Consider the following 60,948-nt stretch of genomic DNA (forward strand, 5'->3'; position numbering starts at 1 on the left):
GATTCCTCCTTGAATCTCTTCAAACTTCACTATTCTCTCTCCCATGATTCGATTTCCCAGATACGAGGTGGGCTGATTGGAAACGAGTTTGACCACTTGAAAAATAGATTCTCTAATAAATGACATTCTACTAAGCCACTAAATATAAGTAACCTTTGATCAACTCTATACCATATGTCCTATTATCCCCTAAGGCTAAATACATGAGTATTTTGGTGCCCAATTCAATAAGAGAGAGTTGTAGAGTGAGAGGAGAGAGTTTGAGAGAGAGGGGATATAGAGAGAAAGAATGTGTGTGTGTGTGTGTGTGTGTGTGTGTGTGTGTGTGTGTGCACGCGTGCATGTGCATGTGTGTTTTCGATTTATATTAATAACATATCCACAATCGAACAAAAATTAGAGAACCGAGACAGTCTTGATAAATGAAGTGTTAAACATGATTACATAACAAAGGTATTGTATACAATAATCATGTCATCAGTTCGGGAGAGTGTGTCTCAAATAGTAAACCATGTGTCTTAAAGCTTAAACTGCAGACATTTGAGAGAGTAGAACCTGTTACACAATGAAGAAATTCTTCTAAAAATGAAGAATAATTCAAAGTGCATGGTCGGAAGTCAGCCCTATTGCCACCCTAAGTGACATCACCCTTATGTGTCAAACTAACAATACAGTGTATGATTTATAGATGATTTAGTTTATCAATCCAAGAGCAAGCCGAATATCCCAAATAGAGTTATCTCTGCAACAACAGCCCAACAAGAGTCTATAAATCCAAAAGCCCTCAAAATGCAAAGTTTAGCAATATATATTATTTTTTTAACTAGTAATGGCCAGATTAGAGGTCAAGCCTAAGAGATTCAAAACTACATGCCAGATTTGAGATTAACACAGTAGAAAAAGCAAAAAGCCCCTAAATAACATTAATCGTCGTTGTGCAACACAGTGTAATATAACCCCCATAATCTGTAGTGTTATTGGTTATTCGAAATCAGAGCCCCACCAATCCGTATACAGAATAGCGCAACATCAAAATAATTTGTCAACAAATATTCATAAGCATTTATAGAGGAGAAAATAAAATACCATCTGTCAAAATGCATGTGCAATTTTCAAGGTTAGATAATTGCAAAAATTAAAGAGATAAAGTTTATGCATGTAAGTTTTTTAGAATAAATATTCGATTTGTGGAAATCCCTAGCGTCTCCGAGTTAAAATGCATACAAATGCTATAACGAAGTTATAATCAAAACAAATTCCATGATATGGGATTCAGAAAGATCATTATCCTAAAGAGTGCAGAGACCCATAAGTAGCAAACGAAAGCAAGACTCAAACCGAAAGCACCAAGCTACCTGAGAAGAGGAACTCCCAGCAAAAGCTAACACCATCGACATGTCTAGAAAAACGAGTAATACACAACAAGCTAAGTGAGTATGTGAACTCACATGCAAGGTGGCCATTTTATACCCACCATGGAGCCAAGGAAGCCAGCTAGTACCATTGTACGCTTTCAAGTAGGATCCATAGGCGATTTCTATGTAGAGTTCCGCCATCAAATCTTGCCAAGAAATACCTAGTGGTAATGCCCATAACATGGGTACTGCCAAAAGAGGTCAAATAACAAGGTGTTTACCTCTTAAAACCCTAAGGTGGTTACGATAAAAATTATAAGGAATGTGTGTGTGTGTGTGTGTGTGTGTGAAATGTATCCCATGCATTTTCATATGACCTACACCTCACAACATCAAATGGATATATGTAGTGAACCAACATCACATCATCCATTGAATATACTCTCTTCCTTATATAAAGGCATTGAGATACACACACACACACACATGTGATGTAGTGAACCAACATCACATCCTCCATTGAATATACTCTCTTCCTTATATAAAGGCATTGAGATACACACACACACACACACACACACACACACACAGTGTGAAGAGACAAATAAATATAGAGATTTAGAGAGAGAGAGAGAGAGTGAAAGAGAAAAAAAGACAAAGAGAGAGGACATAAATTTAGAGAGAGAGGTGTATGTATGTATATACAATGCATGTATTTTGTAGAGAGAGAGAGAGAGAGAGAGAGAGAGAGAGAGGGAGAGGAGAGAGAGAGAGCTATGTATGCATGTATGCATGTTTGTATGTATGTATGCAATCATGTTTATGTATATATGCATGCATGTAAACATGCATGTATATATGTGTAGTGAGAGAGAGATCCTAGAGAGAGATTAGGAGAGGGAACCAAGCAAGAGAATGAGAGATTGAAATTTTAGAAAACCACTTACCATTTTGGAAATCGCTCTCACTAGAAACGACTCGCCAAAAAAGCCACCTCATTGTTGTTGTGGTCCCATGCAAGTAGTTTACCTTCTTCAAGAGAATCAAGCATAAATCTTACCTTCACACACTAGCTACCATCTTGCTCCCATCATGAAATGTGACCCTCCAATCACATATCATATGGCAGACTATGGAGATGCATATCTTTAAAAGTATCTTTGTTGGGTTGTGCACCAGATCAATCGTGGCTATAAAGGGAACAACTGCATCATGAGGGTTAATCTTCATTTTTTTTTCTTTAAGATTTTTCACATGTAATATGTGGTGCCTTGAATTCCAAGATTCTTCTTCCCATTGATGGGGACCTTGAGGGGGTCGATGGCCTTTCTCAATTGGAAGCCATTAGAAGATCATAAATCTTCCCTTTAACAAGCTTCAAAAGTTGAGTGCTTTCTCTTACTTTGTTATGTTGAGAAGTACCAGAACTAAGCTCACAACCTAATGTGATGATCTCGTTCTCCTCAACCTTTGAATCCTCTTTTATTGCTTATACTATGTTGAAGGACTTGTTGTTTTCTATGCTTTGAAGACTCTTCACCTTTTCATGGCTTATCACCATCCTTTGTTGTTTTTTATGCCTTGCAGAGACTCTTAACCTTTAAGAGGCTTCCCACTATCCTTTTTATGATATCCTTTATTAGATGTGCTTGAGATTTAACTTCTTATAAAGAGCTTCGACCAATCTCTAAAGCATGACCTTCAACTTGTGAGAAAGGTAAAGCTTCAACCAATCTCTAAAGCATGACCTTCAACTTGCGAGAAACGAAATGTAAAACGAATCTCTCCCGAAGTAAATGATAAAATTGCTATAATGATATTTGTCACATTGGTAGCCAAAGCACTTATTGATATGAAGCTTCTCACTCACTCGAGACTTTCAAACTCAGTTTGAATCATCTACCTTAAGCAAGACAATATCACTATCTAGATCTTCATAGTTTACCTTAGGCACTTTTCCACTGGAATTTGGATTTGTTAATGTTTGTTATCCTCATCCTTGTCTAGCTATGATGAGAATAATCTTCTTATCTATAATTGATGCAAATCTAGTCTTAGTTTAGATACCCTCCTCTACTCTCTATAATAGAACCATTCAATTTGAGAGGCACGAGAAGACTGGCCTTGCTATTCAAAACAAGATTGCTGAGGTAAAAAATAGCTTGTTTGGTTGATCCTAGGTTTAGATCTCACAAGCTCTTGCACCTTGGCTTCTTCTTCCTCATATGACTCTTTACTAGAAGTATCTTTGGTCAGACTCTCTAGGCAACTGTAGAGCATGTGGATGATGAGATCACATGTGGATGGTCTCCACAGGGGGGAGTGATCACCCTATTGATAGTCTTGATGTAGCATGCTCACCAAACGTGCATAGGAAGCTAGCTCCTGACGATGGTTGGTACAAGATGTATTAGGGGTCTAAGGTGCAATTGGAGACATGGCAATAATCACCATGTCATAATGAGAAAATATAGAATCTCGTTATCATAATTGAGTTTGAGTTATCTCTCGATGAGAACTTATGTTAGTTGCTTGCATGTTTGCTTCTTTCTAGCATGCTTTCTTGTGGATGTAGTTTGTGCAATAAGGTGTATGCTTGCTTGCTTCTCACTACCTCCATCCCTTCCTCTCTTGATACCCTCTTATATGCATAAAGGCATTGAGGTAGAGGTAGAGGTTGAGCTTTCCATAGCTCCATCCCTCTTTGGTCCTCACCCAATCAAGGAATCACTAGTGGAGCGACATTGCTAGTGGCAAGTTTGAAGCCCCTAGCTTCCTCACATGGAGGGGCTAGCATCTTGCGTAGTAACTATCTACCATAATAAGACACCTGCCCTCTACTAAAAGAGAAATCACAACAAAAAACTAAACTAAGGGTAGAGCAAAGTCACTTGGGAAATCCACACATCAATATGTAATCCAACAATTTTCTCAACATAGCTAGACTAGAATAGATCTTATAGTAGGAATTGAGTCAGATTCCTCTAAGTAAAAATGTCCTCTTCATAATTCTCACTAATAAGAGGCATCAGCGGGGCTGCCTTGGACTCAACACAATGTCTTATTCCTCATTTTTAAAGGGAACGATTCTATCGTAATTCCTTTGAAGATTCTATAATCTAAAGTTGAATTCCTAGACTTTCCCCATTTTCTTGTTTAAAAAACAGTTTTGGTATCGACATTTGGAAAGTACCTGTATTTTTGGGTCCACCCTGCCACCCACTTTCCAGTGTTTATCCATTCAACTCCCACCAAATCCGTTGGCCAAGCCTAACCCGATCTGATCTAATGGGTTAGCCTCCACACGACCACTTAGTCCTCGGATTCAGTGATTGATGTGCACACACCCATAATTGAATTTGTCATTTAGCTTTCAACCACACATGCTTTGCATGATTTAATTTTTAAATCGAAAAGCCATAATCATTTGTAAAAACAATCCTTTATAAAAAGATAGAGTCGTCGTGTCTACTAAGCACTCATAGATCCCGGTCTCCATGACATACAAAAGCATGAGCCCTCAAATTGGACCAAAATTCAACGACATTCAGGAGATCTACTCAATCCCATCATCGTCACTACACATCCAAATGGAAGATCTACTCATCGCTGTTTTCAAAAATGTCGAGGGATCTACTCACCCCGTTAATGTATAACTAGGGCTAATGCGTCATTGATTGTACTGGCATTACTCCCACCTATGAGGTACCGTCACATGCCACCACTATAGACAAAGGAAAAGAGTACTTTTATAAAGAATTTTTTCTTGCTTAAAAAAAACATACACCAAGCATAAAAACAAATCACTATGGCATGTAAACCTTTTGCAAATCGATACATCCTTCCCCTATTCATCGAGGACTCACATCATAATTTTAGGGCAACTCTCAATTCTATATTTCAGAACCTTAGTTTACATGGATCGATGAAAAGCGACCATGGATTATGTTCTTAGCCGATTTTCATGTAACATCATTTATAAATCTCAAACTATGTCATGTTAACTCTAATTCTTGTTCGCTGCTATTAAAAGGGCACTACTCTTCTAAAAGCATAGATATAAAAAGAAGCTAAGGTTCGGGACCAAGCTAGGTGTGAACGAAGGTCTATAAACTATTAATAGACCATAATTAACAAGTGAACGGGTTATTAATAATTTAATAATCCTAATTAAATATTGCATGACCTAGAATTAGCTTAGAACTATTAGAATAAGTTCTAGGATTCCAAGGTTTAAAAAAGGGCTACACACATTTTTTGAAATACTCAAGAGAACTTTGGCTTAGGAATCAATCATTTCTAAGGTTTTTATAATATCAAGAGTATTTTCTCTCTCCGAAATTGTTACAACAATGGTACCTTGTAAGAGGTATCTTACGACATTGACCCTTGCATTTCTAATCTCTTTCCCTCATGCAAGCATCAAGAGTTCGTGAACAAAGGCAGCTTTATATAATCTAGTACCGTCTTACAAAAGTAAACTTCTGTTATAGGGACATTCAGAGGGATAACGAACATCTAATCAACTTGTCTTACAAATCGAGTCTTTTAAATCACAACAAGAATTCCATATATTAGTTGAACACACATTTTACCACTAATAACAAGGATGTGATCAAGAATAATTTAGGGAGAATGTTAAACCACTTCTTTGGTAGTACCTTGATCAACTCAAGTCTAACGTGCCAAGCATGCAACATTGATAATGTCCAGCCTATTTCAAGGTCTGAGAGGGATCAAGGTCTCGGAGAAATGCCTTCATGTGAAGTCCCCACAGCGGTGGGTGACAACTACATGGCATTACTCCCACCTATGAGGTACCGTCACATGCCACCACTATAGACAAAGGAAAAGAGTACTTTTATAAAGAATTTTTTCTTTTGTCTTACAAATCGAGTCTTTTAAATCACAGCAAGAATTCCATGTATTAGTTGAACACACATTTTACCACTAATAACAAGGATGTGATCAAGAATAATTTAGGGAGAATGTTAAACCACTTCTTTGGTAGTACCTTGATCAACTCAAGTCTAAAGTGCCAAGCATGCAACATCGATAATGTCCAGCCTATTTCAAGGCCGAGAGTTCTCCTCTCCCTCTTCTTATCTACACTCTTCTTACTCATCTCTCTCACGAGTACGCAAGAAAGGTAGTGCAAGTAGGAGGTGCCCATCCATACCCAGTGGAAGGATAACCATGGTAGAGTGACAATGGCCAGTGAGTGGAGTTGGAGTAGCTTCTGCCACTAGGAGGTTGAGCATTTTGCCTAAGGCTAACGATCCTTGCATAAACAAGGTAAACATTTATGGCGATGTTACTTGAATTGCACTTTATTTCATTGCATTGATTAGCATGGTGTGTGACCGTAAATGAGGTATCAAATACAAGATGGTATGAGATTTACCATATAAAAAGAATTGCACAATGATTTACTATTCCACATTGCACTACTTCAATTTTTATCAAGATATTATACTTTGTGATACATGAATGTTGGGTAGGGTTGAGCATTACATCATCAAATATGAAATTCACAATTAAGGATCAACACATGCCCATATAATGCTATGGGTAAGTGATGAAGACATTCATACAATTTCAAATCAAATCAATGCACACATTCCATTTATGAATCATTCACAAAAGTGGTCTAAAGAATCCATACAAATAAAAAAAAATTCACAAACTTGTAATAAGAAAACAAATATCACTTGTAGATCAGTATGTAACATATCAAATCCCACTAGTTCCCACAAATTCAAATATGGATTTCCATTTCCTATGCATGACCCACATTAGATGATCACACACAGATGGTTATATTATTGCCCACGATTAGAACATAAGAATACCGTTCCATATCATGATAGAGTATTGCTTTTACGACAAGCACACATAACTATGAAAATTACAAACACGGGCTTATCGTACTATCTTCTAAAGTATGCCATGAAAATTGAGCCCATGAAATACATGTATTTGAATCCCAGTGATGCTAAGTTACTCGGATTAGATTATCTAGACCTATTAAAATATCTGCATACGTTATATCAAAGCCAATGCATGCTCACAACAAAGAAGGCAGGCTATTCATTACATAGATTCATCTCCTCCATCAATGCTACAACCGTATTTCCATGAGCATTGTGCAGTAACATTGTACCCACTAGATACATATTAGCATGATGGATAGTTTAACCTTGTATGAATATTACCAAAAATATAATGGATACATTACAAACCATTTCATAACATTCTTTTTGGTGCAGTGGATAAAGGTGTTACTTGAGAGTCCCAAGGTCATGGGTTCAAGCCCCCACTGTGCAAGCCGTGGCACGCATGGGGGTGTGTGTTAAGTTGTACTTTCTAATTTCAGCCAATTTAAAGAAAAAAAAACCCATTTCATTACAAACTTATTCGGTAATTTTATTTACCCTTGAAAACACATAACTTTGAGGATCCACTTCAAGGCTACACACATAGAGACTAGGCTACTAGCTTACATGATAGAAGGTTCACTTTAAGGTATATATATATTCAGCCTTGGGAGTGCATCCATCAAAGAAGCAACTAATTGTTGCAATGTATTTCACACTAGCCAAGTAAAGAGGAATCGCAATGGAAGCATGTCAGATTGCACTTATGATTGAGTTGGGACAACTAGTAGCATGGCCAATAACATTGCGTATTCGGCTTGCAAACAAGCCAGTGTTTCATGCCATGAAAACAAATATAAGATTCACTCCCAGTTTAACAAAGAAAAAGAATGCTAATGAGTCATGGCTTTCTTGTAATCCTTTAACACACAAAATGCATGTGATTAACTCAATAATCTGCAAAAAAGTGTCATAAATAAGTGAGAGAGTTGATTGATTGATTGAGAGAGAGAGAGAGAGAGAGAGAGAGAGAGAGAGAGAGAGAGGATGAATGAATTATGAGGAGAGCTTTGTCTGTGCTATAATGAAATGTGGAATCTGCTCAGGGTTGTGCCTATCGAATCTCACCACCTCACCAAGAAAGCTTTTGGCCTTAAAGGATGGCAAATCAAAAGCCGACATGGCGCATAGCAAATCATCGTGAGATACCATGTCACCTCTCTCTTCTTCTTCTTGGTCTTCTTTGCAATTAGGCTAGTTTACAAAGATAATTGCCTGGATAAAAACACTAAAGAGATGCACAGAGATCAACCATGACATCCTTCACAGCACATAGTAGGCCTATCCCTCATAGGCACCTCTTTTGTGTTTCTAAGCCAACGGCAGTGTGACTAGGAAAATCTGAATCCTGCTTCACTTAAAGCAAGGATATATATGAATAATTAACATCTGTCAGCATTTTAGTGTTTCAATAAGCAGACGCTGAAACCTCCTCCTTTTGATCAGACTTTGTTTCAAAAAGGTAACAGTGACCCTACCGCATGGTTTCACGTCCTTGGGAATATCCGTGCAACAATTCCACACTGAATTGTCATAGTTTTGAGAGAGAGAGAAAGAGAGAGAGAATGAGGACTTTTGTTTCAAAAAAGTTAACAGTGACGCTACCGCATGGTTTCAAGTCCTTGAGAATATCCACAATAATTCCACAATGAATTGACATTGCTTTGAGAGAGAGAGAGAGAGAGAGAGAGAGAGAGAGAGAGAGAGAGAACTATGTAACAAAATCATGATCTATTAACCTTTGCTGAAAGTGAATTGGCTAATGACAGCAACCAAAAAGCAAGGATACTTTGAAACTAACATCTCAGATGTCTATTGACAAAGCATCATTCTCAGTACATATATTAGCCATCATTCTTGAGTGTCTAGACTAGTCAGTCGGGCAAATTTCTTGAGTGTCTAGACTAGTTAGTCGGGGGAATTTCTTTCTGCTTTTCAACTTGACACCATTATTTGCTTTTCGATAGAAATCTTTGACTTGCCAGTGTCTTGTATCCTCCAAAGATGGATTCACAAAATTAGACAGCTCATTTAAAGTCGTTTCTAACCCTTTTAAAGCTCGTGCATTACTTCTCATTGCCTCAATCCTCTTGACATCCTCCCACATGTGTGCATCTGCAAAAATATTGGACATCGAAATAAACACTGCATCATGTATTTCATCCGATCTTAGAGCACATTCAAAGGCACGTCTAGCTAGCTCTATGTTACCCCACTTCCTGCAGGCACACAGCAAGACATTCCATGTCACAATATTTGGTTGGAAAGGCATCTTCTCCAACATTCCCACTGCCTCATTCACCTGGCCTGCACGACTGATAAGATCAACCATGCAATTGTAATGCTCAATGGTCAGAAGGATGTCATACTCTTTGCTAAACACCTCAAAATATTTATTGCCCTTATTTACAAGACCTCCATAACTGCATACAGTGAGAATAATAAGCAATGTGATTCCATCTGGTCGTACACCCTCCTCTTGCATTCTTTCAAACATTTGAAAAACAAGTTCACTCTTTCCTTGGCAGGCATATCCTGCAATCACTGCAGTCCAGGAAACAACATTTCGAATCGATAGGTCATCAAACACTTCCTTTGCTTCTACAAGAGAGCCACATTTTGCATACATATCTACCAAAGTATTGCCAACTAAAATATCTGTTTCGAGTCCCTCTTGAGCAATCTCAGCATGTATTTGACGGCCCCTGTCCATAGCTCCTATGCTGCCACAGGCTTTCAAGCTGCAAGCAACCATGACTGCATCCCAAAGCATGCCATCCAATAGCATCTTGTCCAAACAGATCAGTGCTTCCTCACCAAGATTGTGATCAGCATACCCTGTAATAAGTGCAGTCCAAGAGGCTACATTTCGGATTGGCAACTTGTCAAACACTTTCTGTGCTTCTCCAAGTGACCCACACTTTGCATACATATCCACCAAAGTGTTGCCAATGCAAGGATCTCTTTCCAATCCCGCTTTGAGAACCTGAGCATGTAATTCTCGACCTCTACCTACAGCTTCTAAGCTGGCACAAGCCTTGAAGCTACAAGCATAAGTAACTGCATCCACATACATTCCCTCTTGTTGCATCTTTTTCAAAACCATCAACGCTTCCTCACCATACCCATGTTCTACATACCCTCCAATTAAAGCAGTCCATGAAATAGAATTTTGAACTGGCAGCTCATCAAACAGCTCACAAGCTTCCTTAAGTGATCCACATTTTGCATACATATCTACTAAAGTAGTGCCGATAAAAGGATCATCCTCGAATCCATTTTTCACAACCGCACCATGTAATTCTTGTCCCTTGGTTATTGCTCCTATGCTGCCACAACCTTTTAAGCTGCAAACAAATGTAACAGCATCTGGAGAAACACCCTCCTGTTGCATCTGTTCTAAGCAGTCTAGTGCTTCCTCAGCAAGCCCATGTTCAGCATACCCTGTGAGTAACGCATTCCACGAGATCAGGTCTCGTACTGGCAGCTCATCAAACACATCTAATGCCTCTAATAAGAAGCCACATTTAGCATACATATCAACCAGAGTACTGCATATGAAAGGATTTCTTTCAAATCCATTTCTGACAATGTCTGCATGTATGCCTTGAGCCCTGCCTATATCTCTTTGAATGCCACAAACCTTCAAGATGCAAACGAACGTGACAGCATTAGGAGATATGCCCTCTAACTGCATCTTTTTCATGCTGTTTGACACCTCCTCCAAAATCCCACAGTCAGCATATCCTGCCATCAGCGCAGTCCATGAGACCACATTACGAACAGGCAGCTTGTCAAACACTTTCTGTGCTTCCACAAGCCACCCACATTTTGCATACATATCCACCAAAGTACTGCCAATAAACAGGTCTCTTTCAACTCCCTTGTTTATAATTTCCACATGGATTTTTTGGCCACTTTTTGGGTATTTGAGCTTAGCACAAGCTTTCAATATGACCTGGAACATCGAGCTGCTAGGATGTGCATGAAGCTCTTGCATTTTTTGAAAAAGATTGAGGGCATGTTGAAACTCGCCTTGTTTGACATAACCTTTTATGAGAAATATCCAGCAAGCTTCACTGGGATGAACCAACTTGTGAAATACCTGCTGAGCATTTAACATTCTTCCACAATCTACAAGCATTGGCACGAGATAATTCCCAAGAACTCCATGTGATTCAAGCCCACTGTCACAAATGTGGCCATATACACGATCAAAGAGTGACACATCTTGCTTTTTTCTGCACATTACCAGAATGTAGGTTAAAGTTTCCATACAGGGAAGGTCAACTTCCAATTCCAAAGAAGCAAGTGCTTTGTCTACCCTCAGTTTATCCATCTCTTGCACATTCAGATCCATTGAAACTCCTGATTCCAAGCTGGGGTCACAATCCTGCATACAGTCAGCAGAATGCTCAACCGAAGCAAGGGTGTTCAAAGTTGACCATGCCTCACCATAAAATGCACCAATCTTTTCTTCTTTCAGACGTCATTGCAAAACTAGTAAGAGAATCTCTATGAGATACCCTTTCCACCTGCAAAATATCATATGCGTCCTCAGGGCATGTGTCAACAGAACATGATCGGAGTCTGTATGAGATACTTGCTCTATAAAGAAGACTTGATCGCACACTGAAACGAATAGATCCCCTAGAAAGGTCATTTGCCCTACATGACCCTTCAACTTCATACATAACAGAAAAGCAGAAACTTCAAGCAACAATCAGGTGAAAATTATCTACCATTTGCTCAATAATAGGCCCACCATCCAGTTCTTCTGTCACAAAGTGACTCGTTGCACCAATCAACTTTACTCCAGCTTCATAAGCCTGTGTATCAAGTAAACGCTCAGACATTTCCTTGAAAGAATTGCAAAAAAATGAACCACCTTAGATGCCATGTAAACATGTGTGTAACAGAAGCAAGAAGAGTTTTGCTTTCACCTGCTTATAAGGATTAGCACCCTTGAAGGAAGGCAGAAGACCATGATGAATATTGATGATACCAAAGGCTTTCAAAAACTCTGGTGATAAGATCTGGACATATCATAACGACAACCTAGCTGTTTAGTTTGCAAGCGGAAAAAAAACCAGCTTCACTCCGTTAAAACGAACAATTACTTGCATGAACATCACTAAGGTTACAATTCACACTTTTTTTTCCAACTAGCCTTAGGCCCAAGATCCTCCCACAGTTACTGTTTTTCACCGCCCGTAGGTGCCCGCCCATAGGCACTTTTTATCTGCCCATAGGTGATGCACACAATAAAACATGTTTCCGAACGTTTCCTCTGTCAATGCCCAGTCTGTCAATAGATGTACGTGGATCACAAACCTAGAGACATGGTTCCAATGGGAATTGCACACGGGCTCACCCCTAAGCTATGATCCCAATAGATAGGTCCAAATCAAAGTCACTAAGACTTAGAGAGCCATGTGCTTTACACATGCAAGCCTAGCCTTCTTTTTTAACCCATCTCTGCTGTCTGGGTATTACTCCTCTTGCTCCTGGGCTGCCACTCACATAACCATATGCCTCCCTGTCTTGCAGTCCCTTCAAAAGCGTGCATCTGTGAAGGCTTAAACTCAGCTTGTGAATCTGAGTGGATGGTTCTTGCCATGCAGGGTGACGAGTCAAAACAAAGTCTTTTCTCAACAATCAACATGTTCCAGAACGTACCTTTCATGTCACTGCCTCTTCAGCTCTTGTGCAATAATTCAAGAATGTAACTTCTCCCACTCCTGAACCCTATGGCATTACCTATAGTCCTTCAACCAGAAGAAAAGAGTCTATTCATCACAAACACAACTCGGAGGTGTGACTGGACCGTGCAGTTCCCTTGAGAACTTCCTAGCCAAAATAGTTTTGCCTTCTCCATCTCGCTTTCCAGTGATCATAGCAAGTTTAAGCAATTTCAACACGTTGACACCACTCAACATGATGTACATGGCTAACCAAGTTCTCCGTGCCACCATGTGGTACATCACTACTTGTTGGGCCTGAGGTCTTGCATTGGGTGGTGGTGGGTAACCAAGTTCTACATGCCACCATGTGGTACATCACTTCTTGTTGGGCCTAAGGTCTTGCACTGGTCAGATTCAGTGCCTCACTAGTAACTTCCGTTGTATTGGAAATGACACCAAAGCAGCTTGCACCTTGGAGAGTCATTGTCCAACCCTCCCACAGAAGGGAAGCGGGCAGCATTGATCCGAGTGATAAAAAGTAGAGCTTTGTTAGGCAAGCTCACCTCCAACCGAGGGGAGAACCGTGGATTGTACCATTTTCATGCCAAGGTACGGGAGGCCAGGGAGCTTCATGTTGCCCGTACTGAGGCCGGGCTTGTCAAAGAAATTCAAGCATAAGTAATGATCCTCCTGTTGATGGATTGTCCTGTCTCGTTTCATTGAAAACTGTGTTGAGCTATCTGGCTCCCGAGGGAAACCGCTCAGACTATCGCTCAAGGCCATTTGGTCACTAGGACCACCCGAGAGTTTGCTCAAGGCCATCTGGTCTCACTAGGAAGAGTTCATCAATAGTCATCTAGGCGATTTGGTTGCATTGACTGCCCAACTAGGAAATCCAATACAGTCATTTGGGCCATCTAGTCGCAATGACAGCCCAACTACGAAATCCAATACAGTCGTCTGGGCCATTTGGTCACTAGGACTACTCGACTGCGAAGTCCAATATAGTCGTCTGGGCCATATGGTGCCTTATTATAGGGGAGCCAACATGTGGCATTTGAAAGTAGGAAGCTTGATGATAGCGAGGCCGGGCCGCATACTCAGGAGAAAGAATTTTATGTGGTTATACACTCATTATTATTTTTTGTATGGATCCATATTTGTTGTCTTGACTAACCATGAGAGTCGATCAAGTATATTTATGATAGACTTGAGTTCGCTTTGAGTCTATGGAATCGATGGACATTTCAATTGGTATTGGCAACAGGTTTAGGTAGGAAGGTCCACAATTTTAGACCAGGACATAGGGGTCATACCACATGTTAGGGTGGCTGGTAGTCAAAACTTGATTCAGAATGGATTATTGCTCTGGGATAATAGTTTGTGTAGTATATCGGATTGTGCTTAGATTAGGAAAAGGACCCTTTATGAATGTCATGACTCTCCTCAGCAAGTCGTCCTGGGTTACAACGGACCTATAATTTGGTAAATCGGACGTTTTACTGGCCTAAGGTGAAGGTGGAAGTCAAGGACGATGTAGTGAAATGTCATCAATCTTAGGTGAACAAGGCTGAGTGCCTTAGGGCTCGAGAGTTGTTGCGAATCTTTGACTTCTCAGAAAACTCCTCATCACTGAAGGCAATATCAAACTCGGCTATGAAAGCCATTGCCTTGCTCGCATCATAATCACCATGATAAGCGTCAAACTTGACAGACTTATTACCAGTCGTAATTCCTTCAGCCTCTAGGCATGGTGACCTTCCTCATCTATCTTCCTCTGCCCCTTATCCAGCGGGGCAGCAGTAGGCCCATGCACATGACCATGGCGAGAAATGTGCAGCACAGAGGCTTGTACCCCATGTAACAATGCCTTAGGTGGCCTCTCAACACTTGCAATTCACAAAAGGATCCCTGCATGAAACTCGTTCTCCATGGGCATACTTAGTGGCATGAGTAGTGGGTGACACATGATTGTCCTTGGATGTCCCAACATTATGCATAACTTACGGGGTTCTTCCTTGGTCAATTCCATAGGTAAAGTATGGTGGCTAACACGCCCATCACTTTCCCCATGGAAAGCATGCATCACATATACATTTCCATCATGTTTGCCAGTCTCTCTTGCATGTACATCTTTTTCTTTTCCTGACCCATGCACGGTAGAGGCTTGCCTCATCCTTGTGTACATAAGACTTGATCTTGCGAGACAAATCATCACCTGTCTCCACCTGTGGGAGTTCTTTGACACAAAGTTCACCTGCTTTGCCTTTGACCACATCTCTGATAAAGTTGCACAAAGCAGAAGCAAAACATAGGAGAGAGAGAGACATCAGACAATGAACATCATGTTATGTAGCAAGAGGATTTTACAATGGCAATATCAACCAGCAAATGGTGTAGAACATGTGTCTATCAAATAGGTTAGATGGATAACAAGTGAATATGGGAGGGTCCCTATTATAGTGATGCTGGGGAAGTTGGTCGACTACCCCTAGAAGCTGGCCGGCTTCCCCCATGACCTACTAAATAGGAGAAAAATGGATAAAACCTCATAAATAGGCAATACCCCAAATACATTGAGATGCACAATTTCTAGCATCCCCTCTGTAGCTCATAGTGTGCAAGAGTTTGAAGAAGATAAGCTGATGAAGATGCAACCATGGAGGTGAGAGAGAGACGATCGCTTTTTCCCATACGTGAGAGGAGCAGGAGTGAGTCGTGGGAAAGTTGGTGGAGAGGTGGTGTGGGGTCCAACCCCCTTATGCCATGTGGCACAGCCCACCGGGATTAATGGTGGGCACCTCCATTAAGTGTCCACATTAAAGTGACCACAAGGTAGGTTTAAATGACCAAAGAGGGTGCTGGAAGTTTGGGCTGCCCACACATGGCTCTTGGGCCCTAGGCACAACCTAGTGGGCGGTCCAGACTTTAATGAAGTCTGAATGCCCAAAGGTTATAAAACCTTTGCCCAATATTTAAAGGGTTAAACAAGGTACTTACCACCTGTTCACATGCCACAAACCATGTCAGAATACAGAGCATACGCACAATTCATGGGTGGGCATCCCCTGCCCCCGTGAACTGGACACATCATAGCAGGTAGTCACATGAAAACAAGTCGCGTGAAATAAGTTGAGATGCGTGCACATGCATTATGCAATGGACATATCTCCCATTCTTGGAACTTGTAAGTAGCAGGTCTTCCCAAGCACGAAACTGGCTGATTGAGAAACCTAAACTGGGAATCTTGATAGTGGGTTCCATGTCGAGGCCACATTGCGGGCAACACGAGTCCTATTCTCCTATAGCTGACACGTGTAACTATTTGGCCCTCCTGGCTCTGTTTCACATGATGAAACTCATGCCCGGACACATGTACGAGCTGATGAAAGCATGAGAACAAGGATCATGAAGTTGGCCAGGAAAAAGCACCAGTTTTGGTCAAAAAGCAAGGAAAAGCAACCAAGTCAAACTTAGTTGACCTCCACAAGCCAAGGGCACCATTGGAAAGAGGAGACTGAGCTGGATCAAAAAGCGAAAAGCCGCTTTTTCAAAAAGCAGCTCCAAGGCCAAAAAGCAAGACCTTGAACCTAGAAAGGCAATAATCAAGAACTTTGGCAAAAGATGAGCAATATTTTATTATTATTAAAATATTAAAGTAAAAAGAGAAAAGAAAAGCATGAAGTATAGCTTTTGGCAAAAAGCAAGGCTTCCCCAAAGTATAAAAGAAGCATGAATCTCTCCCTTCTCCTCATCCATGGAAGATTATCCTCACCTTCATCATCATCAAGTTTGTGGTGGAGAGCAAGATCTTTGCCGCCCAGAGTCGCCGGCTGCCGCCTCCTAGGGCCATCTCAACTCAGCTCAGCTGTCGTCGCCGAGTTCAACGGGGCGCCGCCGCCCAGCTTCGCCTATGCAAAGCCGCTGCCTCTGTGCAGCTCTGTCGTCGCCACCCAGTGCCGCCGCTGCTCCTCATCACCACCGCTGCTGCGCCTGTGTAGTGCCACCCGCCGCCCATTGCCACCAGCGCTGCCAACGTTTTCCTCCCGATCCACAGCAGGGGGATTGGCAATTGGGCACTCATATCCGCCATTTGGGTGTTTGCTTTTTCGAGAAGCTTCTTGAGGATTTTCCTAAAGATTGGGTATGGAGGTCCCTTAGACATCTTTGAGACTTGGGGTTTGGACTTGGATTTGGACTTGGACTTGGGTTTGGATCTGGACTTGGAACTTGGGCTTGGATTTAGATCTGGACTTGGATTTGGACTTGGACTTGGACTTAGATTTGGATTCATTGGACTTGGAATCATTAGATTTGGATTTAGATATTGGATCTCGTACTAGCCCAATGAGAGATACTTATGGTCATCCCCGTGGTGTGCTCAGCATCAGAGATCTTATGCCTTGACATCGAATCGACTTGGATACCCTACATCGGCATATTTGTTTGTTTTGTATTCATTGATTGTATTGATCTTGGCCAGTGTACCCGTGGATTGTTCCTGAATAAATTCTTGAAAGGACACGTGGTTGAATCTATCGACGACACGTCCCGTTGGGCTTATAGTGGTATTAGAGCATGATTTCTCTTGAAGAAACTTTCTTGGGGTGACAGAGCCATGTCGAGAGTAGAGGGAAATCAAGAACCTAATGAAAGGAACAATTATGAGGCCAATACAGGACTTCAAGATGGGAACCAAGGCCGTCAATCTATTTCTCATCAAACTGTGGCCATGATATCAACAGAGTACCAAGATTTTCAACAGTTTCTTTGAAGTTTACTTCTTATGATCCCATTCCACCACTAATGGAAATGTGAAAGTTTGTGAATGAACTACAACCAAAGCGTATGCAAGTAGTTTATATGGCTGGTCCAAAGTCGTTGGAAGAAGCCCAAGACAAGGCTTTACAAGCCGAGGCCTTGTACATGCTTTGGATGGACGGCAAGACAAAGAACGACAATCAGGATCCACCCCAAAGGAAGAAGTTTAAAGACCGATCCCCATCAAGAGCCGAGTCTCAAGAGAAGGAGTGGAGTGAGGACAAACCTCAACTCTTTCGAAGAAGATTGTCCCTCAAGCAACGTGAGGAATACGCCAACGAAGGGAAGTGTTTCCAATGTGGAAACAAGGGACATATAGCTGCAAATTATCCTGACAAGCTAAAGCAAGAAGCCATACAAATAGGGAGATCATCATAATGACATTCTGCCAGGAATTTCGATGAGTGGTTTGCAATTGTGCTTAGCCCATTGCATGTTTCGACAAAAAAAGTCGTGAGATCTTTGTGGGTCAAAGCTGAAACAGAACCCTTTTGAAGCATTGAGACTTTATGCTAGCGAAGAACCGACGTTGATTATTGTAGACCTTTTTGTGGTTAAACATGATGAGATTGCATTGGAGCAATCTTGAACCAAGAAGGCCATGTTGGGGTAAAGGCATTATGCCCACCCTTATAGTGTGTACTAGCCCATAAGTTTTATAGTACATAGTACACTTAGTACTTTTAATGTACTAAGTGCACTATGTGTACTAGAGCAAATATACATGTGTGATAGGGGCAAAGCTCGCCTAAACGTGGGGATTCTGCGCAAGGTCAATACCGTGAGCGCCGTTGTGGTGCAGGTGTACCAGGTCACCGTAAGCTGCAACGTGGCGCTGGACTTTGGGCAGTTGGAGTTCTAGACCATTCGCGCGTGGCTGTCAGAGAAGGGCGCGCTGAATAGCAGCAACGTGGTGAGGCCGGAGAAGTGCGGAGCGAAGGCTGGTGACCCACCAGCGTGCCGTAAGCCAAAGCCAGGAGGTGCTTAGTGTCCCGCAGGAGCTGTGGATGAGCGTCGCTGCCGCTCACTCCTCCTCTTCGAATAGGCCAAGCAGTTTTCAGACAGCAGCAACATCAGCTCCTTCACGAGTCAGCAAATCAGAACCCCCCCCTCTTTTCTGCAACAGAAATCAGAAATTTGTCTGAGGTATTTGCTTCAATTTTTTTGGGATTTGCATGTCCATTTTCATCAATTGTGCAGGTACAGGTCCAAATGGCTCAGATTTTGAGCAAAATTGGCAACATTGGGTGACATTGGTCACATTCCGGGTCAATTTGCAGGAAATTGGGTGTCAACATTTGGGGCTTTTGATGTAATTGTGCCATTGGGCATCCATACATGCTATATGATGTGAGCAATCTCACATTCGGGCCAAAATTGCAGGAAATTGGAGTGTAAATCAAAGGGCTTTTGTGCCAATTGGGTTGATTAGCATGTAGGCACTGGCATTTGATGCTTTGGGCAATGTGTTGATGCCTGTCAAGCACTCAATGTGCCAGTAAATCAAGGGGCTTTTATGTATTGGATGTATATGTGGCCAGGGGGAAGCATTATGAAGACTCTGGATGCCTTCATGTGCATTAATGTACCATTCATGATCAGAAATTGATCTTGAATCAAGGGGCTTTTCAAGATTTTGTGCTTGTTGAGCTTGGCAAAGCAACAGGGAAGACTTTTATGCCTTGAACCCTCAGTAATCCACTTGCAGTCAAGGGGCTTTTGCCCAATTTCTGTCCGGGACTGTTGTATGCAATGGTGGGGACTGTCAAGGTCTGATTTTCACTCATTTGGACAGCCAGGAGAGCATTTATTGCTACTGTACTTGCTGGTACAGATTTGGTACAACTTTGTACAAGTTTTGGCATGGCTGTACATTGATTTGAGTGAGGAAAAGCTCATTTTCAGCTGCTGTACTTGCCGGTACAAATTTGGTACATCATTGGTGAGCACTTAGTACTGTTGTACAGTACTTTGGAAGGGGAACAGAGCACATCTAAGGTGCTGTCATAAATCTGCAGCAACCAGATTTCAGTGATTTTATCACATTCAGTGGGAGGAGAGTTGCATTCGTGCTTCCGCAGTGGGAGATAAACTTTGGGAGAACAACTGTGAGCACTTTGTGTGCTTTTGGTGCAGTGTTTGCACATCTTGCAGGGAGTCAGGCATTGACAAAGGTTGCATATTGCTATGGCAACCACAGGTGAGAGCTCTTCATTGCTTCACATCAAGAAGCTTGAAGGCTCACATAATTATGACATTTGGCAAACCCAGTGCTATAATGTGTTGCTCCAGAAGAAGCAGCACAAGCCCATCAAAGAAAGGGGTGTAATGCCCGCTTCTCTTACTGCTGAAGAATGGGAAGATATGGATGAGCTAGCAAGATCCACTATCATGTTGTCTGTGTCAGACACTTTACTTTTCAGCATACGTGAAGAGAAGACAGCTTGGGAAATGTGGCAAAGATTGCAGGACTTGTATGCCCAGCAAAGTGTATTGGTTGAAGAAACTCATAGGTCTTCAAATGAAGGAAGGGGCGTCTATGACAGCCCATCTAAATGAGTTTAATGGTGTTGTCAGCCAGGTCATCAATCAAAAGTTGGCAATGGACGATGAGTTCAAAGCCACCTTTCTCTTATGCACTTTGCCAGAGAGTTGGGACACATTCAGCACAGCCACTAGCAATTCAAATGCTATGCTGTCATATGCAGATGTGGAGGGTGCTCTCCTTTAAGAGGAGATGAACAGGAAGAACAACTCTGTTGGAAAGTCCAATGCAATGAATGCACGTGGGAGATCCCAGCAAAGGGGTAAAAGCCAAGAACGGGGAAGGAGCAAGTCCCGCTCCAAAAAGGACTTGGAATGTCATTATTGTGGCAAGAAGGGACATTTCAAAAAGCAATGCTACAAATGGAAGAATGATCAAAAGGAAAAGAGCAAAGGCAAAGACAAAGACAAAGATGAAGCCAAAGATGCAAAGCCAAAGGGCAAAAGTGGAGTCAAGATTGAAGAAGTCAATGTGTCACATGCAGGTGACAGTGAGGATGAAGTCCTATTCACGTCTTCACTTGATGCCCATTCACTCCTTACAGGAGATGGTCATGGTATGCACTCATGGATCATTGATTCAGGTGCCTCCTTTCATGTCACAGGTTGCAGAGACTTGTTTGTCAGGTATACTACTGGCAATGAAGGAGTAGTTTATTTGGGTGGCAACCATGCATGCAAGATTCTTGGCAGAGGTGATGTGAGGCTTGTGTTTTCAGATGGCTCACAGCTTATGCTCCATGATGTCAGGCATGTGCCTGAGATCAAGAAGAACCTGCTTTCTACTGGACAGCTTGATGATGCTGATTATGTTACCACATTTGGTCGTGGAAAGTGGAAGATTAGTAAGGGCTCACTGGTTGTTGCCAGAGGCTCTAAGGTGGACACTCTTTACTTCATGCATGCTAATGTTTGTCACCATGTTAATGTAAATGCAACCGAGTTGCCGGAAATCTCTATGTGGCATAGCCGGTTGGGACACATGAGTGTCAAAGGAATGGAGCAATTGTCTCGTTTTGGTTACTTGCCTTCTCTAAAGTTCTTTAGTGTTCAGTTTTGTGAGCATTGTATATATGGCAGGCAACTCCAGTGCCCTCACAAGAAAGCTCTTGGACAGAAAGATACTCAGTTAGAGCTTGTGCATACAGATGTATGTCAGATGCCTCAGCTTTCTTTGGGAGGGGCAAAATATTTTGTGTCTTTTATTGATGATGCCACACGCAAGGTGTGGGTTTATCCTCTTCGTTTGAAGAGTGATACATTCTCAGTGTTTGAGAAGTTTGTTGCTCATGTTGAGAATCAAACTGGCAAAACACTGAAGGCTTTGCGTTCCGACAATGGTGGAGAGTATATGTCCAAAAAGTTTCAGGACTTTTGTGATGCTAAAGGCATCAAGAGGGAGCTCTCTACTCCTTATGATCCTCCACAAAACGGGACAGCAGAGAGGATGAACAGGACCATTCAGGAGAAGGTCCGTTCCATGTTGTCACATGCTGCGTTACCTCATGGTTTTTGGGCTGAAGCTGTTATGACAGCCGTTCATCTTATAAACAGGTCACCTAACACGAGGCTTGGTGGGAAAGTGCCAGAGGAAGTATGGACAGGAAAGCCTCCGTCCTACAAGCACTTGAGAGTGTTTGGTTGTGTTGCGTACGTGCACATACGCAGGGAAATACGCACCAAACTTGATCCTAAGTCTCACAAATGCATATTCCTAGGATATGGTGACAGAGGTGAAATGGGGTATAGACTTTGGGATCCAATGAATAGAAAGATTATACGCAGCAATGATGTCATTTTTGATGAAACATGCATGTATAAGGAGCCTGCAAGGCAACAGGAGCCTGGCAGAGTCATCTTTGATGATGATGGACATCATGGACAACAACCAAGGGCTGTAAATCAGCCATTACAGCAACAAAATCTGCCCTTAAATGGTGCTGAAAATGGTCCAAATGGACAGCCAGAGATGGCAGAAGATATCCCTATGGATATCCCACAGTTAGAGGAGATACCGGGCATGATCTTTCAACCTTATGGCATGGAACAAGAGCCACCAATTGGTGATATGCAGGCTGGACAGCAACCTGCAAATGATGGTCATTGGGTACGGAGGTCCACAAGACCCTCCAGAATCCCTGACAGGTTTGTTCCAGGGGTTGACTACTTGATGCTCATTGACTGTGGGGAGCCCTCATGTTATAAGGAGGCTTTACAGAGGGCAGACAAGGCTCTTTGGGAGCGTGCTATGAAGTCAGAGATGGATTCTCTACACAAAAATGGAACATGGAAGTTGGTGCATTTGCCTACAGGCAAGAAAGTTTTGCCATGCAAATGGGTTTACAGGCTCAAAGTTGCACCTGATGCAAAGCCAAGATACAAAGCCAAGTTAGTGGCTAAGGGCTTCAAGCAGGAATATGGTGTGGACTTTGATGAGATCTTCTCTCCAGTGGTCAAAATGACCACACTTAGAGCTGTATTAGCTTTGGTTGCTCATGATGATCTGGATTTGATTCAGATGGATGTGAAGACTTCTTTTCTTCACGGTGATCTCCATGAGGAGATATATATGCAACAGCCAGAGGGTTATGCAGTGAATGGAAAGGAGAAGCTTGTATGCAAGCTGAAAAAGAGTCTTTATGGGCTCAAACAAGCACCAAGGGAATGGTATCATAAATTTGATACATTCATGAAATCCCAAGATTTCAGGAGGAGTGACATAGATCACTGCTTATACACCAAGAAAGCTTTGGATAGCAGTCTATTGATCCTCATCTTATATGTTGATGATATGTTGATTGCCGGGAAATCTCGTAAAGAGATGGATGCCTTGAAGAAGAGGCTGCATCAAACCTTTGATATGAAGGATTTGGGTGATGCAAATCACATTTTGGGTATGCGGATACTTCGGGACAGAAATCAGCATGTGTTGTATTTGTCTCAGAAGGAATACATTGGCAAAGTTTTGCAGAGGTTCAATATGGAAGGGGGGAAGAAGACTAGTACTCCTTTGCCTCCATATGTGAAACTCAGTGCTATGGACAGCCCACAGTCAGATAGTGGCAGGGCTGATATGGCCAAGATTCCGTATGCTTCAGCTTGTGGCAGTCTCATGTATGCCATGGTTGCAACCAGGCCGGACATTGCATTTGCAGTGGGAGTGGTTTCTAGATACATGGCCAACCCTAGCAAGAAGCATTGGGAAGTAGTGAAAGGTGTCATGAGATACCTGAAGGGCACACAGGATATGTGCATTTGCTTTGGCAAACAGGATGCATTAGTGCATGGTTACACGGATTCGGATTATGCCGGTCATCCAGATAACCGGAAGTCTACTACCGGTTATGTGTTTACATTCACAGGAGGTGCTGTGTCATGGATATCCAGGATGCAGAAGTGCACTACCTTATCTACTACAGAGGCCGAGTATATTGCAGCCACAGAGGCTTGCAAGGAGGCATTATGGCTATCTCGATTAGTGGTTGATTTGGGTTATACAGGGGATATTCCATTGTTGCATTGTGACAGTCAGAGTGCCATCCAGTTGGCAAAGAACCCTGTCTTTCATGCAAAGACGAAGCATGTGGATGTGAAATATCACTTCATCAGAGAGGTGATAGATAACAAGCAGATTCAGCTTGTCAAGATTCATACAGATGACAACCCGGCTAATCTGTTGACAAAGAGTTTGCCTCCAGATCGGTTCGCTCATTGCAGACACTTGATGGGCATTGGATGAGGCCAGTTTCAGCCTTGATATGGCCTTGTATATTATCATGTACATGCTGATTTTTCTTTTCCTTCATTTAAGGGCACTTTGCCTTTAAGTGGGAGGTTGTTGGGATAAAGGCATTATGCCCACCCTTACAGTGTGTACTAGCCCATAAGTTTTATAGTACATAGTACACTTAGTACTTTTAATGTACTAAGTGCACTATGTGTACTAGAGCAAATATACATGTGTGATAGGGGAGTCACACACTCACACTGTGAGTTGACTTATCCCCATACATCTCTCTCTCTCTCTCTCTCTCTCTCTCTCTCTCTCTCTCCCTTCTTCTCTGTGTGTCTCCCACATGAAACCCTAACTCTCTCCCTTCAAGCCATGCTGTGGCCTATGAACGTCAAAGACAACAAGGTAAGAGATGCATTATCTTGGAGACTCTTGAACCATGCAATTTCTATGGGCTACCATATGAATTTCACTTTGATGAAAGATCCTTATGCTATCCTTTGTGTGATAGGGGAGACACACACTCACACTGTGAGTTGACTTATCCCCATACATCTCTCTCTCTCTCTCTCTCTCTCTCTCTCTCTCTCCCCCTTCTTCTTTGTGTGTGTCTCCCACATGAAACCCTAACTCTCTCCCTTCAAGCCATGCTGTGGCCTATGAACGTCAAAGACAACAAGGTAAGAGATGCATTATCTTGGAGACTCTTGAACCATGCAATTTCTATGGGCTACCATATGAATTTCACTTTGATGAAAGATCCTTGTGCTATCAAGGAGGATTTCAAAAGATGTTTTTGAACAGATTGCAGAATGAAGATTTGGTGACTTTTTGTGTCATCAAAAAGGGTTTTCTTATAATGCAACCCGCTTATGTGAGACACAATTTTGAGGCCAAAAAGTGACTACAACTTAAGTTTAGGGGAAGCTACTTCTATTGGCCTAGCAAAAAGAACATTAAGTTTTATGTTCAAGAATGTTTGAAGGTCAAGTCTGACTGACAAAAGCTAACAGATTATTGCACCTATTGAATCTTCTATGGGAGGGTATTGCTATGGATTTTTATCTTTGATTTGCCAAAGTCAAGAAATAATGGTATATGGACCTTTTCAGGATACCAAGAAGATCAACGATTTATATTATCAGTTGGATCTTTTCAGATCATTGGACGACACATAATGCCTTCCATGACAGTTTATTGGAACCATATACACAGTATCCTCAGAGGAGCTCGAATTGAAGAATCCACCATGGGTGAAAGAGCCAGAACAGATTGAGTTTCATTCTGTGAAAAAAAGAGGAAAGATAGAGGTTAGAAAGTTCCTCTTGGACTTCGAGAATTATTCACTATTGAATGCGAAAGGGATGCCAGAGGAGTACTTCTAGGACTATCCAAATATACTTCAAGTTTATGAGGAAGTGGTTGGTTCAGATATTTTTGAAGTACAAGTATATCAATGTCTTGCGATCAAGACAGATTCAAGAGGGAGGGATTGTACCTCTAGTCCTCTTCATTGTATATATATATGGGACTGGAATTGATCATTATTCTACTTATGATGGTTACTTGGACATGCTCTAGTTTGGGTGGCAACAATGCCCAATAGGCCAAGGAGCAAGATTTGTATTTGGGTGGCAACGATGCCAGAAGAACCTTTGAAAGGCAACAGAGCTAGAACGAGATTTGTATATGGGATGCAACGATGCCAGATGACCCATTGGACGGCAACGATGCCAGATATCTTGGACTTCACAATCGGGCAGTCCTAGTGAACCCTAATCGCATAATCACTTGTGTCAGTCTCAACCACAAACTGTTTGCCTGGATCCGGTAAAGCCGAAATAGATGCATCCTTCACCTTAAGCTTGAAAATACGGAAAGCCTCGGCAAGCTTCTCATTCTAGGTAATAGGACTAATGGACTTTCGTCAGCGTCCTCTGAGAAGGTTCATGAAAGTGAAGGTGAGAAGGAAAGGTGGCAGCCAGAAACCCAACTCCACACTCTCTCTCTCTTCTCAAGTATTTGCAGCAAGAAAAACCCGACTGCTTTTCTCAAATCAAACTGGGCAATAAAAGCAAGTGCCTTTGATGCCCATGATATGTGTCAAACTTCACAGATTTTTCCAACGTGCTGCAGCAAAACTCACTGCTCTCCCTCTCCCTCTGGAGGCTAGCACGTGTAGAATCATGGGCTATAGCCGTATCTAATTCCGTACTTCAGCCCGTACAACCCCTTATCATTTGAACAAGCCCTATTTGTTGTGGTAACTGCACCGTACTGTTCTGCACAGCCTGTACCTACCTGTTGCAACGCTCTGCCTGCACAGTATACTTGCCCGTACCAGTCTTGTACCTCCCGCACATGTACATAGATAGATACACTTAATTCGCGAATCAGCAAGTTGGTGGAACTGCTCAGCTTCACATGGAAATGGCAAATAATTCATTCATGCTGTAACAATCCAGGTTTTCTCCTCTATTATCTAATAAGATTTTTGAATAAATCAAATATGTTTATTTAGTTTTGCAAAATTTCTTTTACAAATGTTTCTTCTCTCTCTCACTTTGGGAGTCTATGAGAACCAATTTTCCCTAAGTTTTCCCTAACCGCGCTCAAGTTTTGAGAGCCAGTGAAGGTCAATGGGTCTCGGAATTTGGGAGCAATGCTTCATTTGGAGAACCAGGTTTTCTTCTCTCTGTGGTGAATCACCCTGCCAAGTGTTAATATGGGCGTGCCTGCTCGTCACCAATAACATCTACAATATTTGGCACATTTGTATTCACTCCATTTATGGGAGAAGTTTGGCTTATGAGCCCTTGAAACTTGTAATCATCAAATACTCCAAGAAATACATATTGTATTGAGGGGGGGGTCGGCCCTTTCCGGCCCCAATGGTGGTGTCAAATTGAGTATTGTCATTTTCAGATTTGTAGTTGCTTTTGTTGTTCATTAGTTATCAAAGTTAAGTGATCTAAATTTGTGCATTTGTTCTTCCGATTGTGGGTTGTCTCCAATGAGGAGCAGTTACACAGGCTGGTGTGGTCGCTGGAGCAGTAGTAGGCAGCCAGTGTGACAGGTGGCTATAGGGAAGCAGAGGGTTGAAGGCAACCAGTGGACTATGTAGGAAACTGATTGGGCATAGCAGGGCTGCTGTCGATGGTTGTACGCAATAGCAACAGGAGGTCAGTGAGCTAGCGAGGATGAACGAGGTCAGCCCCACAGTAGCAAAGAAACACATTTCATAGGATTTGAAACTTACCAAACGTTTGGAAACGCTTCAGCCTTTTTGAAACGAGTTTCTTATACCTTTTTATTTTATTTTTTTAATAAAAAACCTTACCTCTTTGCCCCAAAAACGTAATGCAAATTTCTCCCCTTTTTTTTTTTGCTGCAACCTTTGACGTTCGTGCTGCAAAGAGTGTGCCTGTTGCTTTTTCTCACGGGAAAGTGCTACAAACACTATTTCCAACACTCGGGGTGGTTTTCTTGGAGGTGGGTTTTGCTGTTTTTTCTACTATGGTCTGACTTTTTTCAATTTGGAGAATCGTGCAGAGGTTGAATTTGGGGATTTTCTCTCACAGATTTCTTGGGCAAAGAATGGGTCGCACTCCCAATGCTTTATGGCACCATGTTACTCTTGTAGCCAAATACCAATCGTCAGGTTCATCTAAGTGGAAGTGCAACTATTGTGGGTTGGTAGCAGGTGAAACCGTCATTTGTTTGAAGGCCCATTTGTCTGGCCAGCCAGGTCATGGCATCTCTAAGTGTCCCAATGCTCCCAAAGAGGTATTGGATTCATTGCAGGCATGGAAGAGGAGTCAATCTGTATCTACTGCAGAATCTGGGGTGGTAGGTGATGCGATTTCAGGGGATGGTGATGCAGGAGAATGTATGCAGGGGGTTACAAAGAGTCACATCATTCTAATAAAGCAATACAGAGGGTATTTGGCCTACTGTGTCCTCTCCATTTCTCCCTCTCTCTCTCTCTATTTTCTGCACATCTTCATTCAGTTTTGTGCGTTAATTCAGTCGTGAAAAGAGTGCTGAATTCTGAGCATTGAAGTTACCGATCTTCTCCAAAGCTTCCGCATGTTACAGTGGTATCAGAGCCTACTTCAAGTGCAAAGATTCAGCAAAGAAACCAGAATTTTTTCTCCCTCGTGTGGTTGGTTTTCATACGCCAATGGACTACCCCTTTCGGAGTGACTCCTCTCCCTTGAAGGATGGTTGGTTTTCGGCCTCCGGACGTCTCCCACACAGATAGTGGATGGTCAGATTGCGCTCCGGAAAGGAAGTGTGTTTTCCTGCTATGGCGAGCTTCGACGACGAGAGAGACCAAGAACCATGGGACCAGAGTGCACCAGGCAGCCCAGCTAGGGCACCAGGCTTGAGTGTTACATATATGTTCCAGCAAATGATGCGAGCAATCGCAGACCAGACAACCAAGTTGAAAGAGCAAAAGGCGCAGATCTTGGCTCTGGAAGAGCGTACCCGTTTTCCAGCGTCACATTTTCCATCTCCTCCTCCCTCTCCTTCCGTATACCAGATTCCAGATCCTCGACACAGGGACCCTCTCGTGGGGATGCATGCATTGGAGATCCGACAACGTGAAGACGAAGCCATGCGACGCGTGAAACACGAGCGTTGATTTGGACGCCAGATTGACACCGGCAGCGCCCTCGAATCATTTTCCCGAGAAAATGAATTTCAGTAAGTATAATGGTAAACTCGATCCCACAACTCTTTATTCATGGTTACATAAGTTTGAAGCTTACTTTGCCGCAGTTAGAAAGACACATACTGATAGAGTGATCTTAGCCAGTTGGTACATGGAAGGTGAGGCCATTCCTTGGTGGACTCACTGGGCTCATGCCCACACCAGATTAGGTACGACAGCTTATGTGTGGGATGAGTTTGTCCGCAACCTTAAGCAGCGGTTTCTACCGCCCCACTACCTTGAGTGACTCGAAGACGAGTTCAGGGGAACGCGTCAAAACGCGCAACCAGTCCTTCAGTTTGCCAATAGAATTTCGACCTTATGTTTGCAATTAGGCTTATCTGATTCGGACAAGAAAGGGCAGTTTTTGTATGGCCTTGACACGCAAATCCAATGAGAGGTGCGCATGTTTAGGCCAGCCACCTTTGAAGACGCACTCTCGCTTGCGCAGAATGCAGAAATGAAGCATAATGGTGGCAAGTCCAAGACTTCCTAGCCGGCTTCTCCCAAGGCTACCGCCTCGGGAGACAAAGGCCAGAACCAGACGGGGTCTTCCCCAAGACAGAGCCCGGGACCCTCTAGCTCCAAGAACTCGAACAATGCGTCTAAGCTTACTCCAGACCAGAAAGCGGAGGCAAGCAAGACACGTGGCAAGTTGAGTGCTGAGGAGCTTTCTCAGTGAAGAAGGGTAGATGTTTCTTTTGTCATACAAAAGGACATACTTCTCGGGATTGCGCTAAGAAGCCTCCAAAGCCCCCCCGCTACCTCCACAGCTTCCGTGGTGAGCTCAGCTCCCACACAGACTCCAGTGGCTGCCCCTAGTTCTTCAAACCCCGGTGCTTCAGTTGGAGCAATTATTAGCCGGGAGCTCAAAGATAAGCAGAAGGGCGCCCCTGACCAAGAGTATGAGCACAACGAATTGCTCAAGTCCTTTGGCTACATAGGTGGCCAGAGAATCGTCGTCTTGTTTGACAGCGGCAGCATGGAGGATGTGGTCACGAAACAGGCCGCTAGACGTGCCCGTTTCGACCTGACTTCGGTGGACAAACAGGTTGAGGGTTTTAGCACAGGCATGACAACGAGCATCAAGTATGAAGCTCTAGGTGCTAAGTTAGTTATTCAGGGCATAGAATTTGTGCATGATTTTATGGTTGCCCCTCTTGTAGGAGCAGACATAATTTGGGCATTCAGTGGTTTCACAAGTTTCTTCCTGATGTCAAGTGGGACAAGCACACGTTCCTGATCAATTGGAATGTGTCAAACGCCCCAGTGACCATTAAGTGTGAGCCAGGAATTCCGAACTTTCCGCTCATAAGCCACTTGCAAGCTAAGCGAGCAGTCAGGAAAGGCGCACAATGTGCGATGATATACATCCAGACAGCCCAGACGGTGGCCAGTGCTTTCGAGAAGTACTCGGCTCTCCATGAAAAGTTCCAGAAGATTTTGCCTGGGGAGAGCCTCGCTCCCCAGCTTTCCCCGTCCAGATCGGAGGACCACAAGATTGACCTCCTCCCAGGCTCGGAACCCCTGAGCAAGTTTCCGTATCGCCTTTCTAAGACAATGGAATCAAAGTTGGACCGCCAACTCCAAGAATTGTTGAAATCTGGCTTCATCCGCCCCAACGTGTTGCCATTTGCAGCCCCGATCTTATTTGTCAAGAAGAAAGGTCTTCCCGTTTGTGTGTCGATTATCATGCACTCAATAAGCTGACTATCAAGAGTAGATTCCCGATGCCTCGAATTGATTATATTATCGAGAGGCTGAATGGAGCAAAGGTGTTCTCGAAACTTGATTTAAAGAGTGGGTATCACCAGGTGCGGATTGTGGAGGGGGACATCCCCAAGACAACCTTACGTACGGAACGGGCCCACTATGAATTTGTGGTGATGCCATTTGGCCTAACGAACGCCCGAGTTACATTTAACCGCATGATGATGCGTGTTTTCCGGGATTTGATTGGAAAGTGTGTGTTCATATTTCTGGGCGACATACTGGTATTTTCAGCTACGGTTGAGCAGCATGACATTGATGTGGAGAAAGTCTCGAAAGCAACGAGCTCTACGTCAATGAAAAGAAGTCGGAATTTTATCTGTTCCAGGTGCAATACTTGGGATACATAATTAGTGCCGAAGGCATTCGACTTGATCCGACTAAAGTGGCCGAGATTGTCAATTGGAAAATACCTTAGATAGCCTATGACATCATCAGATCCTTTGTGGGTATATGCCAGGCATACTCCACCCACATAGACAAGTCTTCAGATCTCTCGGCGAATATCACCGATCTGTTAAAGGGTGTGAAGACAAGAAGGCAAATGATTCGAATGACTCCACGAGCGTTGGAGGCATTCAAGAACCTCAAGGTGGCTTTATCAAAAGCGCCTTGTTTAGCACTTGCCTCGTGGGACGAGCCATTTCAGGTGATCACCGATGCGAGTAACATCGCAATTGGAGGTGTATTGCAACAGAATGGTCATCCAGTAGCTTACATGTCTCGTAAGTTACTGCCCGCAGAGAAAAACTACTCAGTCTATGATCGTGAACTCCTAGCAGTCATACAGGCCTTGAAACATTGGAAACATTTTCTGTATGGCCGTGACTTTGAGATTCGCGCTAACCATTAGGCATTACGCTGGATTCAGACAATGCCAAGTGCACAGTGGAGTGATCGACAACACCGCTGGAGTCAGATATTCTGGCAATTCGGTGGTATGATTGAGTACCTTCCAGGAAAGGCCAATCCAGTTGCCGATGCTTTGAGCAGGAAGGGACAAGTGACTACGATTCAGACCACTAGACTCGATCTTGTTGGTACAGGACTAGATGACATGAAGCACACGTACGCAAATTCCGAGGAATTCGGTACACAGTGGCAACAGGCATTGGATGCCACAGGACCATGCCACTTTCTGATACGCGATGGTTGGCTTTTCTACAAAGGCCAACTGTGTGTCATGAAGTCATTCAGCTCTTCTCCATGATGCCCATGACGCCATGACAGGTGGTCATAGGGGCATGAATTTGACTCTGGAGAAATTGGAACGGCAGTATTATTGGCCAAAGATGAGGCGAGATGTGTTTACATATGTACAACGCTGTGATATTTGTCAAAAGGTGAAAGCTCCTCATGGAAAGAAGATAGGGTTGTTACAGTGTCAATTCCGGAGGGTTCTTTCCAAGATATTTCGATGGACTTTGTCACGAATCTGCCTCCCAGTCCGAGTAAGCGTAATACGCATTGCTTAACTATTGTTGATAGATTTAGCAAATTTGTTATGCTTATTCCTTGCAGGGCCAATGTGACCGCCGAGGATGTTGCCCAGTTGTTCATTCGGCATTGGTACCCGATTGGCGGGATTCCTAGGACCATAGTGTCAAACCGAGATGCCAAGTTTACCAGTCATTTTTGGAGGGCATTGTTGATAACTTTGGTACTAAATTGAATTTTTCCAGTACATTCCACCCACAGACAGAAGACCAAACATAGATATACAACCAGTTGGCCTTTGATGTGCTGAAGTGTTATGTCCACGATTAGCAAGGTAAGTGGGAATCTTATTTGCCTTTAGTTTAAGTTGTTTTGAATGATTCTTTTTCTTCAGCTATTGGCAGGACTCCATATGAGGCAGCATTTGGAAGTTCCAATCATTGTTGACCAGGACCTCGTCAAAAAAGTTTGCTAAAAAGGTTTCACATGGATGAATGTAAGCCCATTTCTACTCCGGTAGAACCAGGTGTACAGCTTACTATGCATGATATTGGAGAACCTTTTGAGGCCGGCATTTACAGCCAGGCAGTGGGATGCCTCATTTACTTGTGTAACACAAGGCCAGACATATCTTTTGGGGTGTCTTTGTTGAGCAAATTCATGCACAGCCCAGGCACAAAGCATTGGCAAGCAATCAAACGCATTTTTCGTTATCTTAAGGGTACCCTGGATCTTGGTTTGTTCTATCCCAGAGGGGGCAGCTTGCAGCTTTATGCATACAATGATTCAGATTGGGCTGGAGATTATGATACCAGGCAATCCACCAGTGGGAATTGTTTTTTTCTTGGCAGTTCATGCATATCTTGGTTGAGTAAAAAGCAACCCACTGTTGCTACATCTACTTGTGAGGTCTCACTGATAGCCAGAGTGCTATGGCCGTGGCACAAAATCCAGTATTTCATGCACGTACCAAGCACATTGAGATTCATTATCACTATGTCAGAGAAAGGCTACATGCAGGGGAGATCAGTTTATCTTATTGCCCTACATAGGATAATGTTGCAGATCTATTCACAAACGCTTTACCTCAAGAAAAGTTTGAAGCTTTCCCCAAAGCTTTGGGCTTACTCTCATACAGAGAGTGATCTGCTACCTTGTACAGGTTCACGCTTCCACTACAGGGGGGATTTGTAGGCATATGCTCACTTATGGTAGTGCTATGTGTGAACAGGGCTTAACCAAGGGCACTTTTTCCCATGTGGCTTTTCCCCTTGGACATCAAGTGTGAAAGGACACTCTAACATATAATATTTTGTACTTCTATATTATATGGATGTGGCACATGCAAGGGTTGACTTGCATTTTGTGGATACCACACTTTTGGCTCTCTCTCTCTCTCTCATTTCTGTGTGTGAGCTTCTCTACCCTGCACCTAACCCTAATGTGCAGGTTTGTGTGTGTGAGTCCAACACCCAACAGGAAAGGCCGATCCAGTGGCCGATGCTTTGAGCAGGAAGGGACAAGTGACTACGATTCAGACCACTAGACTCGATCTTGTTGGTACAGGACTAGATGACATGAAGCACACGTACGCAAATTCCGAGGAATTCGGTACACAGTGGCAACAGGCATTGGATGCCACAGGACCATGCCACTTTCTGATACGCGATGGTTGGCTTTTCTACAAAGGCCGACTGTGTGTCATGAAGTCGTTCAGCTCTTCTCCATGATGCCCATGACGCCATTACAGGTGGTCATAGGGGCATGAATTTGACTCTGGAGAAATTGGAACGGCAGTATTATTGGCCAAAGATGAGGCGAGATGTGTTTACATATGTACAACGCTGTGATATTTGTCAAAAGGTGAAAGCTCCTCGTGGAAAGAAGATAGGGTTGTTACAACCCTTGCCAATTTCGGAGGGTCCTTTCCAAGATATTTCGATGGACTTTGTCACGAATCTGCCGAGTAAGCGTAATATGCATTGCTTAACTATTGTTGATAGATTTAGCAAATTTGTTATGCTTATTCCTTGCAGGGCCAATGTGACCACCGAGGATGTTGCCCAGTTGTTTATTCGGCATTGGTACCCGATTGGCGGGATTCCTAGGACCATAGTGTCAAACCAAGATGCAAAGTTTACCAGTCATTTTTAGAGGGCATTGTTTGATAACTTTGGTACTAAATTGAATTTTTCCAGTGCATTCCACCCACAGACGGACGACCAAACATAGATATACAACCAGTTGGCCTTTGATGTGCTGAAGTGTTATGTCCACGATCAGCAAGATAAGTGGGAATCTTATTTGCCTTTAGTTTAAGTTGTTTTGAATGATTCTTTTTCTGCAGCTATAAGGCAGCATATGGAAGACCTTTCCAATCATTGTTGACCAAGACCTCGTCTTCAGTACCTGAAGCGAACAGAGTGACAACGGAGTCTTACCAGGAGATTTTAGAGTCAGTTAAAGACAGGTTGGCTAAAGCGCAAGAGGCCTACACTCGACAGGCCAATAAAGACCGAAGGGATATAAAGTTTTCGGAAGGAGATTGGGTTTATCTTCGGATTATGAAGCAAAGGTTGAAACAGGTGGGCAAGCGATGCCCAAAGTTGTCTTTCCGGAGCTTCAGACCTTTTCCCATCAAGAAAAAGATTAATGAGCTGTCTATGCAGTTAAAGCTACCTCCGAGTTGGACTATGCACGTATGCACGATGTGTTTCACGTCAGTTGGTTAAAGCCATATGCAGGTCCTATCCCTTCAAAAGTAAAAGACAAAGCGGAACCAGATATTGTTGATGAAGTAGAAGTTATGGTTCCAGAACAGATCCTTCTGCACTGTTTCAAGCATGGCTCAGGCCGAAGACTAAGTTAGTTCCTCACGAAGTTTAGGACCGAGGGACCCACGAAGCAGTATGGCTCGACAAAGAGTTTTTCGAAGACTATCCGGCGTTATTGACGGATAATTTGAGGCTATGCAGCTTCCGTCAAGTTAAGCAAAAGGGGATGTCACGTGTTAAAATATAGTATCTCATGTGGATTCAGTCGTATCTAAGTGAGTCGGCCATTTCCATTGAGAGGGTATATATACCCATGCCCAACCATTGTAAAATCCAACCTATTCATTGCTAATATCAAAGCTGTTCGTCAACTTTACTCTCTCTCTCTCTTTGCGTCAACTTCTCTCTCCTTCTCTCTCTACGTGTATTCACACTTCCGCATGCACCAATCTGACATGGTACCAGAGCACAGGCTCTAGGGTCCTTGGACAAGCGCAGAGAGAGGCGAAGGCGAGGAGCGGAAAACGCAGATCGGGGAGGAGGTTTGTCTCACCAACGCTTACGTAGCGCAGCTCTTCCACCGCCAGGCCCCCCTGCCGGAACCCATTGTGCGAAGATAAGGCGCCGCTTGTGAAAAGGCTGCGCTTTTGTTCCAGTAGCGCTTGGTGGCGCAAGGTTGCACACCACAAGCGGCTGCAACGAGCAAGAGCTTCAGTGCTGCGTTTTCTCCTGGTTGGCTGTGGGCTTGCGTTTTCCTGCCCTGTTGCTGGTCGGCCAGTTTTTTAGAGCACTTTGGAGGCTGTTTTTGCTTTGGACAGCATCATAGCAGGCCAGGAGGGCACCGGTGACGCAAGGGTGGAGCCTCGAGAGTGGAATCCAGGACGCGGCCAAGACTTGCAGGTCAAAGTGCTCGAGGACTCGGGACGAGATTTCAACTGTGTCGACTGTTACAAGAGGAGGAACGAGAAGTGCGTCGGCTACGGAGAGGAGGTTTGGTTCGACTGAGAAGATCTTGGACGGAGTTTATGAGATGGGTCTCCCGTGTTCAAGCAAGGACGACAAACTGAATGGCGACAACTATGCGCATTGGAATTTGATCATGAGGCTATGGTTTAGCAGAAAAGGCTTATGGGACATTGTTGATGGCTCGGAGGAACGTCCCCGAAGGGATAGCAATCGGTTCACACGTCTTCAGGAGGAGGAGTTTCTCAAATCTCTTGTGGATTGGGAAGCTCACAATGCGAAGGCGATGTCGGCGATTGCAGAATCTCTCACCAAGGAAATTTCCCCTGCCATTCAGACTTTAAAGACTGCCAAGGAAATGTGGTCAAAGCTTGCAGGAATGTTTGATCGAGACTCAACAATGCGAGCAGTAACCCTTCTCGGCCAGTTGTTTTCCATCAAGTTTGAAACCGGGACCTCTATGCAGTCACTTCTAATGAAGGCAAAGGTTATCAATGATCAGTTGTCGGCTATGAATAGTGCATTAACTAGTACCCAGTTAGCTGCCTTGGTTCTTACGAAGTTGCCTGAGGAGTACGAGATGGTCTCGAGGGCATTACGCTTACAAGTCACGAAGGAAAAGCTGGAATTTGATGATCTCAGCTCTTTTCTCATTAAGGAGGAAGCAGTGCTCATTTCCCAAGGCAAGATTCGGGTTCCGAAGGATGTAGAATCGGCACATGCTGCATCGGAATCCAATAAGAAGTCTAGGAGCCGTTGTTATAAGTGCGGAAAGCGAGGGCATTTGGCTCGGGATTGCAAATCCAAAGCTAAAGCTCAAGGCTCGACAAATGATAAAGGCAAAGGCAAAGCTGACGAGGATGACAGTGACAGTGATTCTAAGAGGGATGCTACGGCATCTGCCGGTGTGGCGAGGACTTCACTGGCACATACTCCAGCATTCTAGCTTGGTGGATGGATGCTACCACGTGCTTCAGCCAGAGAGAGGCATGTGAGTGGCAGAGAGGGGCAGTCTGTGCTCTCGTTTTGGTGATTTGGACCCGTGTGTCGGAGTTCAAGGCACATGCATCTGGCATGGAACAGCTTGACAAATCTATGGACGTGATGTGTTCGTAGTTCATTGGTAGTAGACTATGGATGGGATGAGTTCCTAGTTCATTGTCAGAGAATTTTGGGCGTCATATGTCGACAGTTCAAGGTTCAGATGATTTTTTTTTTTGAACGTGATGTGTTCGCAGTTCAACGAATGGGGGATCATGAATGTGGAGTTGTCTGCAATTCATTATTCTATGTGGCAGCTGAAGCTCAAGATGGCATTCCTTGAGGAGACAGGTTGTTTGGTGCATTTTCCGAGGTGTATTTAGTATCCGACCAGTACTGAGGTGTCCATGGTTGCATCTACATCGACTTGGTTTCTTTTCTATGTCCACTATGAGCTACAGAGAGGGTGTTAAAATATAGTATCTCATGTGGATTCAGTCGTATCTAAGTGAGTCGGCCATTTCCATTGAGAGGGTATATATACCCATGCCCAACCATTGTAAAATCCAACCTATTCATTGCTAATATCAAAGCTGTTCGTCAACTTTACTCTCTCTCTCTCTTTGCGTCAACTTCTCTCTCCTTCTCTCTCTACGTGTATTCACACTTCCGCATGCACCAATCTGACAGATGTCACGTGCATCCCGCACTTGGATGCCACGTAGACATATCTATACAGAAGGTGCAGGACCTGGGATGGTAAACTGGTCCCATGTGAGCCCAGTCCGGGACGACTCAGCCAGGAATCCATCTCAGTCGGAGGTCAGGTGTGCATTGTCCTGCACAAGAGTCCAAGGTCAGGTGTGCAACCGGAATCTTATTCTAGGATAAATTGTGGAAGAGTAGAGAATTCACAAGAATTGATTCAACCATAAAAACCATTGCTTTGCAAGCTTCAACTAAATCAAATCAATTGAAATTTAAACACTTAACAAAATTAAAATACTTAGCTCAATAGACCATATTGGGTGCAATCTTCCCTCCTCTTGTGCGTGGCCTTCCCCCACACGAGAATTTCTTTATTAGCTTTCTTTTTCCCCAAAATTAGGCCATAGCCCCCAAAATATACAAGATGTGCTTTTTAGAGAGCACGGCACTCTTCTTTTACAAAAATAGAGTGTCAAATATTGGGACTAGGATAAAGCCATTGGCTTTAATAAATTCCACATAAATAAATAAATGTATCTTTCCTAAAGTTCAAAATGAAAAAATCATTTGCTAAGGTTGCAAGCTACTATGCTTGCCAAAAATGAAATGTGATGAACCAAGACATTTCTTCCAAAGTAAACTCTTCAATTCCCATAGTCTTCATCACCTGAAAATATAAGCCCAATTAATTATTAAATTAATCCCACAAATATTAAACAGGCACAAATCATCACCAACTCATGACTACCAGGCGTAAGTACCCCAGGAATCACCCTGCCATACAAACCTAACTGAAATAATCATAGGTGGCCTCAAACATACGTCATATACCGCACGTATTAATATTTATAGTGGTGTCACCCACGATATTAACCTAGCCGGCATGACGCAAGAGTAACCTAGGCGTCCCCAAATTACTCAAGAGGGGATAAATAATATTTTTCTAGAGGACTTAAAATATATTCTCATGACATCCCTCTTGCTTGAGTTTGCAATTGTCCTCAATTGCGGATTTGCTGGGTTTGAAAAGAATGAAGAATTTCAGGGTAAACTCAGAAAAAATTCTCAGGCATCCATTTAGCATCTTCTTGAGGATGATTCTTGAAAGTCAAAAGATACTTGAAGTATTGATTACCTGTTCTTGCTGTTGTTATCTCTTCGTCAATGATAGCATCAGGAACTAGTACTTCTTCCTCTCCTTCAATAAGAGGTGGTTCCTCATATGTTGGGTGAGTAGGAAGTGTTCCTCGAAAAGGTTTCAAGAGATGGATATGAAAAGAATTGTGGATATTCCAATTAGATGGAAGCTCTAGCCTATAGGCCACATCATTAATCTTTTGAAGGATTTTAAATGGCCCATAATATCTAGGCGCTAGCTTCACTGTAGGGAATTTTTCCACACTCTTTAATCGACGTTTTTTCAATTCTCAAAAGTACATAATCACCTTCTTGAAATGAAAAATCTTTACGCTTCCTATTTGCTTGAGATGTATACTTCTCTTGAGCTCTTGCAATACAATCACGTACTTTATATAAAATGCGATCAAAGTCTCTAACATATTGGTCGGCAGCTTCAATCTTATGAGAGAGTCTAGTAGCCGGAATAGGCAAAGCTCTACCATAGATGATCTCAAATGGTGCTCGACCAGTAGCAGTATGAGGAGTATTATTATAAGCAAATTGGAGTAGGTGTATGTACTTATCCCATGCACTAGGTTGCTGGGAAACATAGGCTCTAAGCATATCTAAGATAGTGCTATTTGTGACTTCGATCTGTCCATTCGATTCGGGATGGAAAGCCATGGAAAAATCTAGCTTAGTGCCTAAGTTTGAGAAAAGAGCAACCCAAAAGTGACTACAAAATTTAGAATCTCTATCAGAAACTATCACTTTAGGTAGTCCATGATGAACAAAAATTTGCTTGACAAATATGTTCGCGGCTTGCTGAGAAGTTAGTGTCTTTTTACATGGAATGAAATAGGCTTGCTTACTAAACCTGTCCACTATTGTCCAAATCATGTCATGGTGACTGGAAGTAGTAGGAAAGCCAGTAATGAAGTCCATAGACACTTGTTCCCATGGTCTATCAGGAATAGGTAGAGGCATAAGCAATCCCAAAGCTTTGCCTTTGTAGCTTTTAATTGTTTGGCAAATGTTACATTCAGCTACAAATTTAGCTACATCATTCTTCAAATGAGGCCAATAGAATTCTCGAGAAACTACTTGAAGTGTTGCGGAAACTCCTCTATGTCCCACAAATGGTGGTTGGTGCATCTCTTCCAAGACAAGTTGTCTATAAGGTTGAGTAACACACAATCTTTTCTCAAAGAAAAGATAGCCATCATTATGAGAATAACTTTCTTGAGGTATCCAATTGTTTTCACGCAATTTGATCCATATTTCAGAAAAATCTGGATCAACTTCATAAGTTTCTTTCATAAGTACAAATGGTTCACTTTCAATAATGGAAATGTTGTTGATATTTGGTCTTCGACTCAAAGCATCGACAACAACATTTTCTTTTCCAGGTTGGTATTGAATCATAGGTTGGAAACTTTGAATGAAAGATGCCCATTTGATGTGCCCATCTGAAATAAGAGGTTGCGTAAGCAAATGCCTAATGCTTTATTGATCTGTCTTGATAAGAAATTCAGAGCCCATTAGGTAATGCTTCCAGATTTTCAAAGCATGCACTACTGCTGCTAATTCCTTGTCATATGTGCTATAATTTTGCTCTGCAGGGTTAAGCTTTCTACTTTGATAAGCAATAGGATGGTTGTCTTGCATAAGAACAGCTCCAAATCCTTTGCCACTAGCATCAGTCACTATTATAAAGAATGGTCTTTGAAAATCAGGTAGTGTTAGAACTGGTGCTTGTGTTAAAGCATTCTTGAGTGTTGCAAAAGATTTATCTTGCTTTTCAATCCAATTGAAATTTGTAGCTTTCTTAAGGAGTTCAGTCAAAGGATGAGCAATACAAGCAAAATTCTTGACGAACTTCCTATAATAACTACATAGGCCAAGAAAAGATCTAAGATCATGTATGTTTCTAGGCGTAGGCCAAGAAGCAATACACTCAATTTTCTTAGGATCTACACGAATCCCTTCAGCCGACACTATATGACCTAAGTATTCAATCTCTTCTTGAAAGAAAGAACTCTTTTCAAGATTGACATACAATTCATTTTCTCTCAAAAGGTTGAACACTTGTTCCAAGTGTTGTTCATGCTCTTGTCGATCCTTGCTGAAAACAAGAAAGTCATCAAAGAACACTATAACAAAACTTTGAAACTTAAGGAATATGCGATTCATCATACGGCTGAAAGTAGCTGGAGCATTGGTCAAACCAAATGGCATAACCAAAAACTCATAGTGACCAGTTTGGGTTCTAAAAGCTATCTTGAAAATGTCAGATTGAGTCATGCGAACTTGATGATACCCAGACTTTAGGTCAATCTTGCTAAAGACCTTTGATCCTCTAAGCTTGTAAAGAAGATCATCTACCCTAGGAATAGGATATCTGTTCTTGACAGTAATCTTATTCAATGCACGGTAGTCTACACACATTCGGTAAGTTCCGTTCTTCTTCTTAACAAGAAGTACTGGAGCTCCAAAAGGTGAACTACTAGGTCGAATAAGGTCTCTCTCTAGCAAGTCTTCTATTTGGCTTTGGATTTCTTTTTGCTCTAAATTGTTGACTCTATAGGGAGCTTTACAAGGCGGAGAATTTCCAGGCAAGAAGTCAATACTATGATCCTCAGGCCTAGACTTAGGTAATCCTGGAGGTAGATCTTCCATGAAACAGTCACTAAATTTGGAGATAAAAAGATCAAACTTTGGACTTTTGGATGTGTCAGACTCGGCATCAAGCTGGTTAACCCATACCATATAAGTCTTGTCTCTTTTTCTTAGAGCTCTCTTTGCTTGAGTGTCACTCAACAAAGGACTCATTTCTCCTTTGACTTGACACTGGAGGATAATATTGTCATTGTCCTTCCTTAGAGAAATGCTATGAGTGTCATAGTCTATAATAGGATTGTACTTGTGTCTCCAAGGCATACCCAAAATTATATCTACCCCTTGTAAAGGTGCAACTAAGAAATCCCTCTTTTCTGTTAAAGGCTTGATGCAAATGGGTGGTACCTTCTTCCCTCCTCCTACAATCTCAAAAGGCGCCTTGCCTGTCGAGGTATGTACAGTGTTGTTATATGCAAACTCCACCAAAGGAAGATATTTTTCCCATTGTTGCTTGTGCTCTGACACATAACACTTAAGAAGATCCAACACTGTCGAGTTAGCCTCTTCTGACTGACCATCTGTTTGTGGATGAAATGACGATGAAAACTTGAGAGTTGTACCCATGTTGTCAAACAACCCTCTCCAGAACAAACTCGTCATCCGTGGATCACGATCACTAATGATAGACGTAGGCAAGCCATGATACTTGAAGATGTTCGTCATGAACAACTTCACCATATGATCCACTTTGATCGTCTTACGCACGGGAATGAAATGAGCCTGCTTACTGAACCTGCATATGATAGTCCAGATGCCATCATTTCCCGTTTGTGTCCGTGGAAGATCAAATATAAAATCCATGGCAATGCTCTCCCAAGGTCTATCTGGAATAGGTAAAGGCTGTAATAACCCTGGTGTCTTCTGACGGTCAAACTTTACCTTCTGACATACGATGCATTGCCTCACAAAGGCATCAACATCTCTTCTCAAGGTTGGCCAATAAAAGAAAGTCTCCACTGCTTTGACCGTGGCGTCAATACCTCGATGACCTGCATACGGTGGAGCATGACTTTCAATCATAACCTTGAGTCGCAATGGCCTGGTAACACACAGTCTGCCATGCATCAATAAAAACCCATCTCTGAGAGTATAGTGCTCATGCCGCTGACCCTCAGACATCTGATCATACAACCTTTCAAAGTCCTCATCATGGGCATACTGCTCTTTCATTTCATCAAGCTCATGATGATAAGCAAGTGCAACTGCAGAGACCTGTGGCTTGCGTGACAAAGCATCTGCCACTACATTCTTTTTGCCTTCCACATGCACAATCTGGAAGTGAAACATAGACAAAAAGTTTGCCGAACGCATATGCTTCTCTGAAAGCTTAGTTAGCTCATCACCCTTTTGCTCACCTGACTCATAATCTCTTCCTGTTGGGCTGCACTAACATGGTACGGCGGTCTATTCGGTGGAGTACTACCAGGAATTAGATCAATGGCATGATCTTCTGGCCTCTCAAGAGGAAGTTCTCCTGGCAATGACTCGGAAAAACAGTCTTGAAACCCACATAAGAAATCAGTCCTGTCCTTATCTAACATAGACAAATTAGACTTAGACTCATCATCGTGTGCATCCTTTACATAAATCAAGTACGCAGAAAGATGCTTTTTCATTACTGATGAAATCACTGAAGCGGATACAATAGGAACAGATTCCCCTTTGAGTTTCACATCCAATACATGTTCTTTCCCTCTATGAGTCAGAGTGATTTTCCTATTGTATGTATCCACCACCGCATGTACTCTGTGGCACCATGGCATACCCAACAAAACATCACAGCCATCAAGTGGCATGATGAAGAACTCTTCATTGTCCACATAACCCTGCAAATGAAGCCGAAGCTTCCCAATGATAGGAGTAACGGGTTCTGCATACCCTGGACAAGCCATATTAGCCTCATGTAAGGGCCCTATCTCCTCTGCACGAATCCCCAATCCGCCAGCCAAATCTGGTGAAATGAAGTTGGCTCTAGCACCTGTGTCAAAGAATATCAAGGCATTCTGATCTCTCACTTTGCCCCATGCCCTGCACAACTCTGTTGCTTCACCACCTGGCTGTTCCCCCACAAGATCAGGAACTAACCCTGCAGAAGGTTTTGGTTTCTTTGACTTGGGCTGTCCTTTATTGTCAAGAGTCCTTTTGGGACTTTCTCTTGGGACAATTGAATGACATATGCCCCTCTTCAGTACAGTAAAAACATTTCCGAGCATCTCTCAAAGCCTGTCTTTCCTCAGAAGTCCTCTTGGGCATTGGCAACTTCTTATACTTCGTCTCTGAAGACCCTTTAGCATCACGAGAAGCATGCCCAGATTTTTCAGCTTTCTTGCTCATGTTCTTACTTCCTTTAAACCCAGATGATCCTCCAGTGAGTAACGCATTAGCTGTCATAGCATTTTCAATCATCAGTGAGATGTTCGTTACTCTTGTCTTGATACAATAATCTCGCACCTCCTTGGGCAGCCCACAACAATACTTCTCTACCTACTCAGACAATGGCACTGCACGATAAGAAGTCACTGGGAGTAAAGCTTCCCAAAACTTCTTGTTATAATCTTCCAAATTTTCACATTTTGAAGCATCCAATTTGTGCCATGCGGTCATAACATCCACCTCAAATGTAGATGTGAGCCATACGAAAGAGAAAACCTGTTTGAATTGTACCCAAGTGGTGGGTGCTATGCCCTGCAAAAGAAGAGTAGACCACCACTGCAAAGCATTGCCCTTGAGAAAAGTGGCAGCTTTCCTCACCTTAGAGGACTCTGTGTAATTCCCACCAGAAAAAGCAGCATCAAACTGCTGTAAAAAGGTAAGTGCTTTCAATTTATCTTTGGCCCCACTGAATGTATCAAATTTCACTGCAGCTCCCCCTTCCTTGTAATCCTTCGCCTTTCCCATAGGCGTTAGATTATCATATGGAAGTGGTTTCGCAAGATTGCTGCCCCCAACATTCATGCCCATCATTGGGTCAACATTTCCCATTCCCACACCTGGCATACCATACATCCCAGCCATGTTTCCAAACATTCCGTTATGCATACCTGGCTGCATACCACCAAACATATTGCCTTGCATTCCAGGTTGCATGCCTCCAAACATATTTCCTTGCATACCGGACTGCATACCACCATACATATTCCCCTGCATACCAGGCTGAAAATTAGCTCCAAAAGGCCCATGCATACCCATGCCTCCCTGAGGATAACCCCCAGTCATAGATTGGAACACCGAGCCACCACCAAAATAACCTGGATGCATGTTCTGCTGAGGAATTGATGGCTGTCCAACGAAGGAACTCTGTGAGTTTGCTCCATAAGCATGTTGCATGTTCGGAAACTGGCCAAGAGATGGTTCCTGTGGGATGGCACCACTATGACCCTGTGGAAGATTCTTAGAACGAACCTTTTCTTCTTTTTCTCAGGCTCTGTGCGGGATCTCATAAATTCAGCAAATCTCTCACTCTGAGTGAGCTGCATAAATACATCCGTAACACTAGCCAAACGATCTTTGAACCGAGCGTCATCAACCTCTTTACCATGTACATCTTCTGGCTGTGTTACATCCTCATAAGGCTCAGCATCTGCAGCCTGTTCTCCTGCATAAATATCCTCAGATACATCTCTCTCAGGAGAAGTCTCTTGCTCTTCCTCTTCATGATAGAAGTACTCATCCTCTGTATCAGACATGTTTGCTGAATTTTTCAGCGATGGCTTTCTTCGAGACAACCACGAGCTCACCCCCTTCAGAAAGTTGATGATTGGTCCCGGCAACGGAACCTTGAAACCGGCCTCTAATAGAAACCAGAGTGCGGTAGACTAGCAGTCACCCGTCCACTTGTAGTCTAGATGTGAAAACAAAACAGATTGGAGCTAGAGTGCCCAAATCTGAAAACAAAGCGACACCTGTTGGCCCCAAAGCTTGGCGCCCCTTGCGGTATTTCTTTATTCAATTTCAAAAGTATGAAAGGCTGAGTACAACAAAATCAGCCAAGAGATTACACCTGTATGTCCAATCTGACAGCCCACAATACCTCTTAGCACAGAGGATTCACGCACACAGATCTGTGTCTCAAAACAACACACTGTGCCTCCCTCTGATCAGCCAAGACCACTAAGCAAGGCAGCCATGAGCATACATCTGGCATATCTCAAGCACATGATTCAACATCTCAGCTCATACATACATGTACTGTTCAACCTCTGTCTCCACCCTTTTCAATCTGCCATACCCCTCCTCTCACAAGGGGCCAGATAGCTCAAATCTGCAACAGACATAAAGCAATAGAGAGAGAGATAGATGAACAAATGTGGAGCTTACCAAAATCAGCTCGTGGATCTACACCGGAGGAAGTAACAGTACCAATCTGTACTTGCAGGCACTTGTTTCAACAACCCTGCTTCACACGTGTGAGTGTACTTGTCTGTACCCTCCTCCCTGTATCCACCTCAGTGCTGTACCTGTCTGTACAGTCCTGAAAAACAGCACTGTACCAGTCTGTACTTGATTGTACCTGTCCGTACAGGACTGTACGGGCTGTACCTGCAGTAACCAGAAGTAACCCGCCTGCTGTCTGGATGCTGGACACCTACGCCGCCTGAAACAGATGATGCCCAACAGACTGTACTTGCTGTTGTACAGCAGACACCACCTGTACCTGACTGTACGGAACTGCAGACGACTGATCTGTCCATACAGTTCTGCCCGTACTGCCTTCAACCTATTGACTCCACTAGCAAGCGCCGCCAGAGCCTGTACCCAACAGTACCGCAGTCGCCTGACTGTACGGCCTGCAGCTATGTGGTCTATACAGCCGGTATGCAGTACAGCTTGCACTCTTCACAGCAAAAGCAGTCGATTAGTTCCCCTTTCTCTTCCACGCTTGAGCATACACGCCTGTCTCCCAAAAGCAAGAGAGAGAGAGAAGAGAGAGGCATGCACTCCAAAAGTGGAGTTGCCCCCTCTCCATAATAATCCTAGGGCCCCAACTTTAAAAGTTATTAAAGTTCCCTAGGGGCCACTAAGGCCTAGGGGCAACTTTCAATAAAACATTAAAATTCTAATGTTCTAGTTCCCCCCTTCACACCTAGGGATGTCCACACATCATTACCTCTGTCCGGGCACCCCCCATGTGAATCATTCAATATTTTGACTCAGCAACCACCATGCCCACACTTGTGCTGTTCCATTTTCACAGGGCCATGACACTCGCCACAATGGTTATCGGTCTGCTCTGCCTTCAAGGCGTCACGATCCAAGTCGGGCTCCTGCTCAGAAGACTTTGCTTGTGACAACTTCCCTTTGCCCTTGTTGCGGCCTTTCGATCGCTGGCCAGCCAAGGCCTCATAACCTCTACCTTGTGGAGGGTTCATAAACTGCTCTACCTGGTCCAAAACCATAGGCACAACCTCCTCCTATGTGATGGTGTTGATGTGTGAAAACAACTTTTTGTCTAGACCTAAAAAGAGAATTTTCTCGACATTTATTGGTTTTATTTAGTATTTTTGTGTCTTTTTTGTTGGCCAAAAGCCTTTAGGCTAGCCGACCAGAAGTCCCCCACAGTATATATAGCTTTGCCTCATCATTCACCACTGAGTACCACATCATTGCACATATCCGGTACCATCTGCTGCTTCTGCCGAGCACACCACATTGCTTCATCATCATCGCCTGACAGGACAGCACCTCAGCGTTTTATCATCTGACCACATCTCTCAGCACTTCATCAGCGTTTTACCACAGTTTATGGGACAGCAGCTCTCTCTGCTACAGTAGAGCATATCAGCGTTTTACCACAGCTCATGGGACAGCAGCCCTCTCTGCTACATAGAGCACTTCAGCGTTTTTCCTCAGCTCTCACCATCGGGATAGCAGCCCACTCTCTGCGACATCACACCATCGGGACAGCAGCCCACTCTCTACTTATGTTCACCATTGACACCCTTCAGGTATGCCCTCTAAAAAACTCTGTGGCATCACCCCAGTGTCCAAAACATGCTGAAAACCCCTGCGGAGGCCTGGCCCCAAAAGGTCCCAATAGCGCATAAAAAAGGCAAGCGTCAATCCATCCTTCCCAGGGCAACTATGATGCGGGAGGGCCCTCAAAGCCTCACCAAGCTCATCCTCTGAAAGGGGCTCACCCAAAGCTGTGCGCATACGATCTGTGACCCTCCTCTGCACATGGGCCCACACAGTCTGTCTGCAAGCATCACGTGCCTCCGTGGCTGGCTCCGCTGAAAGCAAGTCTCTGTAGAATCACCAGAGCTTGCACCACTCGGGACGGCAACCCTCTCTGCTCCTCACCACCCCTCAAGTACGCAACACCCTTGTCACCAGAGCTTGCAGGTACGCAGCACCCTTGTCACCAGAGCTTGCACCCTTCAGGTCTTGCAGCACCCTTGTCATCAGAGCTTGCACCACTACACCACTCAGGACAGCAACCCTCTCTACTCTTCATCTACCACCTCAGGTACCACAACACCCTTGTCACCAGAGCCTCCTCCACCTCATCTTCTGCTGCCACTACCACCTCGAAGTGCCTCTGCATCCACCGACGCGAGCCTTCGACACCAACCACTTCTCGGAGTGCTTTGCCTCACATCGACGCAAGCCTTCGTCACCGACCGTGCTTCAACTCCAACATCATCTCTGCACTGGTCTTTCTTCTCAATCACCTCACATCAGAGGGCTCTTGTTATAGACTCACTCACCCATTTCATGTTGTGTTGCTTTGCTCTGATCTCTCATATATGTGGTTCTTTCGTCCTTTTGCCCTCACATGGTATCAGAGCTATCGTGAGCAAAGGGATTGAAGACCTCGAAAGCACACATGGATCATCTACCCGCACTCCCAGAGGACCAATTCTTCTCACCAAAAGTTGCTTCTCCAAACTCTGATATGGACCACACAAGGAATAGGACTTCTTACTCAGTGGAGAGTCCTGTTCAAGATCTTACTTTGGGAGACCATCAACCCATCTACATCACCTCATCTTCACCACCTTTGCCATCACGATCGCCCTCTCTGACTTTATCAAATTTTGGACCCTCGCGTCCATCATCTTCTCTCATGGTTCCCTTTTTGGCCTGAGAGGGGGTGTGTGAAAACAACTTTTTGTCCAGCCCTAAAAAGGGAATTTTCTAGACATTTATTGGTTTTATTTAGTATTTTTGTGTCTTTTCTACTAGCCGATCAGTAGTCCCCCACACTATATATAGCTTTGCCTCATCATTCACCATTGAGCACCACATCATTGCACATATCCGGCCGGTACCATCTGCTGCTTCTCCGGGCCCTACACCACATTGCGTCATCATCGCCTGACAGGACAGCACCTCAGCGTTTTATCTCGCCACATCTCGGGACAGCAGCTCGCTCTCTGCTTCAGGCCACACCGTGGGACGGCAGCCCTCTCTGCTACATTTAGTACATCAGCATATCATCAGCACATCATCAGCATTTTACATCAGCACTTTATCAGTATTTACATCAGCATTTTACCACAGCTTATGGGACAGCATCCCTCCTCAACTCTCACCATCAGGACAGCAGCCCACTCTCTGCTTATCTTCACCATCGACACCCTCAAGTACGCAGCACCTTTGTCACCAGAGCTTGCACCACTCAGGACGGCAACCCTCTCTGCTCCTCACCACCCCTCAGGTAAGCAGCACCCTTGTCACTGAGTCTGCACCCTTCAGGTCTTGCAGCACCCTTGTCATCAGAGCTTGCACCATTACACCACTCGAGACGGCAGCCCTCTCTGCTCTTCATCTACCACCTCAGGTACCGCAGCGCAGCACCCTCGTCACCAAAGCCTCCATCACCTCATCTTCCGCTACCACTACCACCTCGGAATGCCTCGGCATCCACCGACGTGAGCCTTCGACACTGACCACTTCTCGGAGTGCTTTGCCTCACATCAACGCGAGCCTTCATCACCAACCGTGCTTCAGCTCCAACATCATGTCGCTGCTTCTGCACTGGTCTTTCTTCTCACCGTCACCTCACATGAGAGGGCTCTTGTACATATGTTCACTCACCATTATATATAGACTCACTCACCTATTTCATGTTGTGTTGTTTTGCTCTGATCTCTCTTACATCTGGTACTTTTGCCCTCACAGCTCAGCCTCCCACTGGTGATCAAAGAGGAATAGAAAGCTGAATACTGAGAGGTTACATGAGACAGCAAAGTGATGGCCATATCGTCTGAAGATATCTCCTTCCCAACCTGAAGAACCTCCTACTGAAGAGCCTGGAGTTTGTTGATGTGTTCCCACATCGTCGAAGACTTTGCAGGATTCATCACTCGCATTTGCACTTCCAAGGAAATCCACTTCATGGGTGATACCCTGTTATACAGAGAAGCTACCAAATCCCTCAAGCCAACATCATGTGTTTGATATGATTAATCACCTGGGGTGTGCAATTAAGGAAGATGAAAGAACGCACACGGGCATTGACACGATCCCATACCTGTGCCTGAGCCTCCCATAATCCATTCTTTCCTAGTAGAAGGTAAAAGCTTCCCGTCCTCCAACTCTAGTCGTGAAACACCAACCACAATGAAATTAACCAAGTCATAAGACTTCAAGACAGACTCCATCATTACTTTCCAGATGCCATAGTTGGTCTTGTCCAACTATCGATCCACCGGGATGTGGGAAGAGTGGGGATCTTCATATGCTTCTCAGCCATCTCAAGCAAATATGCCATCTTAAGAGTTCACAAGGTCTTGTGAAGGGAGGGTCCGTGGGAAAAAAATGAAGAAGAGGCTGCAAACACTATGCAAGGTGGTTGTCCAATAGTGATGACCGCCTTCTACCCGTTCTCCAAGTCCCGAATAGCCCAAAAATTCTCCACTCAGCACCAAAAAACAGTAAACCCTCAAGCTCTCACTGTCTCCAAGCTTCAAGCCACCTAGGGCTTTGATACCATGTCCGAATGCCGACGGAGAATGGGACAACTGCTGTGAGAGATGACTGCTAATAGAAGCTGGCCCATGGCTATCCTTATAGCATGGGACATGAAGATTCAAAACTTGGTCTCTGTATGAAACCATCTGTGTGTATCTTAGGAAGTGATCTATGTAGGCAATGGGCCTACCGGTGTGATCCATGTGGTACGTGTGTATAGCCCGAGTAAATTGTATTGGATCACCCACTTCCCGTTAGTCTAAAGTATGGGGGACAGGTCCATCTGTAGTCCATGTGTTTGAAACTGAGTGAGTATTGAGCCATACCATGATTAATGCTCTCCTCCTGTGATAATGACTCTAGTGCAAGTCGGGGGAGTTGAAGTGGATCCATTTCCCTCACCCTCTGTATATAAAAGATTGTGTTGCAAGAGGGTATGCAGTCCCAGAAACCCTAAGAGGGTATCCGCTCAGCTCAGCTAGTCTCTTTCCTCAGTCTATGGGATGATACCCTAACCTGGCCAATGGCTATCCTCATAGCATGGGACATGAAGACATCGAGATAACTTGGTCTTTGTATGAAACCATCTGCTGTGAATCCAGGAAATGATCTATGTAGGACTACATCTTGGTAGGCAATGGACCTGCTGGTGTGATCCATGGGTTACGTGTGTATACCCCCAGTAAATTGTATCGGGTCACCCAGTTCCTGTCCTCGTGTGTAAGCCTATGGGGAATCTGGATAATATTGGAATGGAGGGATCAAGTCCATCTGTAGTCCATGTGCTTGAAACTAAGAGAGTACTACGCCATACCAAGATGAATGCTCTCCTCTGGCTGCTATCTGCTGTGATGACTCTAGTGCAAGTCGGGGGAGTCAAAGTAGATCTATCTCCCTCACCGTCTGTATATAAAAGATAGCATTGCATTGATGTGCAACTACAAGAGGGTATGTTGTCCCAGAAACCCTCTATGTATACATCATTTTGGTATAATCGATCTTTTGAAGGTGTTAATATAACTTTCTTTCTTTCTCTCAGCTTAACATCGCCAGTTTTTTCCGACCTCGAGTGGTGGATAGAGAGGCACTAGAGCCCACCACAGTGGATACGGAAGCCTGTACCATAGTGCCCCCTCACAGCAAGCCCATGGGAGTCGCATCAAATTGGGCAGAGAGCTACACACCGACATCCCTAGCCTTCTTGTATCACCCATGATGGACATCCTAGATGGGCCCTTGCCCAACATACAGGGTTGATTGACGGTTTTTATTCAGCTCTCCCATATCCCACCACTTATTGTACCCTATACCTAGCATAGTAGGATCAAGATTTTGCATCCTGTATAATTTCAGAGTCTGAAATCTTAGCTTTCATGACGAGATTTCATGGACACTATATATACATCATTTTGGTCTCATAGACTCTTTGGATCTTTTGAAGACATTAATATATGGAACCGGCCTTTAGTAGAAACCAAGTGCGGTAGACTAGCAGTCACCCAAACATAGCTGTAAATCAGCAAATAAGACAGACAAAGGGGAGCTAGTGTGCTCCTACACAAAAACAACGACACCTATTGGCTCCAAAGCTTGGCGCCCCTTTCGGTATTTCTTTATTCACATTCATGGAAGAGTTCAACTGAATACATCATGGCCATACATGGCTTATACATATGCATGTCCAAACTGCCAGTCCTCTTGTCCTCTTAGCATAGAGGTTTCACACAGCCCTGTGCCCAAAACATCACACTGTTATTCACCTCTAATCAGCCAAGATAGTACATCCACGATGCCTTGAATACGCATCCAACTGGCCCATGCACGTAGCCAAAAACACAGCCATACATCAGCCCGTAAACTCTTCCAAAAACATGCTAAGTTTGCTCCTGTTTCTGCCCTCTTAGGCTGCAAATCCCTCCTCTCACAAGGGACCAAGAGAAACACTCCCGAACAACCCACGAGCCGGAAGGAAGAGGAGCTTTAACCTGTGTGCGTCTGACACCGCCCACAAGCCTCTCAAAAGAGAGAGAGAGAGAGAGAGAGAGAGAGTGAACAGTAGTCGGCTGCCCCTGTTCAGCGGTATGCCTCTAAGTCTCCTGCAGTATCCTCTCCGCCCTTCACAAAAGAGAGAGAGAGTCCTGCCTGACTGTTTGCAAGGGGGAGAGAGAGAGTTCTGCCCGACTGCACCTCCTGCCTGCAGTTCCGTGCTGCTTTCCACGAAAGAGGAAGATGCGTGCTGCAGCCCTGCTTTTCAGTCCAGCCACGTGCAGTCCAGCCCTCCATTTGCGAGAGAGAGAGAGAGAGAGAGAGAGAGAGAGAGAGAGAGTAGGCAGTTCAGCCTGCCGGCCTGATGCAGAGGGAGCCCACATGTGTGCTGCTGCCCGACTCCTAGCCTGTTCAGCACGCTTGTTCTGTCAGCCAGAAAACGTGCCTGTGCTGCAGCCCGACCAGCCTTCTCACACAAAAACATTCCCACGTGCAGCTGCAGCCAACCCCCCTCCCAAAAAGAAGGTCCCTCCAATAATAGTGTGGAGCCTCCCAAAAGGGCCACCACTCTCAAAAAGGAGTATTCTTTTATTTTAAAAGGTTTTTAACCCTTTGTCCCCTCCAAACCATTGTCCTCCCCCCCGTGAGGATATAAAAAGAGGAAAATTAATTGTTCCTAGGGTCATCTTTTTACCCCAAGTGTGCACGTTTAATAAATGTTCTACACACTAGTGTCCTGCACACTAACCACCATGCTCACACATACGCTGCACAAATTCACAGGGTCGTGACAATATAACTCTCTCTCTCTCTCTCTCTCTCTCTCTCTCTCTCTCTCTCACACACACACACACACAAAACACACAATCCACATTGTGAATGATAAACCATGTTATTATCACCTCTGAAAAAGAATAATAATAAGCCATATCTTGATAAGCACACTTAGACCAAACAAGTAAATCCAGTCTTCTAGTATCCTTTACAAAAAAACCAATTCACATTCAGAACTGTCCATGCACAGGAACACTAACCTGCATGTAGTGAGCCAACACCAAGAACTCTGCCCCAGCAACCAGACTCAATATTTCCTCTTCTTGCCTATTCTCCTTATTTGCGGGAATGTAGTGATACGGTATGTTGTGCCAAGCTAGAAAGTGAATGACATGTGCGTTGTCTTCTCGCATATGGTTACTGCAAATGCAAACATAACCTTGTCACGCACTGAGATTTCTGTCCAAGTGGTACAAACCCATTTGAAAATGAAACTCACCTCATAGTGCACATAATCTGTACAGGGATCTTCCCCTCTTGCCATAGATGCAATAAGTCAACTAAGCAATGGTCCTAAATAGGAAACCAGCAGAGGTAATAAAAGTTAGAACTGAAGTCCTGTGTCTAGCTTTTGTGAAAACTGTCACCAAAAGCAACCCAATCACCTTCCAAGAGACAAGCGTGACAACTGATTGTTTAGCCTTGAAAGCGTCCTTCAATCTCAAAAAATCTTCATCCATGACATCCCAAGGCCTCTGTAAAGGATCCAAGAGAAACTCACTGGCATACATGTCAGAAGGCCTCCAATAGCAAGTTTCATTATTAAGCACATTTCAGTTTTTGACTAGGAAAAACTCTTCCCTGAACTCCATTGCCCAAAAAAGGCGACATAATTAAACCTATATCAATAATATGACCTCTTTTTCTTTACTCCAATCCCCCAAAAGCTATCGTTCCTTACTGGCAAAAAAGGAGCAGAAGATTCGAAAGATTGAAACGCCTCTAAGACAGTATCCTTCTACATCGGTTACAAGGGAGGGGCAAAGTTGATGGCTCACTCGGCGAGGATATCTTTCATCCAGACCCAAATCAGTATCAGAATTAAAATTGGCAAGGAAGTATGCCCTTGTTGGTCCTACAAGGTAGAACTAGGTGACGCCACAAGACATTACAAGATTCATCTCGTCTCATCTCTCCTCCATCTTTCTCTCTCTCAAGCCTTCTGCGTAGAGTTCGGCCTTCATAGTTTGCTTGTAAGTTTATTCAGCCAGCAAGTTAGTTTGCCTACAATGAAGTTCAATATATGCGTGTCATAAAATGAGATGGAACTAGGTTGAGGAATCAAATGTATTTGTCATGGAATGGAATACGTTAACGATTTTCATTACAACCTATTCAAATCCATAAATGTCTGACCGAAAGACCAAGCAACTACACTGCACTGCCCTTCAAACAAGGATCTCCCAATAAGGAGCCTGAGGCATAAACTGTTACAACAGGACTCCCTCACACAGACACACACACAAAGAGAAGCTTGTGTACATTGAAACTAATATGCCCTTCTAAACTATATAAACGAGCGAGTCTCCATACGTGGACACATGTTGAATCTATAGAATTCCTCTATACTATATAAATCTTGATATTCGAAAAGGTGCAAAACCCTTCTGATCCCACACCCCGGAGTCGCGATGCCGTTGGGAGTCCCACTGGTGCCTCTTTGACATCGCGTCTGGGCGAGAAAGCCACATGGACTTCGGCCTGGTGTACTGCAGGTGCCACTTCTGGCTCTGCAGCGCCAGAAATTGTAGTGAAGGCCACGGCAAAGAGAAGCACAGGAGCTCCGGCGACAAGCGACGATGGTGAAGGTAAGTCTTCTAGACATAAGCATAAACATCACAAGGATAAACACCGCAAAAAGCGTCAGAAAGACCATACAGAGGCCAGCGCTGAAGAAATCGGCAACGACAGGGGTGATTTTGGCCCCCGAGGTCGTGCTGATGGGGACAGCCGCACGGGTGATGCCCTCACAGAAGATGCTGAACTGTATGATCTGCGGATTGAGCATTCTGTCGAAGATTTTAACAGGAAAACCAGATTTACGGTTCGTGAGGGGGATGGAGTGATGGTTGAGAACACTTAAGCTTTACAAGATAGAGAGAAGAAGAAGAAGAATGCAAGGGTCTTATACACTTGCACCTCTAGCCATTCTTAATAGAGCAAACCTTTCTTATGAAGAGCTATGGTCCTCAACCTTTCCTCCCTTGTTGTCACTACAAGAGAGCTAAGCAAATGGGTAGGGAGAAAAGAGAGAGAGAGAGAGAGAAAGCTATGGAAAGCTTAACCTCTACTTCGATGCCATAGTGAGTGAGAACATAGGAGAGAAAGAGAGAGTCGGCAATCACAGTCTTAATCCAATCGATGATGAGAAGAGAGAGAGAGAGATTTTACCCGTCAGAGACGGACTAATCCACTAGTACTCAATAATGAACATAACGTTAGCTTAAACCAGAAGGGAATATATATCGGAACAGTAATCGCTCTAAGGGTGTTTAAGATTGACAGACCAAAAATCAAAGTGAAAACTCCAATGCACAAATGGCCAGTTCTGCCCTGTTGTGATAGAAACTTGCGGATGTGAGCTTCAGGCAACTTGGCCTAGGTTTTTTTTTTAATACTGCGAGGGGACAGTACTGAAATTACATGCCATCACGTTCCACTATGGAGATTCAAGCGCTGTACCTCTCTTTCAGGAGGCAAGTGCTAGCAACCTCTCTTTCAGGAGGCAGCTTCGTGATAGATGTTGTACAAGCTAGCCTACAAGCAAAGGCAAAGGGCCGAGTAAGAAATTACGTTCTTGCGAAGGAGGCCGGCTGTTTCACGACGTCGAAATTGACATACACATCGAAATCGAGAATGCTGGCTCCGCGGCTGGCGATATTTCGCTGTGATTTTCTCTGATCCTGCAAAAGAACCCCGCGCTTCTACAAAACCCTATTCATGCTACCCGGATTCGAGGGATTCTAGGAAAGCCACTAAAAAGGCAGTGCAACGCGCGCGCGCGCACAACAAACACACACACACACACACACACACACACACACAGGGTGTCTAGCATACCGGGCACTCCCAAGGCATGGACACCATGGACGAGGGTCTCGCGAGGCTGCTTGCAAGGCCGAGAGATGGCCGCAGCAGGTCGGAGGCCCCCCTAATGCAAAACGCGGCAGCCCTCCTCCCTCCCCCCTGGCCCTGTGCATTACTTCACCTCCTAGGCTCCGTGATCAACAAATTGAATTGCTATTTGCCTCGATTTTCTTCCCTTCATCTTCCCTAAGAAAACACAAGGCACCAAAACCTTTTTTTGGGATTCATTAATTAACTCATGTTATGAAAATAATATTAACTTTGTGCTTTTACTTCTTATTTTCTCTCTAAAATCTACTTAAAATAAAAAACCTTTATTTTCTCATTTTTAGTCCATGTGTCTCTTTGCATGGAATTTTCGCTCTTTCATTATAGTGGTCTCCGTGCAAGGATTCTCTCTCTCTCTCTCTCTCTCTCTCTCTCTCTCTCTCTCTCTCTCTCCCCCCTTAGTCCCTTGTTCTCACCTCTGTTGGCAATCCTTGCCTGTGCATCAAGGCATAAACTTGTAGTAGCCCTCCCTCCTTGCTTAGGCTAGGCTTTGGCTATTACTTTGGGTACAAATGGATGCAAGCCTCAAATGAACCTGTGTGTTACTCTTCTATGATGAGTCAAGTCTCTTTCTCTTTACAAGTCTTTTGCTCTCTATGTCTCAAGACCTCTCCCTCTCAAGTATCTTTACAGGGTCTATCTCTTCACATCCTTTTGAGGTTATCAATGTAGTGCACGGCAAGGCCAACCTGGCGGGAGGAAGCTAAGAAGGTGAAGGGGGAAGGATCAAAGACTCGAGAGGAGGAGGAGAGCAAGGGCATATGGTAATAAGGTTGTATTATGGCATTTAATTAATACACCCACGAACTTGTAGCTTATGTAATAAAACCCTCCAAAAAATTGATTTTGTTATTTCCACTCATTACTTGATGGTACCATTGTTATTATTAGTGTAGAGTATAGGAAACTGAAGATTCTTGATTTATCAACAAATAAAGGATGTCACAACAAGAGCTCAAAGCCTTGCATTTTTATTTTAAAGTTGTGCATTTAATACAGTATATCATAACAAGAGCTCTTAGCTTTGTATTCTGAATTTTAAAGTTGTGTTGAATAGTTTAGAGTGGTATGGGGAAGTTTCATATGGACTTAATGTTGTAACATACTACTATGGTTGTAACATACTACTATATATAAATATATGGTTGAAGAGGTGGCGCACTTCCTCTCACATAAATTTCAAGACCAAAGAATGTCCCCTTATTTGGGAGTGCACACTTCATTAATAATATGTGTTCAAGATATTGAAATATGTATTGTGTAAGTTCTTTTCCTGTGTATGTATGCGTATTTGAATATATAAAGAAGTGTCTTTGATATTTTAGCTCTTCGATGTATTTTGTTTGTGTATAAGTATATGCATTAGCAGCACAACCAACAAAAGAGGTAAAAAAAGCGACCGCGTTGTGATGCTCCAAACGGACAAAGTGTGACGCTTATTAGCAACGAAGGTAACCAAAAAACTAGGAAAAACACGAGAGAGAGAGAGAGAGAGAGAGAGAGAGAGAGAGAGAGAGAGAGAGAGAGAGAGAGAGAGAGAGAAGAAGAAGAAGAAGAAGAAGATGAAGAAGAAGAAATTAAATAGAAAGTATGAAGCAGAGAGGTAGGCGAAGAGGTAGAAGCAAGAAGGAAAAGAAAAAGAGATCGAAAAGAGAGTACGAAGAAGCATATAGTAAGACAAAGAGGTAGAAGGAAAGAAGAAGAGAAGCTATGGGTAGAAGGAAAGAAGGAAAGAAGCATGAGGAAGAAGAAAAATGAGGAGGATAAGAGAGAGAGAGAGTGAGGGGGGGGGAGAGGGAGGGAGGGAGGGAGGGAGGAGCAAAAAGAATGAAAAAGAAAACAAAGGCTCTAATTTTTTCCCCCTAAGAGAGGAAGCCTTCATTTGTAACACTGAGACCTAAGACAACATGTCCTAGTTTTTTCACCAAGATCTCAAGAGGCTTCTGATTTTACCAAGAGAGATAGAGATCACTACTTTTTTTAATCTCATAGGAGAGAGATGGTGTTGCTCAAATTTTTTTTATTGAGAGAGAGAGAGAGAGAGAGAGAGAGCTTCTTTTAAAACTCCAACTCTAAAAAATAATAAAAAATTAATGCAAAACAGAGAGTTAGCCCTTTTCTCAACCAAACACTCCATGCAAATCATACATGCACTCCCTTTAAACTAAGAATATAACCCTTGTTCGCTAACAAGGAATGCAAGTACACAACATAGAAGCTTCTTGGCTAAACATACTTCAAAGAGGAAGCCCATGGTTTTACTTGCTCAATGTACTGAAATTGTGAGACCAACCAAAGAACACATGTGCTTGACCTTAAACTACTACAAAGTGTGCATACACCATACCCTCACCATCGATTTACGTCCAAATTATTTTTAGATGGGAGGACCATGGTGGATGAAAGTCTAGTCCATGGTATGACCCAAATCGTATGGATTCCATGGTATGGCTCAGGGGATTGACCATGGTATGCATGTAACAAGAACAATGCATGACTTATTACAAGAGGCTATAAGAACCATGCTTTTATGTGTATTGGCTCAAGTAAGAAGGGAAGAGAAAAGGTCTTCTACAAGCTAAGAGACATTAAAACCATTATCAATTGTACTCGGGGTAGAGAGATAATACTGATGCAAGCCAATAGAGGGAAGGAACTTGAAGCAAATCTAAATAAGCTATATCTAAGGCATAGTGGAAGGTTTGAAGGCAAATTAGCCTCCGAGGCAAGTATATACGATAGTCTATGCCCTTGTAGGCATACTAGACTTAAGAGTCATTACACCATTGACTAAGAACCAAATCTTTGCATTTTGGTGAATCATCGACCACCACAATTAAGAAGTTCCACAGAGATGGGAACTACAACATGATCAAATGCAATACAGAGGCAACATGATAGAGGAAAACATCATCCTAGTGAAGATGTTGTCATGAACATCATACAATGGTCCACTCTATGACAGTAGATAACCTCTCAAGTCATTGTAAATGGAGTGCCCATATCCAAGTAAGTGCTATATTGCTTGCAACCAATTGAGAGACATAGAAAGAGAAGTTTTGCAAGCGTGATGAATGTCATCATTTCTTGAGAGAGAAAAGTAGAGTTGTACTGCTTGTAATCGATCTTGAGACATAAAAGGAGAAGTTTTGTGAGCTCTATATGGAGTTGAGAGATAAACACTTGTGTGCCAGACTCACAAACAACTTCCCCACATAAATCTATAGTTAAGCAATCAATATCCAAGCTCAGATATATACAACAAATTGGAAAAGTAACACAAATAGCTGGATTTCACAAGCAAGGGACTAGAGGGACTATGTGTTTAGAGAAATAAAATAATAGAAGCTTGAGATAATCGTAGATCAACAACACCTCTTTGAAGCTCAATGAGAGAGAATATAATCTCAACAGATGGGAGTGAAAGCGGTAAGATACTTAGTGCTATAAAGCATATGGTAGGGTTTTTAACCCTTTTGGTCCTTTATACCTACTTACCCCTTCACACCTTGGCCATACCCTTTAGCTTGGCCTTAAACTATGCCATCTATCCATTCCACACTCCCCATCCTTTTCATTCGAGTGGACGTTTTGATGATTGTTTGGGCTTGTTCCATGTGGTGTGAGATCTTGGTACAGTCACATGTTTCGAAGCATTGTGGTGGTGTTTAGACACTTGGGGTGCTTTGTGAGCTATATTCACATACCTTGTGCTTTGTGGGGACATCGTTCATGTGTTTGCATTAATATCGAGCTTTTTTGTGGATTTGTTTACACCCTACTTTGATGGACACTTGTCGCACACATATGATGTTATAATAACAACAAGGGTATCGATTTTTGTCATTAAGGATTTTTTATGTGTGATGGAAGATTTGAGCTGAGACCAAGGATTTTTATGCATTGAGGGGGTGCCTCAAGATGTGGGCAACATTGCCACATGTATTCATCCATGGGCATAACTTATCTCATGACTTTTAGGATGGCTGGATGATGTATGGTCATGATCTTGGTGTTGTTGATGTGCATGGCTACACAACAGGGCATACGCTGCGTAGAAATGCGTGTTGCCTGTGGAGCACCCCGGGGGTTTATATAGCTGTGGGGTACGGGTACGGGCGCTGCGCAAAGAAAGGACGAAAGGACAGTGTACCAGCAAAGGTTATGGATCAGTGGCCTGCATGGGTCTAGGGGAAAGGTACGGTGTCGGTTATCAAGGAAAGGAGTGGTACGCATGTACCTTATCTGGTCTGGGGTAGCATGGGTGTCCACGTAGGGGTACGTGTGGACCACACAGTGGGTGGCCGTCCTTTGGTTCTTGTGCGACCATCGTACGGGCACCCTGGTAAGTGTGTACAGTCCAAATTTTTGGGACGAGGTTCCCAAATTTGGGGCGCCTCCTTGATTTGCCTGCCGGACCGCCTCGGGGGGCGAATTTTTTTTAAAATCTGGGAGGTTCTCCTGGTCGTTGGGGTTCAGACCGTTCGTCAATCGAACGCCCGGTCGTGCATTTATTAAGGTTTAAAGGTCGTCGCTTTTTAACTAAAATGACTAAAATTTACGTATAAGCTTGATCCGGTGTTCATTTTGGATGTTGTAAAATCCTATATTAGGGTAAAATCGCACGCAAATTCTAAATTTGGGCTTAGAATTTGAAGATTCTAAGTAGAAATGACTCAAATAATAAAATCATTGATTTTTATACCATAAAAACTCATAAATTTATCTATTAGATGGACATTTCTTTATTAGTGGAGATGGGTATGTTACATCCTTCCCCCCTTAAAGAAATCGTCATGAATTGGGGATAATCCTTTAAGAGTGTAGCTTCATCTTCCCAAGTTGCATCCTCTTCA

The 60,948-nt window shown here is 43.5% G+C and overlaps 1 protein-coding gene across 4 annotated transcripts; it reads right to left on the minus strand.

Annotated features, from left to right (window-relative positions):
• Positions 1–9,061: 9,061 nt before the first annotated feature.
• LOC147626207 (pentatricopeptide repeat-containing protein At3g16610-like) lies at positions 9,062–56,211 on the minus strand. Of its 4 annotated transcripts, none has more exons than XM_086816351.1 (7): positions 55,751–56,211; positions 53,563–53,652; positions 53,397–53,470; positions 53,158–53,317; positions 12,235–12,327; positions 12,034–12,120; positions 9,062–11,684 (listed from the first exon to the last, which is right to left on the minus strand). In XM_086816351.1, the coding sequence occupies exons 2-7, from the start codon at positions 53,635–53,637 to the stop codon at positions 9,162–9,164; spliced, it is 3,012 nt and encodes a 1,003-aa protein (XP_086672477.1). In that variant the 5' UTR covers positions 53,638–53,652; positions 55,751–56,211; the 3' UTR covers positions 9,062–9,161. The 4 variants fall into 4 exon arrangements, with proteins under 4 accessions (XP_086672477.1, XP_086672478.1, XP_086672476.1 ...); XM_086816352.1 differs by having other exon boundaries at positions 53,563–53,677; positions 55,751–56,208; XM_086816350.1 differs by having other exon boundaries at positions 53,563–53,677; positions 56,018–56,197.
• Positions 56,212–60,948: the final 4,737 nt, after the last annotated feature.

Source organism: Cibotium barometz, chromosome 22 (genome assembly GCF_041138505.1).
Source record: "Cibotium barometz isolate CiBa-2024 chromosome 22, ASM4113850v1, whole genome shotgun sequence".
In the NCBI taxonomy this organism is placed as follows: Eukaryota; Viridiplantae; Streptophyta; class Polypodiopsida; order Cyatheales; family Cibotiaceae; genus Cibotium; species Cibotium barometz.

What these genes read in the sequence shown, in the direction of transcription:
- LOC147626207 (XM_086816350.1), bottom strand. Translation starts at nt 56,157, where the DNA reads ATGCACAGGGCCAGGGGGGAGGGAGGAGGGCTGCCGCGTTTTGCATTA. An exon ending in CAGATTATGTGCACTATGAG is followed by an intron (nt 53,318 to 53,396) that starts GTGAGTTTCATT and finishes TTGCATTTGCAG; the next exon opens with TAACCATATGCGAGAAGACA. An exon ending in GGCCTATTATTGAGCAAATG is followed by an intron (nt 11,685 to 12,033) that starts GTAGATAATTTT and finishes GACTGTATGCAG; the next exon opens with GATTGTGACCCCAGCTTGGA.